At 37.2% G+C, this 72,089-nt stretch overlaps 5 protein-coding genes and 1 pseudogene across 6 annotated transcripts; 4 read left to right on the forward strand and 2 right to left on the reverse strand.

The window, feature by feature from the left end:
* Positions 1-11,524: 11,524 nt before the first annotated feature.
* LOC311628039 (olfactory receptor 5G3-like) lies at positions 11,525-16,941 on the forward strand (the record flags this gene model as incomplete). Its single annotated transcript, XM_084894913.1, has 2 exons — positions 11,525-11,536; positions 15,983-16,941. The coding sequence occupies exon 2, from the start codon at positions 15,997-15,999 to the stop codon at positions 16,939-16,941; it is 945 nt and encodes a 314-aa protein (XP_084751039.1). The 5' UTR covers positions 11,525-11,536; positions 15,983-15,996.
* An 11,198-nt stretch (positions 16,942-28,139) lies between these two features.
* LOC311627568 (olfactory receptor 5G29-like) lies at positions 28,140-29,069 on the forward strand (the record flags this gene model as incomplete). The annotated part of the gene is made up of 1 exon (XM_084894071.1): positions 28,140-29,069. One exon carries the CDS (start codon positions 28,140-28,142, stop codon positions 29,067-29,069), a length of 930 nt encoding a protein of 309 aa, XP_084750197.1.
* Positions 29,070-36,470: 7,401 nt separating this feature from the next.
* LOC311628036 (olfactory receptor 5G25-like) lies at positions 36,471-37,415 on the forward strand (the record flags this gene model as incomplete). The annotated part of the gene is made up of 1 exon (XM_084894910.1): positions 36,471-37,415. The coding sequence occupies one exon, from the start codon at positions 36,471-36,473 to the stop codon at positions 37,413-37,415; it is 945 nt and encodes a 314-aa protein (XP_084751036.1).
* Positions 37,416-47,366: 9,951 nt separating this feature from the next.
* Positions 47,367-60,326, forward strand: LOC311627569 (uncharacterized protein; the record flags this gene model as incomplete). Its single annotated transcript, XM_084894072.1, has 3 exons — positions 47,367-48,297; positions 49,268-49,323; positions 59,361-60,326. The coding sequence occupies 3 exons, from the start codon at positions 47,367-47,369 to the stop codon at positions 60,324-60,326; spliced, it is 1,953 nt and encodes a 650-aa protein (XP_084750198.1).
* A 1,191-nt stretch (positions 60,327-61,517) lies between these two features.
* Positions 61,518-64,006, reverse strand: LOC311627570 (olfactory receptor 9G19-like; annotated as a pseudogene). The gene is made up of 2 exons: positions 63,981-64,006; positions 61,518-62,175 (listed from the first exon to the last, which is right to left on the reverse strand). The product of its transcript is annotated as an olfactory receptor 9G19-like (transcript).
* Positions 64,007-65,005: 999 nt separating this feature from the next.
* On the reverse strand, positions 65,006-65,941 carry LOC311628059 (olfactory receptor 5AR1; the record flags this gene model as incomplete). Its single annotated transcript, XM_084894936.1, has 1 exon — positions 65,006-65,941. One exon carries the CDS (start codon positions 65,939-65,941, stop codon positions 65,006-65,008), a length of 936 nt encoding a protein of 311 aa, XP_084751062.1.
* Positions 65,942-72,089: the final 6,148 nt, after the last annotated feature.

Here is a 72,089-nt window from a genome sequence, read left to right on the forward strand (position 1 = left end):
TCGTTCCATGGCTGTAGTCATTTTGGTTGGGGTTAATTTGCATACTTGCTCCTGATTGGCTGGTGGGCATGGCTTGTGGGTATAGCAGAGTGGTGGTTAATTTGCATATTACTCTTTTATTAGATAGGATATATATATATATATATATATATATATATATATATATATATATAGTTTTTGTGTGCAAATATATATTTTTATAATCCTGGTTTCTGGTTTCATAGGGAAATATTCAGAATGCCATAGGGAGTTAGACCCCTAAACCCAATGCATGTGCCATGGTATAAGTTAAGTGTTCTCTACTTCACATACTGCTTCCTTTGGGCCCTCTTTCACCATGTCTAAGCACAGTGGGCCCTATGAAAGGCTTATCCTCATGCTCAACTTAAAATATATATACAATGTTAATATATAACATTAACATACCATTATGTGTGCATGCATATGTGTGTGTATGTTGTGTTAGCAGCATGAGGTGGAGAGATGAGTTATTTTCCAACCACTTTACTTAATGTCAGCAGCTTATCTGGCTAATTCCAGGCCCTTCAATAGCAAATTTTCAGGAGCTCATTATTTGGTTGATTACTTCAGTTTCCCATTACAGGATACAGACTGAATTAACGAGGTAAACAAGCTGGGAGATTGATATGCAATATCACAAACGCTATGCAAGGGAATCTTTAAAGATTCTGCTTTGCACTTAACAGAATGACAGAAATGTCCGATGTGAATTTGGAAGGCACAGGCTCTCCAGGAGCTTCATTTCAGTCCCTGTGTGTGTGGGGGTGGGGGGTGGGGGAATATTTCTTGTCTATCTGGTGTGCGAGGACATAGTGTTTTGTGCAGGGGCTGCTTTCATGGATCAGGGAATTGTGGATGATCAAATGACTCCTTTCAGTGTAAGAGACTGAAATCCAACCTTGTGATTTTCCTCATCTCAGCCTTCCTTCCCAGCATGAAGCAAACTGACTTCTGATAAGCAGAGCAGGACCCAGAGGGTAAACCAGGTGAACCAGAGGCATCACTGCATGAGATTATCAAAAGCTCTAGATAGGGAATGTATCTTGCTCAAATTTGCAGCCTCCAATAGTGTCAAATGAGGGGTCAACTGACAGTACTTTTTAGTTTCCATAATAACAATGCTTTAAATTTACAGAGCACTTTGAAATATACCAATATCTTTCATATTTATTATTTTGTTCAGCACAGATACTAGTTCAATTCTGGGTATATCGTCCTTATTTTATAGGTAAGGAAAGAGACTCATAAAAGTCACAGAGCACAGTTAGTGGCTCTGAGGGATGGCACCAACTCTTCTATGTCTAAATGGATTCTTCTTGCTCAGCTTCAGAGGCCCTCATTTACAGTTGAAATAAAAATGACTGACTGACTGAATGAATGGATGAACAGGGTTGGAGAGGCTAGCCTGACAAAGAAGACCCAGACACAAGATCCATCAGGACCCCCTAGAAACATCTGTTGGTCTTGAATTGCAATTTAAAATGCAGAAGGGGAAAATCCATTCACATGTTTTTATCTTAGGAGCCCTCATGCTGCTGATTTAGCAGGGGCCATGTGGGGCCCTATTCAAAGCATACTGGATGCTCAAGGCCAATTGGAGTATAGAGGTCCTGTTCAGAGTATGCTAGATGTTCCAGGCCACTCTGAGCATGTGACTCTTAGGGTGTCCAAGAACTTTACACAGGTGCAAGAGCAAGGCCACAGTAATCCGTATGTACGCTGCACAAGTCTGCCCTTCTATAACCCCAAAGACTGAGGTCACTATTTGGAAAGAAGCCTCTTTTATCTAAGTAGTATAAAGTTGTTACTGACCAGCCAGGGCCGCTACTGCTGGGGCTGCTGTTATGTGGGCCTGCCTTATGGAGACTACATATTGTTACCTATCCGATGTGTGGCTACCTGCTGTATGGGACTTTTCTTTGAAGAACAGTTTTGTCTGGTGGTTCCTTGTTAGCAATGGCTACATGGCCATTGGTTTCTATAATAAAGACTCTTATATAGCCACAAATTCTTATGTCTTCTCTGTTGAGGAGGTCCAGTCCCTGACTGTTGGCATAGTGAAGCAGGATGAAGGAACTGAGTTCCCAACAGGCCAGTATATTGGGTTCAAATCTGTTAAACACAACTGAACTAATAATCCTTGTAATTCATGCCCTTTAGATGCCTCCTTTCCCTGCTCCTCTTCAGATTGGCCTCTTGAGGTATGGGGAAGTGGCCTTAGAGTTAATGGTGAATGGAGTGGAAGAATGAGTCTCTTAGATTTATACGTGGGAACTTGTTTTGCCTTCTTGTTCCCTGGTCTCTATGGAACGTTCCTGCCAACCTAGTTGTTTCTAAACCTGCTGGCTTCCTCAGCTGGTGACCACCTGGTCCCTGCTCTCTTAGCACAGGAGGGGCACTGTGGTCTTTTCTGTTTCATGGCCTCGCTCTGGTCTTGTTATACATTTCACTTAATTTATAAATAAAATAGCTAAGTGAAGTATGTAATACATGAACTGATGATGAATGCTGCAAGGAAAACAAAGCAGTGAGAGAGGGGAAGGGTACAATTTAAGTTGGTTTGGTCAGGAAACATCTCACTGAGATGACATTTGAGTAAAAACTTGAAGGAGGTGGGGAAGTGAGTCACATGGAATCTGGAAGAAGAAAATTCCAGATAGAAGGCAAGACTGTTTCTAGTATACATTGGAAAAATAGGAAGGAGGTCCGTGGGGCTAGAAAGTAGAGTCCAGAGAAGAAAAATTGCAATTGAGGTGAGATAAAAAAAAAAATGGGGGTAGGCTCATGATTGTGGTTGAATTCCAGGTGAGCTGGCGGCCACTGAGGTCTTGTGCAGGAGTGCTGGTTTCAAAGGATTGTTTGGTTGCTGTGATGAGATTCTGCCCTGCTACTCTAGGGAGAAAGGTGGAAGCAGAAAAACCAGTTAGGAGACTATCACAATAATTCTGGTGGGAGGGATATTAGTAGACTGAACCAGAGTGGTAACAAGAAAGGGAGAATTAAATAATTGGATATAGATATATTTTGTAGTAGAGCCAATAGTATGAATGAATGGAATGGGTGGGACAGGAGGGGGAAATCAGAATGACTTCAAAATTTTTGCTTGAGTAAGTAGAAAAATGGAAATACTCCTAATTGAGATGTGGAAAGCTATAGTTGGGTCATTTAGTAGGGGACAGAGAGGGGTTCATTTTAAAACATGTTAATTCTCACCCTAGCTGGTTTGGCTCCATGAATAGAGTGCTGGCCTGTGAACCGAAGAGTCCTGGGTTTGATTCTGGTCAAGGGCATGTACCTTCGTTGCAGGTTCCTGGCCCTGGTTGGGGTGTGGGCAGGAGGCAACCAATTGATGTGTCTCTCACACATCAATGCTTCTCTCTGTCTCTCCCTTTCCCTTCCACGCTCTTTAAAAATCAATGGAAAAATATCCTTGGGTGAGGATTAACAATAACAGCAATAAAAACAACAGCAATAACCACACACACACACACACACACACACACACACACACACACACACCAAAAAACATGTTAATTCTGAGATACCTATAAACATCCAAGAATATTTGTTGAGTAGGTATTTGGAGTGTGAATTTGAGGGAGAGCTCTAAGCTATTCGTATATATTTGTGAGTTATCAGCATATGATCAAGAAATTAGACGAGATCACCAAGGAAGAGAATGTAGACAGAAATAAAAATCGTGACATAAAAACATAATAGCATAACCTAAGTTTTGCAGCATTCAAGACCTTTAAACTTATTTTCTGCCAGATATATCCACTCAGGTACCTCATCGGCACCTCAAATTCAACATGGCCAAAACTCAGTGCGTATTCTGACTCCTTCCAAAAATTTCTCTGTAACCAGAGGACCAATATTCAGTTCAATGATTACACTGGGTAATATTTTGGAGTTCTTATTGTGTGTCTGGCATTTTGTTAAACACTTTACATATATTATTTAATCCACCCTCACAGTACCATCTGAAATATCTGTTATTATTTTCTTTTTACTGCAGATAAGAGATGTGAGATTAGAAAACTTGAATAAATTGCCCAGATATACACAATTCATAAGTGGTGAATTTCAACCCCAGTCTCTGGAATCCAGTACTCCTATTTATAACTACCAAGTCATACAGTACTTTACTAGTTAGGAAGTATTCATTTAAAGATTTGTATGAGTGCTCAAATTTGTGATTTCTCACATTGTTTTGGATCATGGAGTTCTTTCAATGATGTGATGCAAGCTCTGGACAGTTCTCCTAGAAATATGTACACATGCAAAGAGATACAACATTTTGTATTCAGTTTCACGGGTTCCTTTAAATCTAATCATGGGCCCTGACCACTTAAATATCTAAGATCTCCACAAAGAACTTTCTGCATTAAGTCTCTTACATTTTTTTCCCACACCAACTATAAAAAACACTTACTACTAAAAAATTTAAGTGACTCTGTTTTATTTATTTTACAAGGTATATGTTTATATAGATAATAAATTAATACCATTCATCTTAAGAAGCCTCCTTCCCACCTAGTCCTATCTACTCCTCCTCACATGCCAAAGCACTGTATCACTTCCCTGGGCCTCCCCTCTCCAGTGTCTCTTTAATGTAAATGTAAACATAAATGTATTTGTTAGTTCTCCACCCACTTTTTCCTTTTTTAAAATAATAGACTCCAAGCTGTCGTTATTATTTTTTTTTAAGGAAACATGTTCAGTTCTTCACTTTACTTTTATTGATACATACTGGGCATCTATCAAGATTAATACAGAGAGAGCTTTTTCATTTGTTTTTCATTACAATATATTCCATCAGTCCCAGAGTGATGGACATTTGGGTAGTTTCTATTTTCTGTTACAAGCAACATTCAGTGAATAACTGATGAAAGTCATTTTGCACACATACAGGAATACTATCAGATAAAGTTCCAGATGTAGACTAGCAGAATCAAGGAGTAAATGCTTTACAATTTTGATATCTATTACAAAGCTGCTCTTTGGGAGACAGAACCATTCTGCACACTCATCAGCAATGTAAGCAAGTTCCTGTTTCTTTCCTGCTTTCCCCCAGCTGGCATAGTGTTAAATTTCTGAATTTTTGCCAATTGAATAGGTGAGAAATGCTATTTCAGTAGAGTTTGAATTTGCATTTTTCATTTTATCAGAGGGAAGAGTGCCTTTTCATATGTTTAGGTTTGCATTTATATTTCATTTCCTGAGAACTTTCTGGCTTTCATTTTTCAATTGGATTTGGTTCCTTTGGACATTAGTCATTCTCTAAATGTATGACTAAAGTAGTCGATAAAGTTACTGAAATAAATATTACTAAATTGTATTCTACGTGGCATTATCCAAACTCCTCTCTCTTATGATCTCTCTCTTCCTTTTAAACAGCCAGTATGCTTACAGTGAGTTCTCATTGTTATTTCTCGATGCCATGAGGTTTTCTTATTGGCAGAACAAATCTAGCTTGCGAATGAAGCCTGCCCCATTGCCCCAAAGAAGATGAGTTAGTCAGTCCTTACCTGCTTGAAACTCAGAAGCTCATTTTCCCTTGAGTATCTCCGTGTGCCAAAGCATTTCCACATAATAGAGATATATTTTTTCTGTGGTGATAATTTATCCTGGTTCATGACTTTTTCCATAATGAGCCTCTTTAGCTTTTTCAATTTAGAAACGAAAACCCAAAACACAGAAATAGTAAGGCAAGGAAGCCAGTAATGTTCTTTCTTCAATTAAATTTACAGGGAGCAAGGAAAAAACAGTTTTTAAAACTCTCCCACCGGTGTTTACTCAATGGTAAACTTTGTTTGGACAGGCTCGCTAGTACCTTTACCACTTATAACTGAAGAATGTGTATTTGCAAGTTCCTGACTTTGCCCTGAAGGGCATTTCTGCCAAGCTATCTTTGTTTCCTGTGTTTATAATTCACATGACAAATAAACTGCATTTTCAGCTTTCACAACTGTTGTCTCTCACTCTGGGAGTCATTTTTTCACTGTTTGGAACACTTACTGAAATAGTTCTGTTAAATTCTTCTCTCATTGCTGCATAGAGATCACTTGGATTCATTCACCTGGGGGAATGGAAGCTATTATGGAATGGGATAGTCCACTTCTACAGTCAAGCAAACCTTTTATTTTCAGTCTGAGAGCCATTACTTTCTCATATTCTTCAATTCCATCTCCAATACCACAAGCCGCTTTCTTTACTGGGCCATTAAAAAAAAATCTTTATTGTTGAAAGTATTACAGCTTCCCCTTTTTTCTACCACATTAACCGCCCCCCCTCCCCCCCCCCCCCCCCCGCCCCTACACTGCACACACCCCTCTTGTCTGTGTCCATGGATAATGCATATTTGCATATAAATTCCCCAGTTAATCTCTCCACTACCCCACCTTCCCTCTGAAATTTGTCAATCTGTTCCATGCTTCTATTATTGGGCCATTTTTAAAGAATCACATTTTATTAAACTCCCTCCCTCCCTCCCTAAAAGGGGTTCTTCCTTTTGTGTGACTTACAATAAGTCACAATGAATATAAAATAACGCTTCATAGATTTTGGGCAGATGGCCAAGTTCACTCACTAACTAAATGATTCCCCTGATGTAGACACAGAGTGTGACAGAAAGTGTGATGTAAAGCAGTGACTATCACTGTGCATATATCAAGGCTGGTAAGATTGCCCGAGGACCTAGATATCCTTTCACTGCATGTGTCCAAAGTCTATAAACTTTAAAATATGATACACACCCTGCCCCATGACGATGAGTCCTTTATTTCCACAAACTTTTATTATTCCCTTACTGATGTAGAGATGAATGTCATGGTAATCTTTACTAGAAGCCTCCCCATCTTTACATTCCCAGCTAGAGGGTAGAAGCTGCAAATTAACCACAAATGGATACAGCGGAAGAGCTCAGTTAGAGGAATGAACCTCTTGGGAATAGACTGAGAGCCCCAGCTAGACTGCTGGAAACTCAGAGGCCTTTCTGAGTCTCCAGCAGCCATTTGCCATTTGGATAAGTTAAAGGTGATGTCTCTTTGTTTTAACACAACTTGGTTTTTACATATTTTTTCAGGTGTTCATATGTCTTTTGTGAGTATCTTTAAAAAAATTGTGTTTAGCTCTTCAAATGAAGAAATATGTTTTATATTTATTTAAACCTACCAAATTCATCCGTCCTCTTGTTTTCCAGCACTCATCACTTCCAGGCACCACTCAGTTTTATACTTTAGGAGGATTTTAAAAAAGCTTAGGAGAGAAGTTGTAAACCTGGAAACATGACTGTTCTTGTCTATTACACTCTCACAGAGATCAATCCTATGAATTCCTGTGGTGTGATGTCCAACACCTAACTTGCCTCTCTAGCCTTTTATTGAAATGTAAATTTATCCTCAATGATTCTAGACTTGCTTTAGGTTACAGTCTGGCTACAGGCATCACAGTTCCTCCAAGAAAACCTTGAGTCTGGAGCAACTTATTAGAATTAGAATTTAGCGTCCCACTCCAAGAAAAGGGAGAAGAAGGCAGACACTAGACATCCACCTCTAGCCCTACCCTATTAGATTTAGTTCATGCCATCTGGGGTTCTCCACTTGAGAACCCCAGATGGCATGAACTAAAACACCGTGTGACTGACCATCCTCCTATGGCCTCCTGTGCTGCATGGTAGGGAACCAGGGACATGTCGTCACTAACCTGCACCCAGGCTGGCTGTGGGGTGCAGGTAATACTTACTCATCACCATTCTCTGGTCCTGTCTTGAGTTTTATTCCTGGTTCCACATCATATTGTATATGAGATTTGCTTCCTCTGTTACCAAGTCATATTTAGATTCAATTAAAAGTTGGCTCTTGGCATAGGCTAATCTCCAACGCTATTTAATAAGTCCTTACTGCATATTATTCAATTAAAACTTTGCTTGCTTCTTTATGAGCTTCCAAGCATTATTCCATTTGTGGTTGAGGAATAGCACACTATAGTGGTTTTTCAAGTTAGGACTGGATTGCTAACTTGTCATCTAAACCAGTCCATCCTGGTAAACACTGCTTCCAGGACAGTGAGTCAGTCTTTCCAGAGAAGCAACAATTTTTAATAGATTTGAGTCCATCAGCAATCCTTCAAAGAGAACCTTGCAAATCTTGACAGATAGAGAGTATTTCTGGACCTGTGCACGTTTATACTGTCTGCTTCCAAAGGGTAGCCTGGTACACTACCCTTGACTCAAAGTCCTTTCCATTTCAACTACAAGCGAGCTCACCAGGCGAATTCCTGCAAACTGAGTAGAAAGCAATTCATATAGGGACTCCAAAGCTTATATGTGGCCATGCCCACATTAGCAGCCAAGTCCCACAGTATCCAGCCTTACCTTGATTAACTTCTATTGCAGAAGATCATAAAGGTTCCTGTTGGCAGGGAGACAACAGTGACTCTCCCTCTTTTGCCTGAGAACAGCATGGTTACCAAGGCTGGAGAGAGGACTCATCACTTCCAGCAACAATGGTCAACCTTTAGTTGGATGTATTTAGTGGCAACTAAGTTAGCCTCCAGCCTCCAGGAGCAAGGGCAGGTATCAGCCTCAACTGTTAGTGGCCAAGAAGACTCCTGATGTCTTCTGGGTCCTAATAAGGCCTGAAAGGAAATATTTGAAATGGGAAAAGGTAGGGGTAAGGCCTAGGAATGGAGCCAAAGATGTTTTCCCCATCGCTATTTTAACCACTTAATTTTTAATTGTCCTCTTCTGGTTTGAGAAAGTGCAGGTTACTAGTATGTGTCTAAATACAGGCTTAATCTCAACTGGCTATTTGAAATCCTACGGTTATTTCTAGGGATACCTGGAGCCAAGGTGCTGAACTTTGGCCAAACCTGAAAGAAGTAAACTAACAACTTCCAAAAATTCTTGTACTAGGGTCTGAGACCAGGTGGGTAATTTGTACTAGTTTATTAGCTTTGTTTATACAAAAAGAAACGAATGGTTTGCTCCTGGATTCTGTTAGGTTCTTTTGGTTTCTTCTATTTCTCTTGATCAAGCATCCAAATTTGGGGTATGTGATTAAAAGAGGTATAAATACCACCCCTTAAGTAAGACATATTCTCCTCAACCCACGTTATCTTGCATGTATCTTAGTGGTGCATGCTTCAAATACAAAGTGCATCCTATGTGATTGAGAAAGGACTCTGGGGGCTGTGTCTTTAAGTCCTGGATTTCTATAATCTTTGTCTTCGCTTTCTTTGTCCTGCTAAACTGAAGTCCCCAAGTCATTTCAATTTTCCAACCCTGTGTAACTGAAGCTTTACACTAGTTTTGTATTTACTTTGGAATATGATGCAATATAAAATCTACACATATTTTCAGCTCATGTCTCAAGCAAATCTTCAGTCTAGCTGAACAAGGTCAGATGGCAATTGATAAAATCAGCCTCTGAGAAATCCCAATACCTGATTCTCTACTCTTCCCTTCACACTCCCTTCTCCCCGCTGACCTTAGGTATAGAATGCTCTCCTATTTTTTTTTCCTAACATTTTTCCATCAAAACTTTCTGTGGACACTTGGGCTGTCTCCAGATCTTAGCTATTATGAATAATGCTGCTTTGAACATAGGGGTGCACATATTATTTCTGATTGGTGTTTTGGAATTCAGCCTAATCCCCCTAAGAAGATGAGTGGATAAAGAAGCCTATAGTACAGCTACACAATGGGATACTACATGGCTATAAAAAATAAGGAACTCTTTTTATATATATTTCTTTTCTATCTTTTTAAAAAAATATATTTTATTGATTTTTTACAGAAAGGAAGGGAGAGAGATAGAGAGCTAGAAACGTCGATGAGAGAGAAACATCGACCAGCTGCCTCTTGCACACCCCCCAACGGGGATGCGCCCGCAACCAAGGTACATGCCCTTGACCGGAATCGAACCCGGGACCTTTCAGTCCACAGGCTGGCGCTCTACCACTGAGCCAAACCGGTTTCGGCAAAAAAGAAGGAACTCTTACCCTTGCAATAGCATGGATGAATCTGAAGAGTATTATGCTAAGTGAAATAAGCCAGTCAGAGAAAGACAAATACCACATGATTTCACTAATATGTGGAATCCAATGAACAAAATAAACTGACAAACCTGAAACATGGATATATGGAACAGACTGGCCGCACCTGAGAGGAGGGAGATGGGGGTGACTGGATAAAGAAGGTGAAGGGATTAACTAAATATATGCATACCTGATGGACATGAACAATAGTGGGGTGAGGGCCAAGGGATGGAGAGGTTCGAGTGGGTGGAGGAGACCAAAGGAGGGTTGGTGGAGATGAGCACCTGTGGTAATGTTAATATTAAAAATTTTTAATTAAAATAGCTTTCTGTGGATAGCTCCAAGAAACCTCCCAATTCTCCATCTCATCCCCACAAAATAAAATTAGTCCCCAGCCCTCAGTGGCACAAGACCATGTTTTCACAAAACTGCTATGACACATCTTAGCACATTAAATCCATCTCTCCTGACAGACTGCAAAATCTGTGAAGACAGAATATTGTCTTATTCATTTTGACGAATTCCACCAACGCTTATCATAGTGTCTTATTAGAGTAGGTACTCACTAAATGAATAGATCAAAGGAATCAATGCATTAGCAAATAGCTCTTTAGAGAAAAAGAAGTTCTTTCACTTGAAGTGCTGCCTGACCGGTAATGCATCTCCCAAATGCATTTGCATTCCAAATGTAACAGGTGGATAAAACCTTAAGCTAAAGTAATGCTATTTTAATCATGGCATTGACAGTCTGTAGATGAGTCAAGTGATCAGATGCTTGCATAGTTTCTTTTTAAAAAATACATTTTTGTTGATTTTTAGAGAGAGAGGAAGGGAGAGAAGAGAAAGAAGCATCGATATGAGAGAGAAACAGATCAGCTTCCTGTATACCCACACTGGGGATCAAGCCCACAACCTGGGCAGCCAGGTCCTCTGGCACGGAAGAATTGCAAGACCATGTGTCACACTGCTTGTGTGAGACCTTTATTTCCTTATTTGTGAAGTAAGAAGTTGGATTCTATCTTCTCTGGAGTGCCTTTCAGCTAAATGTTTTATGTACGTGATTAAATCAGCCAACCAAATGTACTTTACTAGAAAAGCAAGTGCTTTGTGTGAAATCAGTGAGATAACTCCTTTCCACGGTGTTGGTAAATGGAAGGAAGGAAGACTAACAAGTGACCTTTGAACTGGCAAAATAAAAGTGATGATAACAGGTTTTTCGTTGTCAATTTATCTGGCCTAAAACAATATGACACCAAATTTGCTTCTTTTTGGAACATAATTCGAATTGACCTTAGGATTCTTTTTGATATTATCTAATCATCCAATTGCCCATATGTCCAGGAGAGAAGGGCTACATGCAAGTTAACTGCCATCATGAAGTCTCCAAAGCAGCAGGTGACCATGTATCCCCATCTCTGCAGAGGTCGCAAATAAGAGTACTATATGTAAGCCAGTTGAATAGTCACCAAATAAGGTTTGTTGTTGTATGAAAGTTAAGCCCATGAATTTGAAGTGTCAGGAGAAGAAGCTGAGTGGATTACCAAAAGTCTTAAAAAAATATTTACTTTGGACATTTCTAGTCCAGAATCTAGTTTGGGTTTCAAGTACACATTCTTGGTCTTGAGGGTAATTGGATCAATGGCTTCTGATTTGAGCCAAGGAATATCACAGGAGAATGATACAAATAAGCCCCACCGCCCCTGCCGAATCTCACAAAGATGATGCATAAAAGTAGAGTACCAGTGTATGATTTTATCATTAGGTATTTAGAGTCCATTGACAGTGAACTCCCATAGGCCTCATTCATTCGGGCTACCTGGAGAATATCTACTATGTGTATGTGAGGTGTGTTATACTATCTTGAAGCTTGCTTGGTGGATATGGAAATGGGTAAGGGAGATGTGGCTTAGATTTCAATATCTAGTGGCCTCTGGCTCAGCTGTCATAAGAATGATACTCGAGTTCCTTACCCCATCTAATGTACTTGCATGGAAACTTCCACCCTTTGCCTCTGCTTTTAAACTTTTTTTGTTTGTGTGTTTTGGTGGTTCCATTACTAGCAAGCTCTTTTATGGTTATATCCTATCTTTATTTATTTTTTAAATTTTTATTTATTGATTTTTAGACATAGAGAGACGAAAACATCAATTTGTTGTTCCACTTATCTATGGATTCATTGGTTGATTCCTGTATGTGTTCTGACTGGCAATCAAACCCACAACCTGGGTATGTGGGGAGAATGCTCTAACCAACTGAACCTCTGGCCAGGGCTTGGTTATATTCTGTCTTAATATAAGCTAATTATTCACATTCTTGTCCAATGAAATAGAAGAAATCTTTCAAACGTGACTTTGCATATTTTTGGTCTCAAGTTATTTTTTTACCCACTTACAGTTTTTATTCCTTTTTCTTTTGAATATTTATATTTTTTTGGAGGGGAGAAACTGGAAGTGAGGCATTTAATGTTACCCCCATGAATTGCCAATAAGGCATAAGGTAATATTTTCTACTCGATAAACACTAGAATGACTTAATGGGTGAGTCATAGATGCAATAAATCTTCTTAAGTTCTTAAAAAGTTGTTCTTGCTTCAGCAAGTCGATTAATTAATAATAAGGACTTCTGGAGTCAACTGTTGTGAGAAATTCTGACTTGGCAGTCAGTTCATAATTAGGGATATGTGAAGCTCCACAGGCAAAATAGATCTTATGGTGTGGTCAGGACATTGATGGTTGAGTTTAGATTTTCTGCTGTGGTTTTGAGTAAAGAGAGGACAGAACTTGAGGAGACTGAATGTCAATGCAGCGACTTCTTTGTATGTGGATGTATTGCCACCTGCTGGCCTTATGTGGTCATTAGCCAGGTTTTGAAGTCTGCTTCAGTGGATTTTTAATAGGCCAGATCTAGACTCATTCTAGTAATGATTTCTTATTTGAGATTTTAGCAGGCTTTTTGACTTTTTATTTTGCACTGGGCTGAAAGTCAGGTTCCAACAAGGACATAAACTTGCTCTGTGACCTTGAACAAGTTCCAAATGCTTTGGGTGGAGATTTTCTTATTTGCAAAATAAGAAGGAAATACCTTTCTTACCTTAAGTTATTTAAATTTTGTCTTTCCAGACCAATTCCTTCATTGAAAAATTTCTCATCTATTTCAGCTTTGGAGCCCAGTGACTGGTTATTATGTTTGCCTAGAAATAAGCAAATGATACTTAGAGCTGCTGTTTTATATTTAAGTCTAGATATCGCTCCAGCTACCCTATAGATCTTTAAATCACACCAAATGAGCACTGACTCTGGCTGGACATCTTGTTATAAGAACTTTAAATGTATTATTTCATTAAACTCTCCCAACATCTCTGTGAGCTAGAAACCATTGCTTTCTTTATTTTAGAGATTAAGAGAATGAGGCACGAGAGATGTAGAAGCTTGCTCAAAGCGACACACTTAGTAAACTATGGATTGAGATTTTACACCAAGGAAATGCATATAGCTCCAGAGCCCAGGCAGCAAATCACTTCATCCCAGCTGGTTCTGGCTGCCCAGAGTCATTCCTCACTGATAGAAAAGAGGGCTTTCTTTTGGCAAAGAAGGATCCCCAAGGGTAAAAGAAACCCTACATTATTGTTGTTGTTGTGTGTCCGTGTTTGTTTTAAGAACCCCCTCTTTAAGAAAACGTACAGGTTAGAAATAATACTTGGTCCAAATGCCACCTAGATAATTTTAATTTTGTCCCTTCAGGTGTAAACTCTTGAGGTTTTCGTTCTTTGGGGATCTGGCTCTAAATTATTGAAAACTCCTAAGTAAATGTACCTTATTCTAGGGAGTAGGTGAATCAATGCGCAGGTCTCTTAACTCCCAGTCCCTTTAAGATGGGGCATTTGCCTCCTTCATCAAGTACCTAGAAAGTCATGCCCCTCGCAAAGGCTACCACCATGAGGGAAGTTGACTGTTCCACTCTTACTTTCAGAAAATGATTTTTTTCTTTCAAAGCAGTTAATGAAGATACATAAAGAATATCCTTAAAGAAGTGAGTACATATGTGGGATATAAAATGGAAATGCATAGACGCAGACTACAGTCTGGTGGTTACCAGAGGGAAGGGGAGTCAGGTGGTAGTAAAAGGGTCAAATATATGGTGATGGAAGATGATTTGACTTTGGCTGGTGGGCACACATACTGATGATGTAGCATAAAAATAAACACTTGGAATATTTTATAATTTTACTAAACAGATTTTACCAATAGATTTATTTTTTTTAAAGAAGTGAGTACACTGCTTTTGGATAATGCGATTTTTTTTTTTTTAATATGGTGGAGGAACATGAAATGAATTCTGGGAATGTAACCTCCCCACCCCAGGCTCTTTAAAGAGAGAAGACCTTGGCATTTTGTTCACGACCTTATGAGACTAAATAAATGGCTTGTGTGACTTTTTTTTCTGTACGAATTCCTGTTTATTTCTTTATAATATAGAGATACTATAATGTCTATGAGGTCACAGAATGTTAGCTATGAAAGGGGTAGAGAGATCCTCCTCTTTTAAAGGAGATTCAAAATGACTTATATTCAAATACATACATACATACATACATACATACATACATACATACATACATCAGAAAGGAAGAAAGGACAGAAGGAGGGATGGAAAGACGAAAAGATACAAAGAAAAAATGAAAGGGAGGAAGAGAAAGAAAGAAACCAGAAGCAGTCTGTACAACCCCTTATCCTCACATAGCTATATAAACATATTTGGATAGGCATAAACAAAAACATTCATGCAATAGATGATGCTCCTAATATAAACCTAGAATTGTCTTTGTGACTGCTAAAAATATACTCCACATAGAAGCAAATGATCAAGATAATAATGAAATAATCATAAATAGAACAGATATCATCACTATGTCAAGTTTAACATATAATTATTGTAAAATTCAAGAACACTATATTGTTCTATTTTATCCAAAGAGGACATTACTTAAAGTGATAATAGTTATTTAAAATCCGATTTTTTTCATATAAATTATCATACATAGTGTTCCTTTTCTATAATTTTAAGTTTTCTCTCTGACTAATGAGTCAGAAAATAATACTTTCTTGAGAATGTTCCCTGCATAAAATATTATGCATTTGATATTTTACATATTTTATTACTATAATTGACATGGCCTGACAGATTTCAGGATAAATGCCTTAAAAGATGTTCATAGAAATATGAGAAATCACATAAAATAAATTTACATTATTTTGGTGCAACAGATGCTTTATTTTCTATGCAATTTCCATGACAACCTGCTGTCCAACACTTACAACTTTATCTCAAAAGTGGGAACTTTTAATTTCTTCATCCATCACAGTCCTTTATATGAATAACCCTTTTGTCGGGTGTGTGTTTATCATTTCCACATCCTTTTATAAATAATAGTAGGAAATAGATTGATGCACACATCTATAAATTGTGTCTTAATAATGTTAGAATGGCACTGATTATTGAGTAAGAACAAGAACTTCCTGCTTAATCTTTCCCAATGGCTCATGTTAGGATCTGACAGCACTCCCAGGGAGGGTATTCTTGAGTGGGTTTTACTGTTACATCTAAGGTGAAACACAAAGAGTAATCCTCATTTTAAACACAATTTTATAACTTGAAGGAGTTTTAGGTGGTTGGACTCTTTTATGAGAGAGAGTATGAGGTCCAAAGAGATCAAGGGTAAATAGTCCAAGAATGTGCAAGATTTTTGCACCACTGTCCAGACCTAGTTTCTAGAAATATTATCTTCCAGTTCAACAATATTTACACATTTCAATAATTGTATGTTATAGATCTGATTAGCTAATCTGACATTAGGTTAAAATATTATTTGTGACTGTTAATGATATGTTTTTAATAATGAAAATTCCTTTTTTAATAACAGATTATACATGACCAATGGCAGACAAGAATCAGACGGCAGTGACTGAATTTCTTTTCGTGGGCCTCACAGATCACCTCCATCAGCAGATGGGCCTCTTTGCCATGCTTCTTTTCATCTATCTTGTCACACTGGGGGGTAACTTGGGGATGATCACCCTCATATGGATCGATCCCAGGCTCCACACACCCATGTACTTTTTCCTCAGCCACTTGTCCTTTGTAGATATTTGTTCCTCCTCCTCCATTGCCCCCAAGACACTGTGTGATATCTTTGCAGAGAAGAGAAGCATCTCTTTCATGGGTTGTGCTACACAGCTGTGGTTCTTCGGTCTTTTTGTGGCAACTGAATGTTTCCTCCTGGCTTCCATGGCCTATGACCGGTATATGGCCATCTGTAAGCCTTTATTGTATACACTCATTATGTCCCAGAGGGTCTGTGTGCAGCTGGTGGCAGGGCCATATGCCATGGCTCTTATAAGTACAATGACCCATACCGTTCTCACTTTTTGCTTACCTTTCTGTGGTCCAAATGTTATCAATCACTTCTTCTGTGACATTTCACCACTGCTGTCCCTAGCATGTGCAGACACCCGGAACAATAGGTTAGTGCTTTTCATCTTGGCTGGAGCTATAGGAGTACTCAGTGGCCTAATCATTACTATTTCCTATGTGTGCATCCTGGTGGCCATCATGAAGATCCAGACTGCTGATGGGAGGAGGAAGGCTTTTTCCACTTGCTCTTCTCACTTGGCAGCCATCTGCATCCTGTATGGGACTCTTTTCTATATCTATGTTGTGCCTGATTCAGGTCCCTTCCTTGATATCAATAAAGTGATTTCTCTATTTTATACTGTGGTCATCCCCATGCTGAACCCTCCTATCTATAGCTTGAGAAACAAGGAGGTGAAAGATGCATTCAGGAGGATGCTTGAAAGAAAAAAATTTCTAACAGGTAGGTAGAATAGAATTATATGTGTGCTGCACCACAGATGTTGGTACAGAATGCACAGAATATTGAAGTGGAAATCAGAAACTGCAGATAAGTCCTGGTTTTGCTAGTTCACAGGTTATTTGAAAAAAAAAAAGGAGTAGTTCTTAAATATTTTCCCGCCTTAGTCTTGTTCACTGTGACATCATGTGGTTTCAAAATAATATCAAGATGAATTGAGAATATAAATGTGCAAATATATTGAGAGAAAACTTAGGTAAATATTTGTACAATCATGGGTACATGAATACTATCTCATCTGAACCATAAAACTAAAAGTTATTATGGAGATTTCAAAGCACCAGGAACAGTATTAAAAGACAAGTAATAAAACGAGAGAAAAATTTGTGCACATGTGCCAAACAATGTGATAATATTCCTTGTTTCCTATTCAAAGAATATTCCAAAACTCACAATAAAAATAGTGAATAGCTGAAACTGGTTTGGCTCAGTAGATAGAGCCTGTGGACTGAAGGGTCCCGGGTTCTATTCTGGTCAAGGGCATGTACCTTGGTTGCAGGAACATCCCAGTAGGGGGTATGCAAGAGGCAGCTGATTGATGATTCTCTTTCATCGATGTTTCTGATTCTCTATCCCTCTCCCATCCTCTCTGTAAAAAATCAATAAAATATATATATTTAAAATAGTGAATAAATGGACTATTGAATAGGCAGTTCAAGGAAATGGGAATGCAAATTGCCAAAAATGTATGGAAAAATGTTCAACATCATGATTGGTCAAGTAAGTGAAATGCAATGATAATGCAACACAGTGCCTTTCCCAGCAGATTAAACGTTTAAAGTTTTCAATGATGGTTAAATTCCTGTTTGATGATGTACACTGTTATTTTTCCTGATGATAGGAAGAATTGCTCCATTTCTACAAAATTACTTGGTAGTTTCTATTTAAAATTTATATGGCATTTGACCTAGAAATCCCTCCTTTAGAAATCAAACTACAGAAATATAAATGCCAATGCATAAGATAACACATATTTCAGCATAATGTGTAGTGGCAAAAAATAAAGAACAGAAATGACTTGAAGATCTATCATTCGAAGTACCTTTGTTCCCCCCGTGAAATGTGCAGTAAATAAAAACACTGACTTAGGTAATCATGGGCTGACCTGGAGAGAACTATTGTATACTGTCACTGTTGGTGAAAAAAGACCAAGTTGAAGATCAATGTACAACGCTGATATATAAGAAAAAAAGGAAAATCTATGTAATGAATGAAATATACATGTCTATGCATGTGTAAATGAGCATAGGGAGAAATATAAAGGATATACAACAACATCCTGACTTTGATTACTTCATTAGGAGTGGGATTGGAGGTTGAAAAGAAGAGGTTTTATTCATACATATTTGAGTTGTAGCTTAATCAAGCTCTCTGGTCCCACTGGGGCTCGATTTAGATGTATCATTTTCGTCTGACTTTATTATTGGAGGATCAGCCAGGACCCAGCTCATATGGCAAGCCTGGCTACCTACTCACACAACAACCTTTGAAGCAGTTCACAGCCATTTTCTAAGAGCCAACTGGTTTCTGGAGGGACAATACTGCTGAATGAAATAGATAATGGGACTACCTCCACTGCATCCTTTATATCTTTGGTGGTGGCATTCATTTCTAGATTCACGTGTTCTGGAACCTTATAATCTCCATTGATTTTTGGAAGCCTAGATGCCTAACTACAACTCATATCACTGAGCTTCTCACCAAGCTGAAGGCCCTCCCATAGTCCTTTTCTATATTGCTTTAGTGGAAGGAACACAGTCACCGGTTATCTTCTCTAGTCTTAGATCTTAAGTCCTTTCAAATATCCCTGTCTGTAAGCACATTTAGACCTCTTCTTCAACATTTCACCATGGTAATAACGGTAACTCTACCCACCTATTGCAGACTGCCAGTTCCCAGGGATTCAAGGAGACATCCCAATAGTGCATTAGAATCAGCTCCTGGTACCTTGCCTACAAGCTAATTTCTGAGAGTCGCTGGAGTTCTTCCACATCAGTAAATTCTTCCTTATCCAGCTTTATGTTTCTTCCATCCTAAGCACATTACCCTCAAAATGTATAACCCCCCACAAGCTTTCCCACTTCTGACTGATACTTATTAGTCATGTCCTATAACAATTCTGATGAATAATAGGGCCAATTCTCCTTAGTCATCAGGTCATATTCTAAGCATTGCCTCTGGTTATTAAATCATGAAGGGAGGTGAGCTAGATCTTGAGAAAAAACACTTTTTTTTTCTTATGTAACATCTGATGCAGTGAGTCCTCTTTACATTCTCTAGTCCAGTGTTTCCCAAACTTTTGACATATGTGTGCCCCTTCTATAATTTTCGTAACGCTGAGTACCCCTCGTACTCATGAGAACGTAGAATTAGGCACAGCTAAGCACGGTGCAGTGCATATCCCCACCAAACTCTTCCCGTACCCCTGGGTGTACACATACCACACTTTGGGAAACACTGCCAGGCAAAGGAAGGCTCCTCTCCTCCAGCAGTGGGGAAAGGGTGAAATCAATAAAATATATATAAAGAAGGCCTTGAAGATGAGGAAGCATATATGCATGCAGGTGAAGATTACTGGGTGAGAAATGTGTATAAATCTGTATCTGAAATAAATAGAGATTATATTTTCTTGTGCTGCTTTTTATAATCTTGTTGGCTTTGTCTATAATGCACATTTATTTTTCTCTTTGATAGCATTTGGTGCCATTCTTCTTTTAACTCTCATTTCTTTGGGAAAGTTTCTATCCAATTGTATTAGTCTGCTATTGCTATAATAACAGAATACCACAACCTGGGTAGCACAGGAAACAAATGAATTCCTTTACAGACTGGGGTCCCACTCTTATGACCTCATTCAACCTTAATGACCTCATTAAAGGCTCTATCTCCCTATATAGTCACGTTAGGGGTTAGGGCTTCCATATATGCATTTTGGGGAAAAAATTTAGCTCATAACACAAATTATAGAGGATATTTTGAAACTTCAAACAATAAAACAAGGTGCTTTTTTCTTTTATTAAACAACCTATAACTAAAACCAATCATTTCAAAGCCAAAAGAGCTCTTCAAAGTCTTATCAAAACTGTTCTATAAAACCTAGAATTTTCCAGGTTTTTGATTTCTAATTACATATGGGTTAGAATTTAATGGAATTTAGTTGGTATAGCCCTGTTCTTGAACATAACTTAATGTGATTGATTTAAAGTTTAAGAATATTGTATATTTTACTGATCCCAGAAATGATTGTATGGGATTTTTGACCCCTAAGCATGTTATTTGTATAGAAGTGAATCTGCAACTGGACTTTGGGAGTTTTTAAATCAATAGAGGATTTTCCCTAGTCATACTGAATAAACCTTAAGCAAGTTATTTCCATGTTTAGTTTTTTGTTTTATATTTGATTTTTTTTCATACTTATGTCCAACCTTCCAAAACAACTTGTACCAACTCTCAGATGTAGTATTTGAATTGTGATTTTTGTCTCTTTGCATCAAGTACTTCTTGTTCAAAGAAAGTTTTTTCCATTTTCAAGACGGCATCAAGATGTATTTTTTTTCAGGAGCCCTCCTTTGAGAAAAAATTCCATTGTGAAGTAATATTGGCTCAGACTCCATACTATTTTATTTTAATTTATTCTCTATGGATGTAGACTCTGAGTTTCAGAATTCTTCAGGGATCAGATACCAATTGACTCAAACATGTAAGAAAAATATGTATTTCATATTATGCAATATGTGAGTCAGAAAAGGCAAGAAACTATTGTATTTAATATGTTTTGTTAGACTCTAAGGAAATCAGGACTAAGATCATTCATCTTTATAAGAGTGAAAACAGAATTTTCTTTTAGAACATCACATTGGATAGACTCATTTCTTCTTGTCTGAGGCCAGAAGTCCACAAAATTTGAAGTAATTAAAAGAGGTAAATCAGGGATTTTATCAAAGTAGTGACTGTTCTCAATTTTGGATTAGCCAAACTCATAAAATTAGGTAGTTATTATTACATGGCCAAATTTATTTTTTAAAACATTCCAAATGGAATATCTTGGCTCAAATATTCTTGTGCATGCTTCATAATAAACAGAAAATTTACATGATTTTTATAACTAAATAGCAGGTCTTTATGCCTATATGGGTTAACAAAATGTTTATTCAATCTCTCTATTTTAATCAAAATCCAGTGATATAGCATGGCCAGTATTCCACTACTGGTGGTTTTTGGCATTTACGTTTTAAAAACTAATTATTTATGAATTTGATTACATGATTTTTTTTCTGTAATAATATGAGCCCACTCATAAATAAAACAATATTGCCTGCAATAGGTTATGCTTTTGTTGAAAGCTTAGATTTGTATAAAAAACTATCATTAAGTAACAGCCACTCATATGACTAAAGCAAACAAAGTCAATGAGGATTTCCATAAATAATTTATTGGGGAGATAAAATAAATATGGGACCACTTTTGCCAACTGAAGTTGTGCCATAATGGCAATTCAATTTTATATTTAATATTATTAGCTATCATAGGACGATATTATCCTTGTTTACAACAGGCGATTTACTGGAAGGTTCCTATAGAAATGTACATGACTCTGATAGTGCTTAGAAGCTTTAATGTGTGTGTATCATCTGGGGATTTTGTGAAAATGAAGATTTTGATTGTGTGGAACTAGAGTGAGGCTTCAGAGTCTGCATTTGTGATAAGCTCCTGGATGATGCTGTTGTTAATTCATGGATCACACATTGAATAGAGTGTTCAGATGACTGTCCCAGAGTGTCCCACACCATGACTTTTTGTGGGTCAATTGAAATAGTCTGCTCCCTCCTTCCTATTTATATTTTATGAACAAAATTAATTTGTCAGCAATAGTGGTCAGGAAAAATTAATATTAGGCCTATGCATTTAGTATAATATCCTGGATTATGTCATGTGGAACATAAGAAAATATAATTTCATTACTCTGAATTGGGACAATGTACTTAATATGATGACACAACTCAGATGTACAAATGTTTTACTGATGGATTGCTCAACTTCCTAACTTTATTTGTTTTGCAATCTTCTGTTTGATCTCTGTCTGAGGGTGTTCCCTAAATTGATTGGTTGTGTCTCCAAAATCAATTGTTCACTTTTGGAATTTCCTAATTTTGAAAAATTTCTTACTTTTTTGAGCTTAAATAATTGAAATCCCTCAGGACAGCATTTGTATTCTGGGGCTACTCAGAGAACGAAGTGAAACTGCCATTGTTCATAATAGCCCTTGTCAGAATAGCAATTTCAATATTTGAAGATAAGAGGCAGTTTCCTTTTTTATCTCCAGCCTAAAGCTCATATTTCCACATAAGAGGACAACATCACCTGAGATGGTCACTGTTTTTGTTTGGGTTTGTTATTATAGCTGCTTTCTCCATGTTTCTTTGCTGAGAATCAGACTGATATATATATTGTCTCCATAACTGTAATATGATACTGCCCCGGTATATGTAGTTGAATGTGCAGTTGAAGAAAGTATGGTTGAAATTATGGTGATAATTTTCTTTCTCTCATATTTGTTTATTCAATTACCTAATTCCCTCCATGTACTCTGATAAGCATAGGGAATATAAATATTAATAAAGCAGATTTTTTTTGCTCATGTTGCTCTTTGTTGGGAAATAATGTAATACATTTGATAAGTGCTACTTAAAGAGATGTTATGGTGATACAGAATCATGATGAGGAAGAAACTAATAGTGACCTGAGGTTTTAGAAAAAATAAGTAAAAGAGAGAAAAAAGAAGCATAGAATTAGTTTTAAAACTAATTATTGAAAATTTTATGAGCACTTACTATGTTACAGGTGTTTGGTTAGCTTTATTTAGTACGCTCTTTCAAGTAGCCCTGTGAGCTAAGTAGTCTTCATTTATTTTAAACATACACTAATGAGCTGAGACTGGTTTGGCTCAATGGATACAGCGTCGGCTTGGGGACTGAAGGGTCCCTGGTTCGATTCCGGTCAGGGGCATGTACCTTGGTTGCGGGCATATTCCCAGTGGGGGGTGTGCAAGAGGCAGCTGGTCTATGACCCTCTCTCATCGATGTTTCTAACTCTGTCTCTCTCCCTTCCTCTCTGTACAAAATCAATAATAAAATATATTAAAAACAAAAACAAAACATACACTAATGAGACAAAGCCATTTATGCAGAAAGACTCAGCCAATGTTTGATTCTAAGCTCACTTGGTTCCAGCTTGTGCTGATTCTTGTCTACTGTGCTTCACATACAGTGGCATTTGAGCTGAAATTCTTTCTTATCTTCATAGCTCTTCTTGCTCTCTATATGTTTACACCTTTAATAGTGTCCCTCAAATATTCATGTCCACCCAGATCCTCACAATATGACCTTATTTGGAAATATACTTTTTTCAGTTCTAGTTGAGATGTGGTTATATTGAATTAGGGTGAAATTGCACATCACAGATACTTAAGAATCCTATGAAGATATATTAGGATTTTGAATGAATTTCCACCATATGTTTTTAAGAGTAATTGAAAAAACTAGTTCAAATTTATAATGTGCTTCTATCTTACATTAGTTAACAAAAAAAGATGCTCTTCAAGATAACATAGAACAATGTTTTAAGTCAACCACAAACTGCGTCTCCATTTAGATTTTCTTCATACATTGTTCTTACAATGTCCTTAATCTTCCATGAAAAGGTAGATATGAGTTAACCTACTTAATCTACAGAGCTCCAGGTTTTAAGGCAGGAACAATCACCCCCATAATTTTACATATATACTAGGAATAAAAACATAATAACATCAATAGATATGAGAGTTAAATCACATAAATATTTTCTTCTCAAAATATCTCAAATACTATCAATATATAATAGAATACAATGTAAGTAATTATACACAATCCAAACCTCAATCCTCTTGATATTTTGAAGCACACTAAAAAGTAATTATCTGGCCATGGGCCATGACTGAGTAGCTCAGTTGCTTAGAATATTGTCCTGACATGCCAAGGTTGTGAACTCAATCCCAGGTCAAGGCACATACAAGAATCAACCTTTGTAAAATGGGGAAATGTGTAGCTAGCGATGGACATTACTTAGAATAAAGCACTTTTGATGTTTCTTTTGAAATTATCAGGTTTTCTTTGATAACAAAATCCACCATTATTAGCCGGTACACATAGTACTATTAGTAGTAAAGATATGATAGCTTATAAGAAAAGTATTGATTGTCTTGTGAAATAAATAAGCTTTTAAATTCTCATTTAGTTTATTATTTGAATGATCATTTCTTTGACACTAGTTTAACTTTCATGCTCTACTGATACTTGCAAAAGCTTTTATTTTTTTTCTGAAATATTTTAATGGACCAAAAAAGTTTCTTCCTGAAAGCATATTAACAACAATTCTTATCTTTGAAAGTGAACAGCCAAAAATACATACAAGTATGTATTTTAACCAAGGTATTGACAATTGTATTTTTAATGAAAATCTCATTACTTTAATGACTGTATAGAGAAATTAATTTTTTAAAAAGTCATGTATTTGGGAACCTTACCTATTCTTAGCACAATGCAATACTTGTATTTTTTTTTTTTACCTTATCTAGAAATAAAATCAAAACTTACTTAAAAAAAATCAACCAATGAATGCATCAAGTAATGGAACTACAAAATGATGCTTCTCTGTCTCCAAAATCAACAAACATAAAAAGGTAATTTTCTGTTTTTAAGCTTTTGGATTCTTCTCTATAATAAGCATTCTGATTTTTAGTAATACCTTAAAACTATTATTGACTAAATTTCCAGTATGAATTCTATGACACTTTAAAATTTATTTTCAGTTACATTGCAAATTTTTTTTTAACATCTTTAAAGTCACTTTCAAGCATAAATTCTTTGGCTTTAGTGAAGTGTATATTTTGAACAAAAGTATTTCCTTCTATATTATGGATATAATATTTCTTCCCAGTGCGCTTTCCCTGACATTGAGTGGGGCTGCAGGTCCATCTATATGGTTTCCAACACTCTTCAGTTTCAAGTTTTTCCTACTCTGAATTCTCATATGTTGTTTAAGCTGTGAAAGCTGAATAAAGGTTTTGCCACATTAGTTATGTTTGCATTGTTTCTCTCTGGTCTGAATTCTCTGATATTGAGCAAGTTTCATGTACTGGGTAAGGCTTTACCACATTCTTTATGTTTGTTAAGCTTTGAACAAGTATGAATTATCAGATGTTGAGTCAGATATAAATGCAGAATAAAGACTTCGCCACATATGATACATCTGTAAAGATTCTCTTCAATATAAACTCTCCGATGTTGAATGAAGCTTATACAACAGCTAAAAGTTTTGGCACATTCTTTATATTTTTACTGTTTTTTCTCCAGCATAAATTCTCAGATATTGAGTAAGCTTTGAGCACACGTTAAAGGCTTTGCCATGTACCCTAATTTTGAAAAGCTTCACTCCAATATGATTTCTCAGATGTTTGGTCACCCTTGAAGTCCAATTACTATTGTACATTCCTCACATCTGTAAGGTTAGTAGTCATCAGTATGCATTTTCAGATGTTGAGCAAGATATTAATGCTGCTGGAAGGCTTTGTCACATGGTCTACATTTGTAAGATTTCTGTCCACCGTGAGTTCCCTGATGGTGAGTAAGGTTTGAGTGCTCATTTAAGGCTTTGCCACATTATACATGTAAGGTTTCTCTCTAGTATGAATAGTCTGTAGAGTAAGACATGAATGTTATTTAAAGGCCTGGACACAGGCTTTACATTTGTAAGGTTTCTCTCCAGTATGCAATATTTGATGTAGTAGTAAAACCTAAAGACCAATTAAATCAAATTTTTTTTTTTTTACATTTGTAAGGGTTTTGCTTTTTTTTTTAGTATGGATTTTCTTATTTCTATTTAGATTGAATATTAGACTGCAGATTCTTCCACACAGATTACATTTGTAAGTTTCCTTCCTAGTATGAATATTCTTTTATTCATTATGACTTGATGATTGATGAAAATATTTTTATTATATTTACTTCATTTGTTTGTCTACTCCAAAATATGAATAATTTGGTGTATCTTGTAATTTGACTTTTTGGTCTAAGAATTTTCCACATTATAATAGTTCTATGGAAGCTGAGTTCTCTGGTGTTTATTAGGATTTACAGCTGTTGGTAAAGTTTTCCCAATATTCATTGCATTGATTACTTCAGTCTCAATTATATGCACTCAGTATTATTTTATGGAATGAATTTTCTATTCCTGGCTTTTGCAATAAGATTTGGTTGTTCTTAGAGGACATAGCTGGGTGGATGGATATAGTCTTTTTTCTCTTCATATCCCAGGGCTCCTTCATTGGCTCCAAAAAGGTGACAACAACTGGCTTAAAGACAGCAAGACCCAGGATACCAGGTTCCTGTAGTTCCTCAAAATCACACCCATGTACAATTTTCACTGAGCTAGGTCCAGGCATTCCTTACTCCTACTAAAAGAAATCCATAGCCACATCCCTGATGGTCAAAAGTCCCAAGAAGCAGCCATGTCATCCTGTTCCTGGTCTTGCTCCTGTTTCTGGTTGTTTTTTTTCAGTTGATGAGATATTGAAAAGTTATTTCTGCATCATGAGAATGTGTCTTCAAAGGCATTAGCACAACTCGTTCATCTGCTTCCATCACACTCACAGGCAGAAGGACTTGGAAATGATGAAAGGGCCACCTTCTCCTGTCCTTTGTTACAGGAGAGTTGGGAATGATGAGCTTCCACATGGAGACCAAGCTGTGATTTTTTTTTCTCTCCTGTCTTCATGTGCTCTCTCCTCTCATAGATGACCATAAATTCTACATGGATTTCACTGCCCATAGTGACCCTCAGGCTTCATGTACGTAGGAATGTGGACTGATACGCTCAGGTTTAGACCAGAAAGAATGACATCAGCAAGGCCAGCATGATCATTGAGATTCCATCGCCACTTCTGGATCTGCAAGAAACTCCATATTTTTTACTTCAGATTTTTCTTCTCTATTAAGGTCTGTATCCCTCTGTGCATGTTGCATATAATGACAAATAGCAGATCAAGAACTTTATTAGCATGTTGTTAGGATGGAGAAGTAACTGATAATAGGATTGAAATAGAAGGATTTTCCTACTTCAGTTATGTGAGTTACCAGATCAAGCTGAATGCATGAAGAATTTATGGGTTTTATTTATTTTCACAGTTTTCCTGAAATGTGGATTCTGAGCTAATCAACATTCTTTCACTCAACTGAATGGAAATGAAAACTAATGTCCATGTTTAAAATCATGACATTAAAGAGTTAGAAGGCAACACTAGTTCATCCATTTACGTTAAATAGGTAAAATTCATACACGTTAATATAAATTGCCTAGACCAGCGTTTTTCAACCTCTGTTCTGCGGCACACTAGTGTGCTGCGAGATGTTGCCTGGTGTGCCGTAGGTGCAGACAAGACAAGAATTTTATAATTTTTCACTATTTTGTTTACTTAATATTTCATAATAAAGTAATTATAAAATACTTTCTTTGTGTTTATTTGATTCCTATTCAAGAGAATTACTTTATATATAGTCAATATAGGCACAGAGTTAAATTTTTTAACATTTTCTAATGGTGGTGTGCCTCGTGATTTTTTTCATGAAACAAGTGTGCCTTTGCCCAAAAAAGGTTGAAAAACACTGGCCTAGACTGCATAGATAACTAGCACAATAGTCATATGAATGCTTGTTGTACTTCTCCTGGGTTTAGAAAACATTATTTATAGCATATTATGATTTGATAAAAGTGAGTAGCAAATGAAAAAGTGAGAGGTTTTACTACATAGCCAGCTACATGCCACCAGATAAAGGTCAGGTGGAGGATCAAACCCTAGTGACCTGAAATGAAACGGTACCTTAGGAGTGAAGTCCTTATTAGCAATACTTATTTCTAGTACCTGCTCTCCCATTTAACATGTCTGAACTGTTTGATATCAGAAGAAAAGTACAATTGAACTGTAAAATTACATATTTACACTATCTGAAGAACATAGATATTGACAGCTCATGGATTCTAAGGCTATATGACTTTTTAAATTATTGATTTTTAAAAAAGATTTTGTTTTGCTCTCATTTCAGATTGCCACCCAACAATGGAAAAGAATCAAACAGCAGTGATTGAATTTTATTTTGTGGGCTTGACAGACCATTTTCCAGACAAGATGATACTCTTCTTAATATTTCTCTTTGTGTATCTTGTGACATTGGGGGGAAACTTGGGGATGGTTGCCCTTATCTGGACAGATTCCCGACTCCACACACCCATGTACTTTTTCCTCAGCCACTTGTCCCTTGTGGATATTGGCTCCTCTTCTTCCATTGCTCCAAAGATGTTGTCTGATATCTTTCTGAAGAGAAAAGTCATCTCCTTCATGGGCTGTGCTGTACAGATGTGGTTTATTGGTCAATTTGCAGTTACTGAGTGTTTCCTCCTGGCTGCCATGGCCTGTGATCGGTATATAGCCATCTGCAACCCTCTGTTGTACCCAGTCATCATGTCCCAGCAGGTCTGTGTGCACTTGGTGGCAGCTCCTTATGCCATGGGCATTTTAAATGCCATTATTCAAGAGACCTTCACTTTTTGCTTACCTTTCTGTGGTCCAAATGTGGTCAACCACTTCTTCTGTGACATTCTCCCTGTTCTCTCCCTGGCATGTGCTGACACCCAGAACAATAGATTGGTTCTTTTCATCATGGCTGGAGCTATTGTGTTGTTCAGTGGCATGATCATCACCATCTCTTATGTGTTCATCCTGATGGCCATCCTGAAAATCCGGACTGCTAATGGGAGGCAGAAAGCTTTCTCCACTTGTTCTTCTCACCTGACAACCATTTGCATCCTGTATGGGACTCTTTTCTATGTCTATGTTCTTCCTGAGTCAGGTCCCTCCCTAGATACCAATAAAGTGATTTCTCTATTTTATACTGTGGTCATCCCCATGCTGAACCCCCTCATCTACAGTGTGAGGAACAAGGAGGTAAAAAGTGCATTCTGGAGCAAGTTTGAAAGAAAAATGCAGTAATAGGATTTAGTAATGGGTGGTAATTAGTGAGTTAGAACATTCCTCAGTAATTATTGTTTCAAATATTCCTTTGCTTCCTTTCTTTCCCCTTTCTTCTTATAGTTCCATTTTGCACTTGTTACACCATTGGCAGCTGTCCCACAGTACTTATGTGGTAGGTAGTCATATAGGCATGAGCAGAGCTGACAATAGGCCAAATATGGAATGTCACCAGGGCAAAGTCCTGAACACCTAGCAGTGGGTACCCAGCAATGGGAAGAAATGGGAGAGCAGGTACTAGAAATAAGTATTGCTAATAAGGACTTCACTCCTAAGGTACCGTTTCATTTCAGGTCACTAGGGTTTGATCCTCCACCTGACCTTTATCTGGTGGCATGTAGCTGGCTATGTAGTAAAACCTGTATTCCATCCTCCATTAGAGAAGAACAAGAGGTCTGGATAAAAGCCTTATCTGAATTTCATCCAAGGACAGGAGAAGACCAGACAGGCCTCAATAGGTCAGCTCTAAGAAGAAAGCAGTGAACCTCATCCAAGGATTTAAAAGGAGGCCTAGCCCACACAATGGGGAAATATTTTGAGCCACCACTCAAAACTTTCTTTCGAGTGTACTTTTGCTTTGTTGCTGAATAAACTTTTTCTTACAAGTTTGAGTCTTGGCTCAGAATTTTTTTTTTTTAAGTCACAACTCAAGTACCAGAGTCTGCTTTTGTCTTTTATGCTTAGACCAGAGGCCTGGTGCATGGGATTCCTGCACTGGTGGGGGGCATGGCCTGAAGGGATTGGCTGGCTGTGGGAGCGCCACTCATCCTGGTCAGCCAGGCAGCACTCTGGCTGTAGGAGCACACTGACCACCAGGGGGCAGCTCCTGTGTTGAGTGTCTGTCCCCTGTGGTCAGTGCACATCACAGCATCTGGTCGACCGGTCGTTCTGGTCATTCCACTGTTCGCTGGGCTTTTATTATATAGGATATTCTGATCTTTTTGTTTCCACTCTTTGTTCTCTATATTTTTTATTTATTGAAGTTTCTATTGATATATCCTTAAGCATACTGATTGTATTCCTCAGTTATGTCCAGTCTACTAATAAGCCAATTGAAGGCATTTTCCATTTCTATTTATAATTTTGATCTTAAGGATTTTAATTATAATTGATAAAAATTCATGGCCTGGGAACTAGAAATCAAAGAGAACCAAGATGGAGGCATAGGTAAATGCCTGTACTTTCTGCTTCCCACAACCACATCAAAATTACAACTAAAATACAGAACAACCATCATCCAGAACCAATGAAATGCTGGCTGAGTGGAAGTACTATGACAAGAGAAGTAAAGAAGAAAGCACACTGAGACTGGTAGAAGGTGCAGAGGTGCAGAATGGGCTGGTCCAGCACCCAGGTGTGCTGCTTTTTTTTTAATCTGGAGGGAGATTGCCTCTGCAGAGGCCACTTAGAGAAGCAAGGAGTTCGAGGTCCACACCAGAACTCCAGGCCAGGGTTCCAGAGCTGGGGAAAGAAGTCCCTATGGGCAGTAAGAACTATGGATTGTAAAAACCAGTGCTGATTGGGGCTGAGTGACACAGACTGCTGGAGACCCAGCTGTTCCTCTTAAAAGTCAGGCACCACAAACTGAATTTACAAGCTCCCACTTCCTCTGAGCTCTAGTGCTGGGCGAGGCTCTGGGGAACCCAGACACATATGGAGAGAAACTGGACTGTCTGGTATCAGGGCAGGAACTCATGGCAGTTTTCTTCCAGATAGAGGTGCTCACAGTGGTCATTGTTCCTATGCTGGGACCTACCTGATGCAGGGCTGATTGGCAGCCATTTCTATTTGCTCCATCCTGGTGATTCCCTGAGATCCCACCCCACCCAATTTACAACCCCACAAGTGGCTTTTCCATATGAATGGTCTGTCCTGTCTCAGGCTAAAACTCTGTCAAACAAGCTGAAGCTGGGCCAGGGAGCCCCCAACCTATCAATAAAAGGCCCAGGGCCAGGCACTAGCACCAGCCTGCCTTGCTTCACAGCTGGGCCTCATCGGGGCACTTTCAAATCCTTGCAATTAGGAGGAATTTGCAGATCTTTCTGTAGCTCCTGCTGGATAGCCTTAGGCAGTGGCTGACTTTGCACCTCCCTAGAGACCCAAAAGCCAGGGTACCATACCAGTTTTTATCTTTCCTGTCTCACGTGCTCTCCTCCCATAGATGTCCACAGACTCTGCAGTAGGAGGTGCAGGTGCTGGAATTTCAATGCCCGTGGTGACTTTCAGGCTTCATGTGTGTAGGAATATGGATTGAGACACTCAGGATTAAAATAGAAAGAACAAAACCAGGAACACCAGCATGACTTTTGATACTTTGTAGCTGCTTCTGAGTCTGCAAGAAATGTCAGATTTTTAACACATTCTTTTCTTCTCTATTAAGGTCTGTTTCCCTCTATGTGTGTTGCATACAATGACAAATAGTTTTTATTAGCAAGAAGTAATTGATAATAGGAGTGAAGTAGAAGGACTTTTCCATTTCAGTTAGGAGAGTTACTAGGTCAAGTTGAATGCATGCAAGCTTTGTGCATTTTATTCATTTTTAGAGTTTTTCTGACGTGTGAATTCAGAACTAATCAGTACCCTTCCATTCAACTGAGAGGAAATGGAAACTAATGCCAATGTTTAAAACCATGACATTAAAGAGATGGAAGGCAATAGCAGATCATCCATATAAATTAAATAAATAAGTAAAATCCATAGACATTAAGTATAAGTTGTCCAGGTTGCACAGATAACTAACAAAATAGCCATACATGGAACCTAGGGCATTTGACTAATTCCATAAATGCTTGTTGTACTTTGTAAGTTATTTATATAATATTATGACTTGATAAAAGTGAGTAGCAAATGCAAGGGTTATTATATACACAACTCCATAACTCTACATATTTGAACTATTTGGTATAAGAAAAAAAGTACAATTGAGCTGTAAAATTAAATATACTATGTAAGGACATAGATATTAATGGCAGCTAATAGATTCAAAGCCTTTGTTAATTATTGATCTATAAAAAAGGCTGTTTTTTTTTTTTTTTTCTCTCATTCCAGATTACTATCCAACAATGGATGATAAGAATTAAACAGCGGTGACTGAATTTCATTTTGTGGGCTTAACAGATAATTTTCCACAGAAGATGATTCTATTATTGATCTTCCTGCTTGTGTATCTTGTCACATTGGGAGCGAACTTGGGGATGGTTGCCCTTATCTGGACAGATTCCCGACTCAACACACCCATGTACTTTTTCCTCAGCCACTTTTCCCTTATGGATGCCAGCTGCTCTTCTTCTGTTGCTCCAAAGATGTTGTGGGAGAGGTGGTGGTACAGCAGTCAGACTTCCCCTGAAGGCTCCCAGACTGTGAGAGGGCACAGGCTGGGCTGAGGCCCCTCCCCACAAGTGCACAAATTTTGTGCACTGGGACTCCGTGTATATATATGAAACACAATAGCAAAATGAAATACAGTTGAGAAATAAACCAAGAAATGAATGGTTATTTGATACAATTGGAAATGCAAATGGTTTTAAGTTTAATATATAATATGTAATTATATTATATATTAAAATGTATTATATATTAATATATAATATATAATTATATTATATATTAAAATGTTATATAACTCAACTTCACAATTGCTTGAGTAAATGAAATCAAAATGATAAGGCAATGCTGTCCTCTCCCTCTCCCCATCTGTTAGATTGGCAAACATGAATATGATTACATTCAAGGCTTAGTAAGGTTACCATTTGGATATAAACTACAATTTTATCTATATCTAGTGTAACTAGGTGTAACTAGCTACATTTCCATAACACAATTTGTAATTTGATGATTTATATTAAAATGCACATTATCTTTGACTTATCTGCCTTAAATTTGGCAATCCATACCATGAAAATATTAATATCAGCATATTTTGTAGAGGAAATAGAAGGAAATAACCTGAGCCTACATTATTAGGAGAAACACACATTCTTTCATGCAATGTTGTGCAGCTAATTATAAAAAGAATGTTAGATGTTTATGCTTTGTTTTGGAGGGAACTCTCTGGAGATAATCATAGAATTCTGCTGTACTTTTCCCAAGATTAGAAAGGTGACTGTTCTCAGAGATTGGAGAATCTGGTTCTTTTTTATTAATCCACTTATTGGGCTCATATGAGATTTCAAATGAGTTAGTGCTCTCATAGCACTTTGAAAAATAAGCATCTCCAGTGATATGATTAATGTCCTGTGGCAACATTTATATGAATAGATGTCATCTGCTTTCTAAAATACTTTGAGTCATTGTTTACAGAAATAAATAAAAACTTCTTTGTATGATATAAAATACTTATGAAATTTGAGCCCAAATTATTTTTCCCTTTTTATATTTGAAATTTGGAGGCAGCCAATGTGGATTATTTTGTCTCTCAAAGAATCTGTCTGAATTTAGAGCTTTCCATTGCTTCATAGACATCCTTATTTTTCTAGTCGACCTTATTTTTATTTAAATTTATCTTAATTTCCATTTGAGATTCATCTTGTCCCAGACCCTATTTACAACCCTCCTGGTTTTAATGATCCAACCTTTCCAGTAGCTTATGAGCCAATCAGAGGGTATTCAGTGCTTTTGTGTACCCAGAGTCACCTATAATTATATTATTAAATATAATAATTTATATAATAAATATAAATTATTATATTTAATTCTTTGATCCTTCCTCTCTGGAGCAGGACTTTATTTTATTTTATTTTTAAAAATATATTTGTAATGATTGCAGAGAGGAAGTGAGAGGGAGAGAGAGATGGAAACACCAATGATGAGAGGGAATCATTGCTTAGCTGCCTCCTGCACGTCCCTCATAGGGATATAGCCCACAACCAGGGCATGTGCTCTGATTGGTAATTAAACCAGTGATCTTGGTTCCTGGATTGATGCTCAACTGCTGAGCCACACCTGGCTGGGCTGCAGAGCTCTGTTTTAGATTCTCAAATCTACACATTGCTCATTATGCAGCAACTAAAGGCTCAACACTGGAATTTCAAAGTATGTGTATGTGTGTATGTGTGGGGTGGTCTCAAAGGAGGATACAGTTTTGTTTTGTGCAATTACACTTGACTCAAAGTCCCCAAATTATTTTCTCATTAAATACTTTAAGATTTTCTCTCTAAGACTGATCCCCTGAGCTTCCAGCTCCTTGAGGGACTTAGCTCCAATTCACATACAGTCCTTTAGAAAAACCCTGTTGTATGTTGTTCAGAATGGAGTCAATGAACACGTTTTTAAAGTGCTGTTGGAAGGCCCAGGTTTCAAGATGGTATTATTGTATTGTTTATCTTCCTAGACACCTGAAGAAACTGAGAAGAATGATAAGTCTACATTTTCAGGGTAATTAATTTTAATATCATAAAATATTAATTTTGTCATTCACTTTGACATAAGCAGGCAAAGTCCAGGGCATGTTTCTTCAGACAGGTGAGTGAAGTAATTTCCTAAACTGTCTTCAGGAGGCTAAATATGAAAAATAAATTTAGAAGCCTAAGAAAACATAATCTCTGAGCCTACCAAGAAGGAAATGTTAGTATAAATAGAATAATTAGTCTGTGTCATTTGATTTAAATGACTTTACTTGAATGTATATTTTGGTTGAATTTTGCCTTTGGCATAAACATACTGAAATGTGTTGCAAGATTTATGGGCTCATTGAATGTTATTATTAAAAATATTTGACTTATCTGGGTCTTAATTTTTTCACCAAGATTGGTTATTATAAGTAGGAAATAAACCTATCAACCAGCTAACTTGAATTCTCTGCTGCTCATTCCCAGAGTCACATGCATACCTATAATCATGATTTTTTAAAAATATTAGACTCTTTGGACTGGGTAATATTAGGAAAAATAAAGCAGCATACATTTTGACAGCCAGAAATTATTGGTTTCACACAATAGTTTGAGTTGATTGAGACCATGGATGGGTATACTCTAGTTTCATCCTCATAATGTTTTTAATAACCTAAATTTATTGTGACACTCAAAATGTTTTGCTTCTATCTTCCATGAGTCATGAATAAAATATAAAGGACTTGAAATGAGTTTCTATGTTTAGAAAATTTTGAATTCTTGAAACATTTCACTATTAAAGTATAGTTTCTGACAATGCACTTTACCCCATTGAAGCTGTTTCTTTCTAAGCTCCATTGCCTGAGACCACAGCAGGTCAGCAAATTTTTATTTAATTAATTTTTTTTTTGTTAACCAAAGTCATTTCAAGCTTTCTTGGAAGATAATATTGTTATCATAGATTTCTGTCAATAGTTCTGCTGCTGAACACCTTGCTCATATTTTGTGTGATCATGCTGTTGGAATAGTTATAGTTATTTCAAGGTCCTAAATGTATGCCTCCATTCCTCAATTTTCCTTTTTTGTACTATTGTCAGTTTCTCTTTTCTCACATCACATCTATTTTTTCTCACAATTTTATTTTTAATAAATACAAATTTCTGGGTCCCTTGTACTCTTCACTCAGTTTTCCCCAACAATTGTACTATTGTACATGAAAATAAGAAATTGACATCAATATGATATATGTTTATAGCTCTATATAATTTTATTATGTATGTAGAGTTGTATTATCATCACCACATTCAAGATATAATTTCATCTCCACACAGATCTCCCTTGTGCTACTCTGTAATAGTCACACCACTACCCTCTTTCCCACCATTCCTAATCCCAAGGCAACAAATAACCTGTTTTCATTTCTACAATTTATATATATATAATGAAAAGCATCACAGGGAGATATGGTTGATAACTTTTATCATTTTCCAAAGCCAACTTCTTTTGTGTTCCATTTTTAGACACTAGAAATTATGTTTTTGACAACACAATTGATAATTTTTCTAGATTCTAAACAAATTGATGAGGAAGCTATATTCCTAACGCCTGTGAGAGTATTAGTCTTAATTAATCAAATCCACACAATACTTTTTTCCTATGAAATGTTTTTAAGATAACCTTGGTTCAAAGTCAGGGATTTTTAGAAATATAACCTCATACATTTAGAGGTTATCTAAGTTTACCTTAGCTAATCTCCAAAGATCACTTCTAGGTCTAAAATTTTATAATTCTCTTCCAAAATCCTGTTTTGATCAAGAAGAAAACTGAGGAGCCTTGTGAAATTCAGTGACTTAGTATCACACAAATAGTTGGGAGGTATGACAATCACTAGGGTAGAACATGAGTATTATTTGTCAATGTAATTTATGAAATGTAGAAAAATAGAAATTCAGATTAAAAAATGAGAAGTCCTCAATTACCAAATGATTGTAAAGAAAAACATTTCTATTTCTTTATTCCAGATTAAGTCAGAGAAATGGATGATGAAAATCAGACTTTGGTGATCGAGTTTTTTTTCATGGGCTTAACCAATCATTTCCAGCACCAGGTTGTACTCTTTGTGATATTTCTCTTGGTTTATCTTGTCACTTTTCTGGGAAACTTGGGGATGATCACCCTCATTTGGATAGACTCCCGACTCCACACCCCTATGTACTTTTTTCTCAGCCACTTGTCCTTTGTGGACGTGTGCTCCTCTTCTATCATCAGTCCCAAGATGTTGACTGACATCTTTGCGGAGACAAAGGTAATCTCTTTCTTTGGTTGTGCTGCCCAGTTGTGGTTTTTTTGTCAGTTTTTAGTGACTGAGTGTTTCCTCCTGGCTTCCATGGCATATGATCGATACGTGGCTATTTGTAAACCCTTGTTGTATACACTCATTATGTCCCAGCAGGTCTGTGTGCAGCTGGTGATAGGGCCATATACCATGGGTCTTATAAGTGCCATGACCCATACCACATTGGCCTTTCGCCTACCTTATTGTGGTCCAAAAACCATCAATCACTTCTTCTGTGATCTCCTCCCGATTCTTTCTTTGGCATGTGCAGACACGCAGGTCAATAAATTCTTGCTTTTCATCTTGGCTGGAGCCCTAGGAGTACTCAGTGGCATGATCATCTTGGTCTCCTACATTTACATCATCATCACTATCCTGAAGATCCGCTCTGCTGATGGGAGGTTCAAAGCTTTCTCCACTTGCTCTTCTCACCTGACAGCCGTCTCCATCCTGTATGGGACACTCTTCTTTATCTATGTATGTCCGAGTTCTGGCCTCTCCCTGGACATCAATAAAGTGGTGTCTGTGTTTTATACAGCTATGATTCCCATGTTAAATCCACTCATCTACAGCCTGAGAAACAAGGAAGTCAAGGATTCATTCAGAAGGACGTTTGAAAGGAAGAAATTTCTGATGAGCAGATAAACTACAAAACCATTTGTCCCTACAGATTGACAACTAATCTACATAAAATAAGGAAAAACATGGTCTGGGTGTTGGGAGTCCTACTTTTGTGTTGAGACTCACTCTGTATTATTCTGTGTAATTGACTAGTCATCTAATGTCTTTAGGTTATATATATTTTTTCAATTTGATTTCCTCATTCAGCAGGAATGAATAGGAGAGCTTTAAATTGAGGATTATTGAACCCCAAAATTTTAAAACTATTCTCAAGTTTTGTGAGTAGAAAAGAAGTTCTTTGTTAAATTCTACATGCTATAATCATAACCAGTGACTTAAGAATACTTCCGTTTTGCTTTACAAGTTGTTGAGATCCATCAATTGTCTGTAAACTTGACCTTGACTTTTAAACATAAACTTAAAAAGTGTATTATGCCAAAAGGTAAAGACTTCCACTACATGATACATAAGCTCTGGGGATGTAATGTACAGCTTGGTAACTATATTTAACAATACTGTATTGCATATTCATAAGTTGCTAAGAGATTAGATCTTAACATTTCTCATCACAAGAAAAAAATTTTAACTATGTGAGGTAACAGATGTTAACTACATGTGTTTTGGCAATCATTTCACAATATATACATATGTAAAATCATTATGTTGTATGCTGTGGATTAATACAATGCTACATGTCAATTATATATTAATAATAATAATGAAAAAGTGAATTATTCAGGAAGTGTGTGATGATTGAATTCTCTAATACTGCCTCTGTGTTTGGAGTAGACATTTTACAAAGACCTTTTATATCCCCTACTAGGTTCGTGCACCCATTGGGTCCTTAGGCGTGGTCTGCAGGGATCTGAGGAGGAGCCGCTCAGCTCATCCTGGCCCATTCATCTTGGTCAGCTGAGTAGCACTCCCACTGTGGGAGCACACTGACCACCAGGGGGCAGCAACCTATGTTGAGTGTCTTCCCCCTGGTGGTCAGTGTGTGTCATAGTGACCAGTCATTTGGCTGACTAGTCTAGGCTTTTATATATACTAGTGGCCTAATGCACAAAATTCGTGCATGAAGGGTGTCCTTCAGCCCGGCCTGCACCCTCTCCAATCTGGGACTCCTCTGGGGATGTCCAACTGCCCTCATGGATCAGGCCTAAACTGGCAGTCGGACATCTTTTCACAATCTGGGACCACTGGCTTGTGAATGCTCACCTGCCTGCCTGTCTGATCGCCCCTAACCACTCTACCTGCTTGCTTGCCTCACCCTCAACTGCTCCCCTACTGACCTTCTCACCCCCAGCTTCCCCTCTGCAGGCCTGCTCGCCCCCAATGGCCCCACTCTGCCAGCCTGATTGCCCCCAACTGCACCCCTGCCAGCCTACTTGTCCCCAACTGCCCACCCTCTGCTGGCCTGATCACCCCTAACCACATTTCCCTTGGCCCCACCATCATGGCTTTGTCTGAAAAGATATCAAGAAGATATCTCAGTCTAATTAGCATATTACCCTTTTATTAGTATAGATAGATAATCTCTGCTCATAGTTATAACTAATTGGTATTTTGCTACTACAATTACATACATAGTGCATGTTAAGTGAAGAATGGGTTATAAATATTTAATAAAAATACATTATTACTTTAATTATTAATTTTTGTGTCATACACAGGGCATAAATTCCTTTTCATGGAAGATGACCTGGATAGCCACAAAGAGTCAACGGGTTGTCCAGGACCTCATAATTTGTCTCACAGTTTAACTTTTCCAGGCACAATATTCTTTCAACCATAAAGCTCTGTGCTTTTTTCCCCCATGAACATTGCAACAAATCTAGGAAATGAAGATATGGGCCATATTCTTTTACACTTATAAAACTCTCTAAGATCTACACTCTATCTTCTCTTTGAAGTTCTTCCTTAAAAGACATTTCATATTAGTTCACTGACTTTGAAGTTTGCAAATAATCTCTAATGCTCTAAACTTTTTTTTGGTCTGTTTTGTTTATTTTACCATGCCTTGCGTCAGTTTTGGTGTCTGTGTTTGGTAATGACTTGGGTTCAAAATGCTAATCATTAATTTTTAAGGCTAATACTGTTTCTTCAACTTTGTGTTAATAAAGACTCCTTCAAAATGACCTTATATCCTCAATTCTTAAAAATTTAGTTTTGCCCTGGCCAGTACTGCTCAGTTTGTTGAGAATTGTTCCACGTACCAAAAGGTTGCAAGTTTGATTCCTGGCCAGGGCACATACCCAAGTGGTGGGTTTGATCCCCAGTCAGAGTGTGTAGGGGAAGCCACTTATGGATGTTTCTCTCTAGCATAGATATTTCTTCTCTCTCTCTCTCCCTCCCCCCATCTCCTTTCCTCTTTCTCAATAATAATAATTATTATTTTTTAAATATATTTTATTGATTTTGTACAGAGAGGAAGGGAGAGAGAGAGCCAGAAACATCGATGAGAGAGAGTCATCGATCAGCTGCCTCTTGCACACCCCCCACCGGGGATATGCCCGCAACCAAAGTACATGCCCTTGACCGGAATCGAACCCGGGACCCTTCAGTCCCCAAGCCGACGCTCTATCCATTGAGCCAAACCGGTCTCGGCTCTTTCTCAATAATTAAACAAACAAACAAACAAATAAATAAAATAAAATAAATGAAAACATGTCCTCAGGTGAGGATTAAAACAATATTCTTGCTCTATAAATATTAGTTTTAAATATTTATAGAACATGAGGGCCAAAGTACGTTTTATAATATGTGCTTTCAGTATCTGTGACATACACACCTTCACATTCTTCATGAAACATATTTTCTCCTCATTTTACTCTTTAGTCATCATCTGTTAATATGGTTTCAGCAAATATAGAATGTGTTCAAATAAAGGCTAGGCAGCAACCCTAGTGAAAAAACACTGTAATAGTTCCTAAAAATGATTTTAAACTTTGCCACTAGATAGCAGCATCAGCTTCTCAATCACAATGAACGTTTATTTTAATAACTGAAAGCATTATAAAGACAGTAGGCTTGAAAAAATAGCTTTCAAAGTCTAATTATTAATTTTGAGGACTGTGAAATCATACACAAATTTTGTGTGTTTGGGCCACACATTTACAAATATTTGTTCCACAGGAAAGAGCTAGATCTTTCATCAGGATTTTTAAAGTGCATGGCACATGAAAATTTAAAGTTTCTGATATAATCTAAAATTCTTACCTTTCAAATTGTAAAACTAATGTATAAAGGGTGAGAAATGATTTTCCCATGATATGTAAAAAAATTTATTATTGCACACCTGTTCTAGAAACACATAATTCAGAGATCTTTACTCCATCCAATACTTTTAAGTCCTTCTATTATTATAATAATAAATAAAAAAAGACTTTCATAATGATAATAAATAAAAAGGTGTTGTAACATTAGCTGTTTTTTCCTAGTGTTGTTTGCTACTTTAAAAATAAATAAAATTATATAATTAAAATTATTGTTATTTCTATATTTTTCATTTAAAAATGTATCTTTATTATTGAAAGTATTATAGGTGTTCCCGTTTCCCACATTGACCCCCTCCACCCCACTCCTGTGCTCCCCTCCCAGGCCTTCAGGGCACTATTGTCTGTGTCTATGGGTTATGCATATATGCATATAAATTCTTTGGTTAATCTCTCCCCTCCCACATTCCCTCTGAGATTTGTCAGTCTGTTTCAGGCTTCTATATATCTATTTTGTTCATCAGTATTTTGTTCATTAGATTCCAGATAAGTGAGATCATGTGATACTGTCTTTCTCTGATGCCTGGGTTTCTCCCCTGTATCAGCACCTGACTCTATGTATAAAGGTAACTAATATGGACTACTGCAGAATCCAGAGAGTGCTGAGTGCCCACCCCTCCCCATCCAAGAGGGATTACATAATTAAATTGAATGCACATTTTAAACAGCTATATTCACTAAACCACACTTTCATTTCTTTCCTTACTTCATTCTGGGATAAGTCAAAGCAATCAAAACAGAGGGATTATCAAAGCTATAAAATATTTTTTAACAGTAACAAAACCTCAGATGTTTAGATTTAAAACTTTCACTGTGTTTTAGACAAAAATAGATAAAAAGAGGTCCCCAGACCCTAGAGGAAAATTTTCATTTGTAGGTTAATAAAATAATCTCTTTTTTGCATTTTAATTTCTGTATTGATTAAGGTATTACATATTTGTCCTCATCTCCCCCATTATCTCCCTCCCTCCCCCACTTATGCCCTAACCCCCCTATTGTCTGTGTCCATTGCTTAGGCTTTTATATGCATGCATACAAGTCCTTTGGTTGATCTCTCCCCTTTATCCCCACCCTACCCCACCTTCCCTCTGAAGTGTGACAGTCTGATCAATGCTTTCCTGTCTCTGGGTATGTTTTTGTTCATCAGTTTATGTTGTTCATTATTTCCCATAGATGAGTGAGATCATGTGATATTTATCTTTCTCTGACTGACTGATTTCGTTTAGCATAATGCTCTCCAGTTCCATCCATGTTGTTGCAAATGGTAGAAAGTCCTTCTTTTTTACCGAATAAAATAATCTTTAAGTATGAAGGTAATCATAACACACTACTCAAAAAAATGGGAAAAACCAAACAACTCCCAGTCCTCTTAACAATATTAATAATAAAGAATAAATAACTAAAGTACAGCATCTAAAGAGTTTTAAGGGGTGAAATAAATGACTACAGTTAATAATATTGTATTGCATATCTTAAAGTAGCTGAGTAAATCTTAAAAGCCCTTATCATAAGAAAAATATTTTGTAATTATGCATAAGGATAGATGTTAATTAGACTTATTGTGGTAATCATTTTGCAATATATACAAATATGGAATTATTTTGTTGTAACCTGAAACTAATATAATATTATATATCCATTACACCTCAGTAAAAAGTTCTTTCATATTGAATCAAGAGAAAGTTATAGAAACTCAAGCTTTTATATAAAAATTTGCTTTAAATTATTACAGCACATATCTTTGTGAATAAATATTTCCAAACTGTCAGGTAGAAACCCCAAATAGGATTTTTAAAATAAGCCTCTATACTGGTTGTACCAATTTACATTCATGCCAGGAGTGAATGAGAGGTTTCTCCACAACCTTTCTTACACTTGTTATTACTTGTCTAGTTGATAATAGCCATTCTGACAGGTGGCGTCTCATCAAAGTTTTGATGAGCATTCTTTAATAGCTAGTGAAGTTGAGCATCTTATATATCTGTTGGCCATTTGGGTGTCTTCTTCAAAGAAATGTCTATTCACATCTTCTGCCCCCTCCTTTTGTTGTTGTTGTTGTTGTTGTTAATCTTCATCCAAGGATATTTTTTCCACTGATTTTTAGAGAGAGTGAAAGGGAGGGAAGGAGGTGGAGAGTGAGAGTGAGAGAAAGGTGAATGTGAGAGAGACTTACTAATTGGTTGCCTCTTGCACACACCCTGACTAGAGCCAGGGATGGAACCTGCAAACCAGGTATATGTCATTAATGGGGAATTTATTTAGTTATTTATTTAAAAAATATATATTTTATTGATTTTTTACTGAGAGGAAGGGAGATAGAGATAGAGCTAGAAACATTGATCAGCTGCCTCCTGCACACCCCCTACTGGGGATGTGTCCACAACCAAGATACATGCCCTTGACCAGGATCAAACCTGGGACCTTTTAGTCTGCAGGCCAACACTCTATCCACTGAGCCAAACCGGTTTTGGCATTGATGGGAAATTTAATGGGCTGATGCTTTTAGGTTCAGGGCCTCAGGTCTGGTAGGGTTAACTACTGGGAAACACAGGCCCTGACGCCCTGCCCATTTTTCATTGGACTGTTTGTTTCTTTGGTGTTAAGTTGTATGAGTGCTTTATATATACATCTGTCAGAGCTATTGTTTGCAAATAATCTTCTCAATTCAGTTTGTTGCCTCTTTGTATTGTTGGTGGCTTCTTTTGCTGTGCAGAAACTTTAAAAATATATATATATATATTTTATTGATTTTTTATTGAGAGGAAGAGCGAGGGAAGGAGAGTTAGAAACATCGATGAGAGAGAATCATCGATCAGCTGCCTCTTGCACACCCCCCTACTGGGTATATGCCCTTAACCAGAATCGAACCCGGGACCTTTCAGTCCGCAGGCTGACGCTCTATCCACTGAGCCAAACCGGTTTCGGCTGTGCAGAAACTTTTTAATTTGATATAGCACCATTCATTTATTTTTGCCTTTATTTTCCTTACCTTTGGGGTCAAATTCATAAAATCCTCTCTAAGACCAAGGTCCATAAATTTAGTACCTATGTTTTCTTCTATGTAATTTATTGTTTCAGGATTATATTTGATTCTTTGATCCATTTTGAGTTAACTATTGTATTGGAAACTAATAGTAGTCTAGCTTCACTCTTTTGCATGTGGCTTTCCAATTTTCTCAGCACCATTTATTTGAAAGGCTTTCTTTTCTCCATTGTTTTTGTCTCCTTTGTTAAAAATTATTTGTCCATATACATACATGTGGGCTTATTTCTTGTAGCTAAAACATGGAAACGACCAGATTGGATAGAGAAGATATATATACAATGGAATACTACTCAGCCATAAGAAAAGATGAAATATTGTCATTTGTGACAACACGGATAGGTCTTAAGACTCTCATGCTAAGCAAAATAAGTCAGACAGAAAAAAAATTAAGAACCATATGATTTCATTCATATGTGGAATATAAAACTGAAAGCAACAAATGAACAAATAAAAACAAAAACTACAGATGTAGACAATAGTCTGATGGTTATCAGAGGGAAGGGGATGGGGAATAGTAGTAAAAAGTAAAGGGGGTCAAATGTATGGTGACTGAGGGCAATTTGACTTTGGGTGGTGGGCACACCAATATACGGAGGATGTATCATAGAATTCTACACTTAAAATCTATATAATCTTATTAACCAATGCCACCTCAATTAATTTAATAAAAAATATTACAGCAGCTTGTTAAAAAATTAAAAAGTAAACAAACCAAACCAACAAAACCTCTAGAGTAAGGAATTGTATTTCATGCTGAAAGACTTGTGTGTGTTTTTTTTTTTTTTTACCCAAGCTAGAACCAAAATTAAAATTTCCATATTGACTCTGGTTTGACTTGGAGGTGAAACATATTTCTTGGAAATAAACAATGTATTTTCTTTTGCCATAGGCTAACATTTCAGATGTAATTGCTAAATTCTAAGGACAAATTAATACATTATCACAAGTTTTTCTTTTCTAGTTCTAGCTTATTATAGTTAAACTCTACATATTGTGGACAAAATCCTGAAAAATTATTTCTTTGGCAACATGCAGTAGGTGGTACATCTGAGGAAAGTCCATTTTCTTTATTCTTAGCACTTGTTTTCAAGACATTAGTGCAGAAGAGAGGGGGGAACTACCCTTTCTGTACTTTAATTTGCAACAGATTCCATAGAGTTTCCTTGCTTAGCCCACCCATAACTTGAGGTAGTAGGAAGTCTACATCCAGTTAGAAACAAACTTTAAATGATCAGAAAACAGATCTCATCGGACTCACTTAGGATATGAAGCAAAACTTTAATTGCACTTTCCCTCAGTGGCCTCATCCCCAAGATACGGCATGCTTTGGGGACAGAGCATTTTCATGAACAATAACACAGAAAGAAATGATGCAACTTCTCAAGGAACTTTTATCTAACCAATGAAGACTGATTATATTTTATACTGAAGCCATCCATATTTTCTTTTTGGAAGAAGAGAAAGAATAAAATCAAACGACCATTGACAATTCTGCCCCATTCCCATGTTAAGGGAAGGGATGGAACCTGAGAAAGTTGGCTCATTTTTACTTTAATTCTGCTTGTCATCTTGAAAGAAGAGGGAGGGAGCCTATTAGAATGTAAGTTGAGATCTTCTAAATCATCTGCTGTTCTTCATTCTACTTGATTTTTAACAAGTTCAAAAGAGCATAAATTATTTTAAGTAAACTTAAAAATAAAGTATATTTTTGGTTCATGGCCTGGATCAGCATGATCCTCATCTTTGTTGGATGTTGAGCAAAACCTAAGATGAGAGCATTTATGTAGAGATAAATTTAAGTTCTGAAACTAGATTAAACTAAGTATGAATGTAGACAGATATTTTAATGAGAAGGTAATGGAAAAAGATAGTCCTGAATTTACTCCATTACTGTCTAAAACAACTGGATAATTTCTTTGCTAAAGGAAGACTAGCATAGGATGTGTTGGTATTATCCAAGGGCTCTGAACATTAGAGCCAATTGTATCTCCAACTCTGTGGGTTGACCTGTATAGAGAACTGTATTCTATTCTAAGCACCAAATAAAAAAAAGAGAAATTAAAATTTGCATAGAGGGGTAGAAGGCTTGGACAGGTGTAGAAACCAAGATTGATAGAAAAGAGTTGAGGAGCTTCAGGCAACTGTCAAGTGGAAGACTGAGATATGGAGTATGACTGATCCTGGAGGAGTTAATAAACTCTTGAAAAAGCTTAAGCAAGAGGTGAATGTGACGAGTAAACAGTTTGACTGGCCATTTCATCTTTCTCTTTAATTCTCCCAAAGCCAAGGATATAATGTAAATTGTATTTTTGGCATCAGAGGAGTCAGATAATAAATTTCAAATTGGAAAACTGAAGGAAAAGTGTCTAGCATAAGTCTAATGTTGGATTCTAATATTCCTGGGCTCATAATTTTTTTAAAAAAAGTAAAGTATAAATAGCTTTTTGAGCACCTGTGCATTTATTCTCTTATTTTATGTGGGTGAGAATTCTCAGCGATCAAAAACAATAATAGTTTTAACTACATTGAATGAATGAAGCATTCAAGGTTCATAGAGATTAGCTTACTTAATCAAGGTCACCCTTATAGTAGGTGACATAAGAATCTTAGGAGATGCAGAAGTGAGAGAATGTAGGCTCTGTTTCAAATTTCTTCCCTGTACGGTTCCCATAAAGGTGATACCTAAACTCAACACTCTCTATGATCTTATGGGCTTCCCAGTAATGGCCAATGGCTATAAATTCAACACAGAAATAGGAAACCAGAATGCATTGCCCTGTATTCTTATTTAAATGATTTTTGGATCTTTTTTAAATGAAAGGAATTGTGAAGACATAAAAAAATTTAGTGTGAGAAAGGGAAGAGCACAGACCATTTTGACAGGTGTTTCAAAGCCCACCTCTGCCAGTCACTAGCATTATACATGTGGATTGAGCTTCCATTTTCCTCTTATATGAGATAATGACATTTAGCTTGCAGATTTATTAAAAAGAATATGTAAGATAAAAATACTAATAATTATTGTGTACTTCTTTATGCTCAATAAAACTGTTAAATGCTTTGGATGTGTTGTCTCATTTAATTCTCAAAACTATTTACAAGATTGGTTTACTATTATTATTCTTGCTTCACAGAAGAAAAAAAAACACACAACTCTCCTGAGATGAGAGGAAGTGGATGCCAGAGCAGTTGGATAAAATGTATTGAATCTTAGGTTATAATTACAAAATGCAAAGAAAATGGCCTAACTATGAGTGGCTGTTCATTCCTTCTCCAGTTTGTCTCTCTTCCACTCTCCTGGGTCATTTCACCAGGTGTGTGGCCATATGGTAAACTCATTGGATGTTCACTAAAGTGGGAGTTAAGATACCTATTCTGAAACCACCTATGCGCAGTCAACTGAGAGGAGGTTGAGCAAGCTGCTCTTATTTAAAGTCTTTTATTTTTTCTCCTTTGTATTGATGGCTTCTACAGAATCTTAAATATTATAGCTGCAGGGCTGATCTATATTTCATTTTGCATTCCCAACAGCAGCATGTAACTAACTCATGTCACTCCTAACAATCTTTCAGTTTCTGGGTCTTATTTTTGAAGACATGTTTACCAAATCTGCTGTGACTTCTCTCTTCTTCTAGTGGAAACCACAGCCATTCAATGGCCAATGAAAACTACACGAGGATCACCGAGTTCATTTTCACAGGCTTGAATTACAAACCCCAATTGCAGGTCTTTCTCTTCCTGCTCTTTCTGAGTTTCTACATCATCAACCTCACAGGAAACTTGGGTATGATTATTCTGATACGGATTGATAACTGCCTTCACACACCTATGTACTTTTTCCTCAGCCACTTGTCCTTTGTGGACATCTGCTTCTCCTCGGTCGTGAGCCCTAAGATGCTCACTGACTTCTTTGTGAAGAGGAAAGTCATCTCTTTCTTGGGATGTGCTTTGCAGCAGTGGTTCTTTGGGTTCTTCGTGGCAGCAGAGTGTTTTCTCTTGGCGTCCATGGCCTATGACCGCTATGTAGCTATCTGCAACCCACTATTGTACTCAGTTGCCATGTCCCAGCGACTCTGTATCCAGCTGGTAGTTGGTCCCTATGTCATCGGGTTTATGAACACCATGACTCATACAACAAACACATTTCGTCTCCCTTTTTGTGGCCCCAAAGTCATCAATCATTTTTTCTGTGACATGTCCCCCCTGCTTTCCCTTGCATGTGCGGATCCTGAGCTCACGAAGTTGGTAGTTTTCGTCGTGGCTGGAGCTGTGGGAGTCTTCAGTGGTCTGACTATCGTGGTCTCCTACATTTACATCCTCACTGCCATCCTGAGGATCCACTCTGCCGATGGGAGGCGCAAAGCCTTTTCCACCTGCTCTTCTCACCTGACAGCAGTCTCCATCCTGTATGGTACTCTTTTCTTTATCTATGTACGACCCAGTGCAAGTTTCTCCCTGGATATCAATAAAGTGGTGTCCGTGTTTTACACAGCAGTGATCCCCATGTTGAACCCACTTATCTACAGCTTGAGGAACAAGGAGGTCAAAGATGCCATCCATAGGACTGTCGCTAAGAGGAAGACTTGTTGGGACTAAATTCTTAACTAGAAAGGAAATTAGGGGAGGATTCTAATTGGACAGACTAATTGTGTAGATTTCCAAGATTCTAGGCCACTTGCAAGTGTTTGGGGGCTGGTTGACATTCCTTTCTTTGCTCATCTATCCTATCATTCATTCATTTAGTCAATTAGTATAGATTCATTAAGCCCTGTATGTGATCTTTTCTATGCAATATTCTAATATTATAGTTCGAACTCACAGTCCATTTAATTTATCATTATGCTAATGTTTTCTCTTCCTGGTGACTCTTTGGTACTGAAATTTTAAAATGCAGTACTTTAGGTTTTACACTCACACCTAGCTCCCATCAATAGGAATCTGAAAAAAGAAAGAAAGAAATGAGATCTCATGTTTAACCTTATCAGTGGAATGAAATCCTCAGCTGTAAACACCAGCTTTGAGGGTGACCTTAGCACAAAGAACTATATACATCTCAGGGACTGAAGACGGATCTGGGTTCCATTCTGACAGATGGAGTAGTCTACACAGCCTGTTGAAGTAATGAAGAGACTTGTGCTCATTCTAGTGCATTTTTAAAAAATTTTAAAAATATATTTTATTGATTTTTTACAGAGAGGGATAGAGAGCTAGAAACATCGATGACAGAGAAACATCGACCAGCTGCCTCCTGCACACCACTCACTGGGGCTGTGCCCGCAACCAATGTACATGCCCTTGACTGGAATTGAACCTGGGACCTTTCAGTCTGCAGACCGACGCTTTATCCACTGAGCCAAACCAGTTTTGGCTCATTCTAGTGCATTTTATACCTGAAAAAGCTTCTTATAGAAGGGGGAAAGCTTATCTTTTCTTAGAATTCAACTTTTCTGGTAGATGCTCAGAGGATTACCTAAACTTCTCTATGTGGGGGTTGGTTGTGCATGTGATAGTGCCTTCTAAACCCTGTTAATAAATTAAGTTCATTATCCACTCAGTACAGAGAAATGTTGTGGTTGTGTTTAGACTCTTCATCCAGATCTCCCTGTTCCTAGTAAGGTCAATAGATTTGTAGCATCACAGGGCAGTATATACACATAACTCAACTTGATGGTTAGGCCTCCTGGGCAAAGTAAGTGCTGGGCAGCTCTGACCTGAGCTCCTCTGAGAGACCCAAGAATGCTGCCTAATTCTATATTGTCTTTCCTGATTTATCCTTATCTCTTGATGTTGACATAAAGACATGAAAAGGAGATAGTTTCACTGAGGAAACAGGTCAGCTTTCATAGAGGACATTATAATATAATAGCTAAATTGTTTTAGAAATGTCCTCAGAATTTTAAGAAACTCTTAGGTCTGCCTTTCCACCCAAAATGAGTTTAGCAAACCCGATTAAGAAGCTTTCTCTAAAAGTCACAGTCTATTAAAGACCAGTTAATTCTGACCAGATGACTGGCTCATCATTGAAGTGTGTGTGTGTGTGTGTGTGTGTGTGTGTGTGTGTGTGTGTAGGGGGGTGGTTTGGGAATGTTTTATCTTATGCATTAAAAAGCCAAAAATATGACATCATCAAATGTATTTATAGAAGATTCATTTAAACTCTAGGAACCTTGTTTTAGAGTGTGTTTCCTAGATGAGCAATTCTGAGGATACCTTGGAGGTACAACATAGATTCCCCTGAGTCTATGAGTGGCTTGCTTTGTGGACTACAGCAGGACAGTCCCATCAGGACAAAGTGTACATTCATAGAACATGTGCTATAGGCTTAGACTTATCATGGGGTAACACCACATGAAATTCCTCATGGTTAGGTCTTGATTCAATTCAGCCAAAATGAGTTCTGTTCTTTGTACAGTCTAGTCTTCATCTAAAGGTGCTTCCTAGAGTCTCAACCTACAATTCCTTAAGAGAATCTAAATAAGGAGAACATAGTGTCAACCACAATTCAGAGGGATTTCATAAGCCAATTCATATTTAGAAAAGAATTACATGTTTCAAACACATCCTATAGTAAAAAGTATATATATATATATATATATATATATATATATATATATATATATATATATATTTACAGAGAAATAATTAGTAGAGACATACTGGTGCATAATAACTGGAAAGAAAAGTTCCACAAAATATACTTAATTTCACTACCTGCAACATCTGTTTATTACTAAATTTCAGGGATTGACATTTTCCCCAACCTCTAATAAAGTCCCAAATAGAAGTTGCAGCCTGGCCTCAAATATACTATGGGTGACTTAAAATAAAGTGGGACTGTTGGCAGGTTTGGGAGAAAATGATGGAATCTTTGAAGAATAGACACTATGGAGAAGTATAAGAGAAGACTTGGAGCAATGGGAATAAGAACCTGTGGGCGAAGTAGAAGCAGCCAGAGGCAGCTGAGAAGGCAAGAGAGCAACAGTATAAATTGTTTCTGTCCCTGGATTGCTCTGAACTACATTGGAGAAGAGCATAACACTCTGCCTCTTGCATCGACAACGAGTTCATCATAATTTAGCATTAAAGGAAAGAGAATGCCAATGTTATCTACTAGCTAATGAAACCAGGAGTTACTTGGTTTTGCATATACACAATGAAAAACACATCCTTGGTTAAAGGTGCCACCACCATTCAACCTTGCAATTTGGGTTATTTCTTTAGGACAATCCCCAAGAGAAAGAGCCAGTAATCATGCCTCTGTCATTAAAAGATGTTGACATTAGATTCCAATTATCCCAGTCAGTGTTTTTCTGCCCTCTTCCACCTCTTCTTTCCATCCCAGCAGCTGCAGAGTGAGAAAGAAGGGGCAGCAATAACAGAGATTCAGATCTACCCCTTTCATCACCACTCTAGAGTTTAAGATGGAGGAGGAAGAAAAATCAGCCTTAGAACCAAACGTGGGTTCATATTGCTACTATATTATTTAATAGATGTGTGAACCTGAGCAAGTTACACAATCTCTCTGAGCTTTTGTGACCACATATAGAGTGGGAATGACAACAATAGCAGTTACACATTTGTTTGCTATTATTATTGGTGTTTGTATTAGTCAGGGTCCTCAGAGAAACAAAATCAATAGAATATATGTATATATATATATATATATATATATATATATATATATATATATCTATACACAATGAAATTTATGTTAAGGAATTAACTCATAAGATTATGAAAACCTGCACGGGGAGCTGGCAGGCTGGAGACTCAGGGGAGAGTTGATGTTACAGTTCAAATCCAAATCCCATTGAGCTGAAGACCCAGCAAAAGCCACTGCTGTAGTTGCTGCAGCAAAGCCAATGCTGTAGTTGCTGCAGAATTCTCTCTTGCTTGGGGGAGATTAGCCTTTATTCTCTTCAAACCTTCAACTGATTTAAGGCCCACCCACATTATGAAGGGTAATTGTGCTAAGTATCAGAAGAACCAGGTTCTTGCCAGGGTTGTGGTGCCTCTAACTCTGTGACCTTGAGTAGATAAATTCTCCATTCCACTTCTTTGTTCCCTCACTTGACAAAGAAAGGGTTCAGCCCAGATCATCTCTAAGGTAGTTTTTGCTTCTAACATTTCTGTAATGCAATAATAATAATAATAATAATAATAATAATAATAATAATAAAATGCTGTAGGTGTTTGAAGCCTGATGAATCAGCCTTTAACTCTTCAGAAAAATTGTTACAGCAAAACGCCAACAAACTACGTTTGCCAGTGTGAGACTGGGCTGCAAGGCCAACATTGTTACTGATCACCTTTCTAATAAGATGCCTTAAGCATCATTAAGATTGAGTAAGGCACATAAGACTTTCACACAATAAAGATAAATTAATAATAAATACAAATAAGTCTCAAAAAAAGAAAATAAAGATATCCTGTAGCACATTTTCAGCAGAGATATTTGATCTCTTGAAACCCATATACTAGTATATTCTTCCTAATGAACAATGGACCTTAATTTAGAACTGTTCTCATGGACGTAGACCAAACCATTCTGGCGGAAAAGTGGGGTAGGGAGCTAGAAAAAAAGTGCTAGAGTGTCTGAGAAATACAAAGTGCATTTTGAAGACTTATGATGACATTGAACCTGTCATTAATTCTCTTCCTGGTCTGGGGCAAGTCATGTAACTTCTCACAATCACACTAGGCAATTGTTTTACTCTGTATTTGTGACAATCTGAACTATACACCCCACAAGAACAAGGACTCTCTCTACTTCATGATGTATTTCTGGTAATTTAGTACATTATATGTTTTGGAGTTGTGAAGACCTGCATTGGAAATTTGTCTATATCTGCATATCACTAGCTGTATGACCTAGCACAATCTATTCAGCACCATTACTATTCTTCAGCTACCTCAACTGCAAGTATTCCTGGGGCTTATTATACCGTTGTAGCTATACCCAATTTATTTGTGATGATTTTATACTCTCTCTTAGATGAAACCCCAAGATTTTATTATTCTCCTTGAAATTAAGAAACCTGATTTTGTAGCAGCATCTCTTATTGTCATTTCCAGACTACTGAGGACAGTGTCAAAGATTTTCAATCATCTCACTAATGCATTTTCTTATGCCTGATTAAAATGTTCTTTGGTACTTTCAAGGGATATGTTTAGAACAGTAGTTCTCAGAGTATAGTCTAAGAAACTTTGCTGGTTCTTGAGGCAGTCCATACTCAGTGTTTTCATAACAATCTAAGATATTACAGATACTGGCTTCACATATCACATTGAAATTAATTTAAAAACATGAATGTTTTGTTATATTATCAAAGAAGAGTATGACAATTATCTGAAGACTAAGTAGTCTTCCCTTTTCTAATTGCATATCTGTTTAAGAATAAATTTTCTTAATATACTTCAATCAAAACAAAATGCTTAGTATGTTGAATTTATAAATACTTGTAAGAATTTAATGATCTTGTATAGCCAGACATTTTTAAAAAAATATATTTTATTGATTTTTTATAGAGAGGAAGGGAGAGCAATAGAGAATTAGAAACATCAATGAGAGGGAAACATTGATCAGCTGCCTCCTGCACACCCCCTACTGGGGATGTGCCCGCAACCAAGGTACATGCCCTTGACCAAAATTGAACCTGGGACCTTTCAGTCCGCAGGCCAACGCTCTATCCACTGAGCCAAACCGGTTTCAGCCAGACATTTTTAAAAATTGCAAAAATATAAACCTATCACTTCTCATTATATATTTTTTGGTATTGAAATAAACTTATCCTATTTATTAATCTATTATTTATGTTAACATGTAATGGGCTTATTACTCTTTTAAATGAATTAATAAAACATTTCAAATTTCTCAGTTTTTATTTCTGAAATGGTAAATATTGATAGATATAACCCATCTTCAGAAAATCTGTTTGGGGTTCCCCAATGCTGTTTAAGAGTATAAAGGGTTGCTGAGACCAAGAGATTTGAGAACCTCACATTTAGCTGACGGTTGAGTAGTTTAGACAATCATAATCTACACCAGCATTTCTATCCCTCTAACTTTTTTATTCCCTCCATAAATGATGATCTATACTTTGGTTGTACTAATTATAGGCCTTAGTTGACGTTATTTCTTAGTTTATCTGCTTTATAAAACTCCCTTACTATTATTTCTAAGCACCCTGCTTGTGACAATTAGCACAGTTCCACCACTCCTCAGGGGTTCCCATGTGTCCTCACAGAGCATTGCCTGCACTCCCCATCTGGGGTATGCTTGGATGTAACTCTCTCTCTTGGACCTGGAAGCAAAGAGGTGTATTGAGGATAGAGACCGAAAAGATACTGACATCTCTAAACTTTCCTCACTTCCTGGAATTCACAACGCTTTTCCTCAGAACCTGCAACACTATTCTTTTTACACCCCCAATAACCTCCCACCTTTGTCATCCACTTTGATTAGTGAACATTTATTATTATCCTTCAGTTTTCAGGTCAAATATAACCTCCTCAGAGAAATCTTCCCTAAGATCCAACACTATGTCAAGTGTTGTATACAATCACCTGACACCTGTTGTTATGACTCCACACACTAGTCATAATGTGTAAGTATAAATTTATATCATTATTTGATGACTTTTCCTATGAGGTCATAAGTTCCACAAGGAACTATTCTATTTCTGTTTGTTTTTTCCTCCCACTGATTTTTCTTAATATGTTATTATGTGTTATGTCATGTAATCTTTATAACAACTTTGTGAAGACAAGTTATTTCCATTTTATAGATAGGAAAACAGAGGCTTGCCACTTAACCATTACAAAACTCACTCAATACTTTTCCTTGCCCAACAGTTGTATTGCCCTCAACATTCAATGTTGGGTACCTAAAAGTTGCTAGGTAAGATATATTTTAAATGAATAAATATAATCATGGTCTGATGTAGAGGTAAAAATTTACTCTGACCACATGACTTTTATTCTGTTTTTCAATTTCAAAGTCTCCAAACTCTGTCTCTTGATTTCATTGTTTGTAAATGAGATCATTTTATTAAGTGATAGTCGAATATGTTTCAGAACTATGTTTTTATCATTATCATTATTATTATCATTGACTGCAAATAATTCTTGAGTATCTTCTATGGTATTCATCTATTCTGTTGGTTATTCCTTCTTGCTGAATTCTCTTTTATCTCAAATGTATGAATAAAATGCACAAAGTTTTAGAGGTTAATTGGCTCAATTATATTAATGGTGAATAATTTCTCTCTACTTCATCTGGAAAGGTAATTGAGCTTTATAATTTGTCACTTGGCTCCAGCAGAGCACACAAAGGTATACTTTGCTGTTTGCAGCATATCCCAAAGGGTTGCTCAGGCTTATATTTTCTCCTGATATTATTATCATTGGAAAGAGGATTTCTTCAGTGGAGTGGAAGGCACTTTTAAGGTAATGTGAGAAATTCTGGGCTTGAGTTGAAATTCAAATGAAGTAGTAATTTATGTTCATGTAGTAAATATTATGTTTAATTAACCCAGGGAAAAGGTCACAATATGAACAAAAGACAAAACAATTCTTAATATAATGAAACTATATAATAATTTGAGTTTGTGAAATAAAGAATAAAGTTTTTCTCCCCTATAATTACATTTGATGAAGGAAGCTGAAATATCTTTTTTTTAGGCTTTATTTTCTCTTTCAGTGAAACAAGCAATTAGATGTATACTTGATGGGTGTTTTTATTCTCATAAATCCTCTGCAGCTGTGTGTGACCTACCATTGTCTTTTGTGTGATCTCACAGGAAATTTATTGGCCATTTATAGTAGGTCAACCTAATAGCACATGTGAATATTTTAATGAATTAAACATATTTCTTTTTCTACATTAGGTAGTGCATGGGGTAGGAGCTTTTTAAGAAGAGTGAAAAGCTATATCTTCAACAATATACTATACATTTATAATCCTATCTAATAAAGAGGGAATATACTAATTGACCATCACAACCTCATAAAGATGGTGGTACCCACAGCCAATAAGGAGGGGAAATGCTAATTGACTGCCACATCCTCAAAGATGGTGGTGCCCATAGCCATGAGATGGCGGCACCCAGTCCCCTCAGCCCTGCCAGAGTGGCAGACACATGGCCACTCTACATGTCTGTTTTAAGAGTTCCCCAGTTCCCTCAGCCCCCAGCCACCCAGGGCCAGCCCAGACACCCAGGGTGGCCCAAGACACATGCAAGCCTTGGATGTCGGCTGTCCAGCCACCAAGGGCCATCTGAGTCTCAGGTTACCAGGGCCAGCTGAGGCTTGCGCTGCGGGCAGTGACAGCAGCAGAGATGTAATGGGGGTTGTTGTCTTCCCCTGATCTCTGGGGTCACCTCCTGCCCTTGAGGTATCCTGTACTGTGAGAATGGGCAGGATGGGCTAAGGGGACCCTCCCTCCAGTGCATGAATTTTCATGCACCAGGCCTCTAGTTAATATATTAGTCAAGATGCATCTGATTAATGTAATAAATTGAATGATAGGGATGGCAGGTACACTAAGTATGGAGAGGACTGAGAGATCACTAAGGAATCAATTCCTTTTGGGTGATCACTCTCAGAGCTGTTTGCCTTTTATTTATTTATTTATTATTTTTTAAAAATATATTTTATTGATTTTTTACAGAGAGGAAGGAAGAGAGATAGTTAGAAACATTGATGAGAGAGGTACATTGATCAGCTGCCTCCTGCACACTTCCTACTGGAGATGTGCCTGCAACCAAGGTGCATGCCCTTGATGGGAATCGAACCTGGGACCTTTCTGTCTGCAGGCTGTTGCTCTATCCACTGAATCAAACCAGTTTTGGCATGTTTGCCTTTTAAAGATACCTCCTGGTGAAGGGAGATTAGAGAAGACAGGGAGGAGAGCTGTTTGGTGGGGAGATGATGTCTGAGCACCTCTTGATTTAATAAGGCTTGTAACCATATTTAAGTCTACAAATTAATGGCAAGTAAATGTAGCACAAAAAAACCTTCTATATTTTATTTTATTATTTTTAAAATATTGAGAGTATTACAGATGTCCCCCTTTCCTTCATTTTAAAATGCCAATGGTTAAAAGAATCTCTCTTTAGTGTATACTGATATAATACTATAATTCAATATACTATGCCTTAAATTTCCCTCATTCTCTTTATAAAGAAATTTGGGAGAAATGATTTCAAAGTTACTATCAAGAATGGTAATGTGTTGCCCAATTTTTTTGGATGGTGACTTATCATTTGGACATTACAAATTACATATATGGGTTCCTAGAAAGTTTCCAGTCAAATTTGTGATTTGCACAGAGCAGTAGATAGGACTCGTTGGTGTGCAACAGGTTTTTCCCTGCCTCATTTTATGACCAGGTCTTGCTTTTCTTTTTTACAGTTTCTTCATTTATGCTATTTACCTATGCCTTATGACTCATGCTAAGCCACCTTCAACCCTTTTATATTTGTAAAAGTATTGATAAATATATTGACATGTATGTTCATTTTATATTTTAATACCTATAAAAGAAAACAAGAAAGATTAGGGAAGAAATGTCTCTTGAAATGTTCAAACCCAATAGTAATTTTGCAAGCCTTGCAATTTCTCAGCTCAGGGGAAGGCCTCATAATAAAGAAGGGAAGTTTCTATATGAGGACATACCAGCTCTAGGGGACATCCCTGCAGGACGAAGCAAATAGCATATCTGAAGGACTGAATACAGAGATGAAGAAATCATAGAGAATGTACTACAAAGTTTTAAATCTTAGTTTTCAGAGTGCTTTCTTATAAATGTGGACTTTAAAAGTCCCACTAATCTGAGAAAGGTAGGTAAGAATATAGAATTTGTAAATTATGTTTATTTAAAATTGGGAGCAACTAACCCAGACCAGAACCCAGTTCTTTTGATTCTTGCTCTTAAGCTGCTTCCGGAAATAGGCTTTATTAAAAATGACCTTAACAGCTGACAGCTATGAAATACTAAGGGAATCAAAATGTCACTCATTCCAATCCCCGTTTGCTTAGTATGAAGAATTTCTACTTTGACTATGACTATACCATTAATATTTACCAGTATTGTGCAGTTAAAAATTATAAATTCTTGCCATCAATTAGATTCAATGACAAGAGAGATTAAAAAGAAAATTTAGCTCAATTTTAAGTCCATAGCTGAGTATAAGACCAAGATTAAGTTTTCTACCCTCCCCCACCCAAAAATACATTTCAGAGCCCTGACAATCACAGTTTAGCCTTTTTTTTTTTATTTTTTATTTTTTTTACTGTGGTGTGTACTAAGTTGTATCATAGACTAGCAGAGATGGTGCTTTTCCCATTGCTGGCAACAGTCCAGCTACTAATTTCTACCTCTGAAGGCAAGAAGACTGTAAGAGGTCAAGTTCCAGAACTTCCTGTGTAAATACATTACCACAAACTTTGCGGCTTAAAACAACAAAAAATTTACTTTCTTGTAGTTCTGGAGGTCAGAAGTCCAAACTTAATAACACAGAGGCAAAAATGAGGTATTGGCAGGGCCACACCCACCCAGAGATGCTAGTTGGGAATCAGGGTACTTATGACTGTTGGCATACTTATGGTTGTTTCTCTCCTCCTTCTGCTTCAGTGGTCTCATTGTTTCCTCCTCTTGTATCTGTAGTCAGATCTTCCTGGGCCTCCCTCATATAAGGATGTTTATAATTGTATTTAGGGCTCATCATTATAATCTACTAATATACAGCCCAAGATTCTTCACTTAATAACTCATTTCCCGTATAAAGCAACATTCACAGGTTTCAGCAATTAGAATTTGGATATCTTTATGGGCAAAATTCAGCCTACCATATTCCCCCAAATCATTCAATTTGGCCAGCTTAGTTGTTTGTTTGTTTGTGGGTTTGTTTTCTTTTGTTTTGTTGTTTTTTGCTCTTGATTCTACAGGACAGTGATTTTTAACCTTTTTAATCTTATGGTAGACATAAACTAATAAAGTTCTGTCACATACTAAAAATATATATTTTTGTTGATTTGACCAAAAAAGTTTATTTGAAATTCAGACAAGTAGTTATAGCCTCAGATTCCTATTATCTAAGGAAATCTATTATTTTATTCAAGTTATACATTTTTTATTCATGAATATCCATGTTCTTAGTTTTGTGAATAGAAAGTTGGATAAAATATAATCACTTTCAAAAAATTCACAGCAAAATGAACTTCCAAGGATACTCAACATTATATTAGAATTATAAAACTGTTCTTCATGGAAACTCTGGAAAAAGACAAAAGGATTCAAAGACCCAAAGAGAAACCAGCACATCCTTTCTAACTCCTTTTTTTAATATCTTCCACATGGTTCCCAATTATCCGAAGTGCAAATAGAAGACAAGAACACAAATCACTCTCTCTAACAAGAAGAAAAATAAGGTGATACATGTTATGCTATTTTGATATTAACTGATCTCTTAAGCTAGCATAGAACAGGTGTTTTTTTTTTTTAGTTATTCAACAAGAATAACTAACCCAGTTCAGCATAAACATGTCTCACAATGAATAATATATATGCATCTGTTGGGTTTTTCAATGCTCTAAAATGCTCAATGATGGGGGAACTTAAATATATCTTAATTCATCTTTTCACAGAAAGGGACCACAGAAACTCAGAAATCAATGGATGAGAAAAATTTCACCAAAGTTAAAGAGTTCATACTTTTAGGGTTCACAGCTGACTTATGGTTACAGCACGTGCTCTTTTTCATTTTCCTCATCATTTATATCATCAGTCTCTCAGGGAACATCACCCTGATTTCTCTGATCTGTGCTGATTCGCGGCTCCACACACCCATGTATTTCTTCATTGGAAATCTTTCATTCCTGGATCTCTGGTATTCTTCTGTCTATAATCCAAAAATCCTTATGACCTGCATCTCTGAAGACAAAAGCATCTCCTTTGCTGCCTGTTTGGCTCAGTTCTTTTTCTCAGCTGGACTGGCCTATAGTGAATGTTACCTGTTGGCTGCCATGGCTTATGATCGCTACGTGGCCATCTCCACCCCGCTGCTTTATTCCCAGGTGATGTCCTCAAAGTTATGCACCGGTCTTGTTGCAGCTTCATACCTTGGTGGCTTTCTTAACTCAGTCATCATCACCAGTGAGACATTTACCCTGAACTTCTGTGGCAACAATATCATTGATGACTTCTTCTGTGACCTGCCGCCCCTTGTAAAGTTGGCCTGTGATGTGAAGGAGAGCTACCAGGCTATGCTCTATTTCATACTTGCCTCCAACATCATTACTCCCACTGTGCTTATCTTTGCCTCCTACCTCTTCATCATCGCTGCCATCTTGAGGATCTGCTCCACCCAAGGCCGCCTCAAGGCTTTCTCCACTTGTGCCTCTCATCTGACAGCTGTCACCTTGTACTATGGCTCAATTCTTTTCATTTACTCCCGACCAAGTACTAGCTATGCCCTGGAAAGGGATAAAGTGGTGTCAGTTTTCTATACTGTGGTGATTCCAATGTTGAATCCTTTGATCTATAGCTTAAGAAATAAAGATGTTAAAAATGCACTGAGAAAAATAATAGACAGAGTGCCCAGGCCTGGTTGATCAATTGGTTGGAGCATTATCCCATATGGCAAAAGACTTCTTGCATCAATGAATCTCTCTCTCTCTCTCTCTCTCTCTCTCTCTCTCTCTCTCTCTCTCTCTCTCTCTTTCTCTGAAATCAATAAACATATCCTCAGGTGAGGGGGGAAAAAGAAAACTGACAGAGCAAAGTGTTTTTAAAATGAAAATACTTAGTAAATAATGGGTGTATTTTATTTTACAGATTATCTTCATGTCATTGTTATCAAATATACTTAAAAAATAAATCAAAATATAAAAATAAATCAAACAAATAAAATCATGGATAATGTGGAAATATCAGTCTGCATTTTTGTCTTTTGAATACATTTTTAAATAAACCAGGCTGGTGCATTTGGAAAAACTGCGGTGCCTGTTGGCTTAAAAGAGAGTTCATGAAATTATTGTGATTCTGTGACGGTTATAAGAGAAAAAAACCTTTTTAAAAAATTTTCACTTCAGAGTTTACGTTGCCTGTTTATAAATATTTTAATCTATATATGGGAATACTAAAATTGGTTATGGAATCATTGCCAGGATTAGATGGGGTAAATGACTTGCTTCAAATCATTGTAGTTCATAGGTAAAAAATAAAATAAAAGTAAAACAGGAACACAAACCCAGAACTTTCGAGTCCAAAGGTTCTTATTCCATTTGCTGGCTTAGGGGCAATCAGGAAGGCAGGCAGGCTAGCAGTTGGGAGCCAGTAGTCCTGGATTGTGAGAGGGATGTCCGACTGCCCATTTAGGCCCAATCCTACTGAATGGGCAGTTGGACATTCCTCAAGGGGTCCCAGATTGGAGAAAGGTGCAGGCTGGGCTGAGGGATTACCCCCCCCCCCCATCAGTACATGCATTTTATGCATGGGCCTCTTGTTATTGATAACAATGAAGGTTCTCTGCATTAATCCTTTGGGATTCCAGATGTAATATATACACTTCTATTTTACATTAAACCACCATGCTATTTTAAGAACTATATTAGTTGATTTTATATTTTATAGTACAGACTACAGTCTGATCACTAAAACAAAATGAGCTAATATAAAATAAAACATTTTTCATTGGATTTGTTTGAATATAAAAAAATAGGTACTCTTTAATACAGTCCTCCAACCTTACCCCAAAGCAGTTCATTTTCCTTGAGCACTAGTTTTGAGAAATTTATGTCAACTTAAACTTCAGATAATGTAAACCTGAGGAGCTTTTTCATACCTTCTTCCACATCTTTATTTCTTAAACTATAGATCATGGGATTCAACATGGGGAACAGCACAGTATAAAATGTATACACCATTTTGTCCTCTCAAGGGAAAAGCTGGAACTTGGATGAGGGTAGATGTAGAGAATGGAGCCATAGTATAAGCTGACAGAGATCAGGTGGGAGGAGCATGTGGAGAAGGCTTTGAGGTGTCTGGGTGGAGCAGATCCCCAAGATGGCAGCGATGATGAAGAGATAGGGGATGAGTATGAACACAGTGTGGGTAATGACATCGGAGGCCAGGAGAAAGTACAGCACATTCTGGTAGCTCTCTTTCACGTCATATGCCAACTTCACCGGGGGTGGGGCATCACAGAAAAAGTAGTCAATGATATCATTGCCACAAAAACCCAATGTGAATGTGTTGCTGCTGAGTATTACTGCGTTGACAAAACCTCCAGTATAGGAATATATAACCAAACAGATGCCCAATCTCCTTGACATGGCCTGTGCCTAAAGAAGGGGTTTTGAAATGGCTTCACAGCAGTCATAAGCCATGGTGGCCAATAGATAACACTCACTATAGGCCAGTCCAGCAGAGAAGAACTGGGCTACACAGAGATGCTTTTGTCTTCAGAGAAGAAATAAAAGACTTGCCCTCAGAGGAAATATACATTAAAAAAGTTATGGGATCTTACAAATATGTATTGGTGGGATTTGGGGAAGCATGTTTGGGATTGGATTCTAAAAGTATTAACTCAATGAAAAGGAAATGTAAGGATTAATCAAGTCAACTTTATCAATACAAGGAGGCAATAGAATACAAGGGAGTAAAGACAGTCTATCCAATAAATAGTGCTGGAAAAATTAGACAGATAGGTGCAAAAAAAATGAAATTAGACCACCTTCTTACACTATACACAAGAATAAACTCAAAGTGGGTTAAATACTTAAATGCAAGACTTGAACCATAAAAGTCCTTGAAGAAAATACAGGTAGTAAAATCTCTGGCATTTCTTTTAGCAATATTTTTTTCTAATTATATCTCTTCAGGCAAGAAAACAACAGAGAAAAAGAAACAAATGGAATTACATCAAACAAAAGGTTTTGCATAGGAAAGGAAACTAACAAACCCAAACCCCCAAATGAAGACACTTCATGTTGGTCCTTTTTGTCCCTGCTCTAACATTTGTAAAAGCCTCCATGTTTTCTAGACACAACAGGAATCTGTATTTTCTCAGTAGAAATCACAGATTGAGCTATGCTTTGGGAAGTACTGATTACCTCTGGTTGGCAGTAGCAATAGAGATACAAATTTATGTCTGAAATGTGTACAAGCAGAATATCCTGGGGTACAATAAGTTATCTTCTTTTGGTATGAAAACAGGGGTGATCTGAGGTGTGTCTCTACACTGTTTCATGAGCTGTAACTAATAGATTGGCTGATGGAACAGGGACTTAGAATAAGACTTGAAATTAGTGACAGGGAAGTCTGGGAGAGGTGTGTGGCTAGATCGCTTGGAGAGGATAGTGAGAAGATATTCATGTTCCATTATAAATGTCCACCAGAGGGCACTGGTTGCAGAAAAGACATTCAGTAATCAAGTGGACAAATGATCCACGCTGAGAATGTTGGTAAATTTCTTTCCCTGGAAAGCCCTGTACTTAAACAGTGAGAACATTGCAAATGAGCCATGACAGCAAAGATAGAGGCTACACATGAAGCAAACAGAATTGGTTTCCCTGTTTTGCTTCTACTTTTTTTTTTTTTTATTAAGACAATTCTTTGCCCTAATCTCTGTCAAGACAATTCTAACCAGAGGCACCACCAACAATCGATTAGGAAATAATCTTGTAGTCTTCAACAAGGTCACTGATTAGAGATGTAAGGATGAGATTCAAAGCTCTTCCTGATTCTAAAGCACTCCTCTGAATTAGAACAAGTACTTGTTATACATATATTGTTGGTTTGCAGGAGTTAAAGAGCAAAATTCAACCGAGTTAATTTGAAGATCTAATTGGCTTTATTAAGTGATTCATAAATCAGGAAGTATTCTATCTAGCAAGTAGTAGAGTGAACAGAGGGGCTTTTCAAAATGGAAGGTTTTTATAGGAAGGAGAATGAGGTCAGGGAATTATTAAAAAAAGATGAGAAAGGATTATTTTTAGGCCAGGTCATCTTTTTTTTGGGGGAAAGAGGGGGGTCAACTGCAAAGAGTTATGGGGCAACCACCAGAGATAGAGATCAAAATTTATGAGCCTTTAATAAACTGGCCAGTGACTGCAGTTGCAGCATTATACTCGGAAACCACAAGAGGGAGTTAGGACAGTTACAATGACAACCCAAAGGTTACAAAAGCTATTTCAGCCATATCCAAGGAACTCAGGGCACAGGTGTAACGCCTGGGCACACTTGGCCGGAGCGTGACCCACTACCTCCCTCCAAACTCTAACCGACCCATTGTTCGGTGACCTACTCCACCTCCCTCTGCTTAGGACCATCCTGCCTCCAGGCAACGAAGGAGCTATGCAGTGTTTGCAGCCCAGAACAGTCTAATTAAAAGCAGAAGAGAAGGAGAAAAAGGCATGGGAACATTTTAGAGGGAATGAGGAAAACAAACCTGTAAACATTATGACCTTGCTAACATTAGGCTTAACAATTGATCCAAAATTGTCTCTTCCAGAGGATCCCAGAGTCCTATGGCTTCCCTGAGGCCTGAAAGGATGTCAATATGTGAAACTTACATGTCAACCACTTCAAAATATTAGGCAGAGGAGATCAAAGGATCCAGAAATTATTTTGTAAAACCAACCATTTGCCAGAAGGAAAGACTCAGGATAGAAAAAAAAGGGGGGAGGGTCTTGGTTATTGGTGGTAGCAGTTTCAGAGAGATAATACAGTAACTAGAAGCCCACCAAACTTCTTGTTGGCAAATGTGTGCCTTGTATTTGTACCTTCCAGAACCTGGCATGTACCTAGCACTTCTAAGTTTTTGCTAAATATGAGTGGATGGATGTAGGGCTGAGTTAGTCATTTCTCACACAAGCCCCATTCCCCATGTATTTAACTAAATTTTCTCTGACCTCCTTTCAGAATAGAGGAATATTCAACATTTAGACCTGTCATTCCTCATGACCATGAAAAAAATATGCTTAAGAATCATGGGCTATTTATTTCCCCTATCAAACCCTGTCTTCATTTCTAACCAATATTTGAATAGAATTTAAATAAAAAAGTAATGAATCTTGCTCAGTGTATCTTTTAAAAATATTAATTTATTTTTCCTTCAGATAACAGAGTTAAGGGCTACATAAAACTCGTCCAAAATTAAGATTCACTCAACAAATAGATGGTACCTTGGGTAGTGTTTATTGGAAAAATATTTGCATTTTAAAAATTTTCTGCCACCACTCCTCTATCACTATTATTTATCTATGATAATACACATTTTCATTTTTTGCTATTTTTGAGTTTTTTTCCCAATTAGTTTTTTGAAAGCAGCTTTAACATCCTTGTTCCGTAAACTGTAGATCAAGGGATTCAACATGGGGATGATGATAGTATAGAACACAGAGGCCCACTTATCTTGGTTCAGGGAGTAGCTGGATGTTGGTCTCAGGTACATAAACATGACTGTGCCGTAGAAAAGTGTAACGCCAGTGAGGTGAGATCCACAAGTGGAGAAAGCCTTCAGGCGGCCCTCAGCGGAGCGCATCCTGATGATTGCAACGAGGATGTAGGCATAGGAGATGAAGATGATGAGGATGGTGCTGAATTCAATGAAGCCACACAGACTAAAGAGCAAGATCTCACTGACGTAGGTGTCTGAACAAGAGAGGGCTAAGAGTGGTGGGATTTCACAGAAGAAGTGGTTGATGATATTGGAACCACAATAACTCAAACTGAAGGTGAGAGAAGTGTGAGCTATTAAACTCACCAGACCAGCCAGGTAAGAACCCAGCATGAGAACCAAGCAGACTCGCTTAGACATGAGAGTGCTGTAGTGGAGGGGTCGACAGATGGCCACAAAACGATCATAGGCCATGGCAGCCAGGACATAGCACTCGGCATCCACAAAACCCACAAAGAAAGCAAACTGGGTGGCACAGCTGGAGAAGGAGATGACTTTGTGCTTTGTTAGGAAGTCAGCCAGCATCCTGGGAGCAATGGCTGAGGAGTAGCCCAGGTCCACAAAGGAGAGGTTGCAGAGGAAAAAGTACATGGGTGTGTGAAGCTGAGTGTCTGTTATGATCAGGATAATCAGACCAACATTCCCCACTACATTGACCAGGTAGATGAAGAGGAAGACCACAAAGAAGATAATCTGCAGCTGAGGGTCCTGTGTGATACCCATAAAGATAAACTCAGTCACCACTGAGTGGTTTTCTTTATCCATCTTTTCCATTTTTTGTGTGCCTGGATTTGGTTTATTGTTTGGAGTGATCGTTAAAAATCTTCCCAGTGATTAGATTCTATGACTTATAGGGTGAAGGTGATGGCTGTGTGTCCTCTCCAGCTGCCCAGTCAAAATGAAGCAGATGTTAGTGACTCAGGGATTGTAAATTTTGCTTCTCCAAAGACAAGTGCTCTGAGGTCACTTGTCATATGGTACCAATGCATAACCTGATCTATGTATTTATCTGCCTTAATAATCAATAAAGAAGAACAGTTTTGAGTGTCCCTTCCTTCTTCCTGAAACAAAGCAGATAGATATGAATAAATATAAACTCTCTTTGCATATAGGCAAATAAATGAAATATCCAAGGATCTCAATGTATAACTCATGACATCACATTCATACACACATTTATAGAAAGTGAAATATTTGGAGCAGAGGGTGAAAAATATTAGAAAAGGTAAAGGATAATAATTTTAAAAAAGCAGAAGTTACTGAGTTTTAATGTTAGGTCAGAAATTTGAATGCTTTATATATATATATTACTTAATATCATCCTCACAACTGAAAAGAGTAAGACTGGATATTAAATAACTTTAACAAAGTGGACAACCAATAAGTAGCAGACTGGTTCCATCTGAGTCAACTTTGGAGTTCACTTCACTTTATTGCTCTCTGTCTATATGTGATTTAATGAGGGTGAAATCTCTTTCTTTTTGTTCCTGTCTTTTCCCCTGTCTTGCCTATCATGCATGGGCATAGACTTAGTCTTTTAGTTTCCCTAACCTTTAGAAGTATCTAGAGGTTTGGCATGGGGTAGAATGAGGGTGAAGACACAGCTATGTCTTTGAACAATTCTATTGCCTAGCCAACAGGTTGTTGCATAGCTCAGTTCAAAGTTACAATTCAAGGATCCCTCACTCTGAGGGAATAGAGAAAACATTATCTGACTCTGAGGTTACATAGGAACATACATTTGTTATTTTGTCTTTAATTGGATTAATAGCTGATCCATTGAAGAATTCTAAAAAGGAAGTGAGTAAAACCAAACCAAATGAAAACAAAGTAAATGCAGTAATTAAGAAATAAATAACATCCTTTATCTAAACCTAAAGGCAGAAATCAGGGAATATCTACTTTAATTGGTTTATTGCATAGGACAGACAAGAAAGCAGATAGTATTATCTGTCTTTCATATATGTATTAGTGCATATATATATATATATATATATATATATATATATCTACCTACATAAGGCTAACATTAGCTAAAGTTCAACCCAATCTGGCACTTTAAGAAATAGTACAATAGTGAGTAAATAAGCATATTTTATAGTTAACAATAATTAAAATGTTTAAAACAAGCCCAGCAAAATATTGCAAGTATAGACCATCTGAATTTTAAATTTTGATATATCACTTGCTTTTGCATATTTAAATGTAAAGAATACTGAAGCAAGAGTTTAGAATCCTAGTCATAGTCCTGTTTTTTCCATTAATTATTTTTTGGACTTCATGAATTTCTGTATTAGACACAGCTTCCTTAACTGTGAAATAAATGTGGTGGAGATAAAAACTCTATTGAGCTTTCCAAATCTAGAATTTTTTTGAATTCAGACTTATTATGATATACCTAAAAGCCTAACCCTCAGACTGTGTCTCTTTTTGAAATTTTAAAATGGCATGGACCTGGAGCCAAGCAAACACACTCTGGAAGAACCACTGGGCAGTATAACCTACCAGGTCACCACACTTTCTCTTTCGTCCCAAATACTGACCTGTGACCTGACCTGTTTTCTGCCTGATGGTGAGGGGTTGAATGTCTCATCTTCTCTTGAAGAGTGGTATGAACAGATATTCTGAGACGTTTTCAAATAGTGAGTCTCTCTGGTATTTGTCAGAGCTGCTTGCTCATCCCACCTTTGCTCCTGTCTGCAGGAGGTATTTAATCCCCAGAATCACAAATAATCCCCAAAAGAAATATGATGAAATACTTTCTGTATTCATAGGAGACCCAAAGATTTAATGAACTGTCATTCCCTAAAGATTTCACTGTCTTCCTTAAGCCCTAATAATAAAAGAAGGAAACACAAGGGAATGCTTATCACCACTCTAGTTGTGAATATTGAGTCCACCATACGCGCTACATGGACTCCTATACCAGCCTTAAGCTGCCTATATGGTGTGATTTTGATGGTAATTTAGAAAGTTTTGTTTGCTGATGCCTGAAAATCCTTCCAAAGAAGATGATACTTTTCATGCTATCTGGAGTGGTTCATATTTAAATGTACACGTGACAGCCAGCAGTATATGGGATACCCAATGGTGCTTACTTTTCATAAAGGTTGGCCAGCACTCCCACAAGTATTATTGGAACAGTATTAAATTTATAAATTAACTCAGCAGAATTACCACCTTTATGTCATTAAGTCTTGCTATCAAAGAGCATGTATGTCTTCATACTTCTTCTTATCTACTTTGGTACCTCTCTAAAGTTTTTCTTCACAGAGGTTTTGTGCATATTTTCATCTGGTTTTACTTAAGGCTTTTATGTTTGGCCATCATGAATGAGAGCTTCTCTTCCACATAAATTTCCTAACTAGGAGGTGTTTGTGTTTACAAGGTTATTAGCTAAGTTAACGTTTTGTTAATTTACTGAATTTTCTCTCTCTCTTCTTGATTTTGTCAGCTATAAAATCTATTTAAGTAAATTTTATGGCTAGTGACTACTATGCAAGTGTATATGTTTATACCCTTTCAGACCCAAATGATGTCTTTTTATAGCAATTTCCCGCTGCTTTTTATATTGTCCTCTCTACTTCTGAAATGATATTCATAGATTATTTAATTTACCTACATATACAATATAATGAAAGAGGAGAAACAAATTTAAATAACTTTATAATAATATAATATAATATAATATAATATAATATAATATAATATATATTTTAATATCTAACTGGTTAGGCATAACTACATAATGAAAAAGACAAATGCTTGCCTGTATATTGAAAATCTCCATAAATGTGACAGTTAAAAATACAGGTTGATACTGGTTTGTTATATAGGGACCTCAATCAATTTTGCAACTTTTTAGCTCATGGCATCAATTTCTGAATTGATGAACAGCTCTTTGTAAATAAAGCCCTAACCCAGTTTTTGTTCTCTTTGAATTACTTAATAGATGAATCTGTGGCAAATTTGTTATATATAAAATTACATTCAATAATACTTCATATTTATACTTAAAATGTTTTTACATGTAAAATGGAGGTTGATTCAAAACTCTTTGAGATTTCTAGTTTTGCATCCTGGGGCTAACTAGGACCTACCATATATCCTGTCCATGATTAATGACTCCTTTGCTACCCAGTGGTCTCATTCTACCACTGTAATCACCTTGGGTCTTACTTCTTGTATTCCTTACCTCCTAATGCCATGTGACCTTTCTTCTAATTACACAAAGGTTAATGTCATTTAATTTATCACTGTTTGTTTTTATGTAAAACGAATTCACAATTGATGAAGAGTTATTTATTTAATTATTAAATACATCTTCATTGTTTACCAGTTATGTTTCAGATTCTGTATTGACAGAAGCCTACTGTATTTTCCCTCCAAGATGCCAATAAATTTAAATTTCACCTAATTGCTAAAGCTAAAGTAGCATGACACATGTTTTGCATCTTTATGTTCCCCTACCATTTAGTAAAAATTGCATTGATTAAAAAGTATTTAGAGATAAATTAATGAGAATGTCTTCTCAAAGTGGCAAAGACATGTAAATAATCATCAGATATTGATCAATTTGTTTCAGACTCTGTGTCCTTTTTTTTGGTTGTTAATCCTCATTGAATGATATATATTTTTTTCCCATTAATTTTTTATTAGAGAGAATGGAAGTGAGGGGGAGAGACAGAGAGAGACAAATTGACTGGTTGCCATGCATGCACATCAACTGGGGCCAGGGATCAGCCTGCAACTGAAATATGTGCTCTTGACCTGGAAGCAAACCCATGACCCTTCAGTTCACAGGCTGACATTCTAATCACTTAACAAAACTGATTAGGGCAGTCTTTTATATGCAAGTTATAGTGGAACAAATGGGAAACTTGGTAAGTCTCGATATAGGCTGAAACTATTTCTTACTCTGGACAGTAGTGAATAGTGTCAGTGTAGGAGAAACTTTATTTATTAATTAGAGGCTCAGTGCACGAAATTTGTGCACAGGGTGTGTATCCCTCAGCCCAGCCTGTACCCTCTTCAATCTGGGACTCCTGGAGGAATGTCCGACTGCCCTTTTAGGCCCACCAGGATCAACCTAAAAGGGCAACTGGACATCCTTTTCACAATCCAGGTCTGTGAGAAGGGTGTCAGAGCAAGAGAGTTTGACACTCCCAACTGCTCACCTGCCTGCCTGCCTGGTTTCCCCTAACCACTTCTGTCTGCCTGCCTGATTACCTCCAACCACTCCCGTGCCAGCCTGATCAATGCTTAAGTGCCCTCCTCTGCAGGTCTGATTGTCCCTAATTGCCCTTCCCTACAGGCCTGGTTGCCCCCAACTGCCCTCCCCTGCAGGCCTGGTCTCCCCTAACTGCCCTCCCTTGCAGGCCCAGTAACCCCTAATTGCCCTCCCCTGCCAGCCATCTTGTAGTGGCCATCTTGTGTCCACCTGGGAGCAGCCATCTTTGACCACATAGGGGTCCATCTTGTGTGTTGGAGTGATGGTCAATTTGCATATCACTCTTTTATTAGATAGGTTATCATCTATCCATGTGCATTTGATGTGACAACTCACAGGCATTCATTTATTATGTCAGAGTCATCCTAGGCATTAGCATTTTCAATTAGAAATGAAAAAGCTAAGGCACAATGAAGTTTAGTGAAATATTCAAAATCACACAATCAATGAGACACTGAGCCAGAACTGAAATCCAAGTTCTTACTACTTCCTTGCACTTTCTTTAATCAGCTCCTCTCCATGATCCAAGTAGGCAAGAACAGAGGTAGAGCCAACCTGCTGTCTTTGTGGATTCTTTCAATGCTTCCAAGGGACCAGAACAACAAATATCAAGGGAGACAGGAAAAAGGATGCTTAATAATTGTTAGGAATATGGGACTAAAAAGTTGCTCTCCACAGGGCCCAGGTGTCCTGAGGGTAAAGGAGAGAAATATAAAAGAAACATTTGTTTTCCTTAGTTTCAGAGAGGACAAACAAGTAGATTAAAATAAGGTGACATGAGAGATATAATCTCCAGAGACTAAAGAATGGGAAATACACTCTACTTAAAATAAGTCAGGATGCCTACTCCACAGTCTGGTCTGGAGACTCCGTGATTGCAAATAACGTTGAAAAATATTACAGCTGCTCTGCAAAGATATATTCTATATTTTGGAGTGTATTTTACCATAATATAACAAAGTGGAATGCTTATCTTTAAGGAAAAGAGAAAGAATGACTCAACCTCTGCTGAATGAAGAATAACTTTCTTATGATAGGAAAGGTTTCAATTTTCCTATCTCTGTAACGGATGGTATCTAAAGTCCATTCCAACGGTACTTTCTGCTTAATCTATAGTGAGTAACATCTCTAAGAATATTTACTTTTTCCTGCATTTTTTGGTGTGAATTTGGACATTGACTAGGTACAAGCAAAGTGATCAAATAGAAGTCCAGCAGTTAAAAAAGGTAATAAAAATATATAAAATGTTTTGTTCATGTAACTCACTGAATTGGAAGGAAATTTTACAATGCTGTTAATTTCTCCAACTGTTACAGTTTCAAAGTCCATGTGCTCAATGTTTTAAAAGCTTAAAATGCAAAATGTCAGTTTGGAGTAGATCCTTTCTATCCAATGGTAGTACAGGTATTGGGTTACTTTGGACCCATGTTTTAAATTTGGACAATAGATAATAAATTCTTGCTGTGGGTTAGAAAGGAATTGATACTTTGACAGTTCGACTAGTGCAGTTTTATCTATCATTCTGAGGTCCAGGAAGGAAGACAAAGTTGGAGGGGAAGTGGAGAAGAATTCCACTGGAGCTATTGCTTAAACTCTTACTGTAATTTAGTTCCTGTAATTATCCAATAAATGGTTAATGCCAGAAGTGATTTTAGTCAATAGGTATGAAGTCACTCTTCTCGA

The sequence above is a fragment of the Pipistrellus hanaki genome (assembly GCF_964339955.1).
Source record: "Pipistrellus hanaki genome assembly, chromosome: 9".
In the NCBI taxonomy this organism is placed as follows: domain Eukaryota; kingdom Metazoa; phylum Chordata; class Mammalia; order Chiroptera; family Vespertilionidae; genus Pipistrellus; species Pipistrellus hanaki.